General features: G+C 34.1%; 7 protein-coding genes across 10 annotated transcripts; 2 read left to right on the top strand and 5 right to left on the bottom strand.

Moving 5' to 3' along the window:
* The first annotated feature begins 7,789 nt into the window (after nt 1-7,789).
* On the top strand, nt 7,790-8,253 carry LOC111910762 (uncharacterized). Its single transcript, XM_023906588.2, has 2 exons — nt 7,790-7,942; nt 8,011-8,253. Exons 1-2 carry the CDS (start codon nt 7,790-7,792, stop codon nt 8,251-8,253), a joined length of 396 nt encoding a protein of 131 aa, XP_023762356.1.
* A 1,849-nt stretch (nt 8,254-10,102) lies between these two features.
* LOC128127093 (uncharacterized) lies at nt 10,103-11,635 on the bottom strand. The gene has a single exon (XM_052765440.1). It carries the CDS (start codon nt 11,633-11,635, stop codon nt 10,103-10,105), a length of 1,533 nt encoding a protein of 510 aa, XP_052621400.1.
* A 960-nt stretch (nt 11,636-12,595) lies between these two features.
* Nucleotides 12,596-19,923, bottom strand: LOC111910436 (uncharacterized). Of its 3 annotated transcripts, XM_023906273.3 has the most exons (21): nt 19,529-19,923; nt 19,160-19,438; nt 17,985-18,239; nt 17,770-17,894; nt 17,607-17,651; nt 17,397-17,478; nt 16,974-17,042; nt 16,719-16,889; nt 16,555-16,620; nt 15,839-15,907; nt 15,586-15,720; nt 15,460-15,503; nt 15,062-15,229; nt 14,863-14,969; nt 14,660-14,754; nt 14,542-14,583; nt 14,375-14,440; nt 14,215-14,286; nt 13,243-13,304; nt 13,068-13,119; nt 12,596-12,952 (listed from the first exon to the last, which is right to left on the bottom strand). In XM_023906273.3, exons 2-21 carry the CDS (start codon nt 19,316-19,318, stop codon nt 12,947-12,949), a joined length of 1,890 nt encoding a protein of 629 aa, XP_023762041.1. In that variant the 5' UTR covers nt 19,319-19,438; nt 19,529-19,923; the 3' UTR covers nt 12,596-12,946. The 3 variants fall into 3 exon arrangements, with proteins under 3 accessions (XP_023762041.1, XP_023762036.1, XP_023762049.1); XM_023906268.3 differs by having other exon boundaries at nt 19,160-19,923; XM_023906281.3 differs by having other exon boundaries at nt 14,381-14,440; nt 19,160-19,921.
* A 13,534-nt stretch (nt 19,924-33,457) lies between these two features.
* Nucleotides 33,458-36,541, bottom strand: LOC111910421 (uncharacterized). Its single transcript, XM_023906265.3, has 7 exons — nt 36,384-36,541; nt 35,126-35,350; nt 34,785-35,024; nt 34,601-34,712; nt 34,324-34,498; nt 34,018-34,258; nt 33,458-33,931 (listed from the first exon to the last, which is right to left on the bottom strand). Exons 2-7 carry the CDS (start codon nt 35,307-35,309, stop codon nt 33,639-33,641), a joined length of 1,245 nt encoding a protein of 414 aa, XP_023762033.1. The 5' UTR covers nt 35,310-35,350; nt 36,384-36,541; the 3' UTR covers nt 33,458-33,638.
* Nucleotides 36,542-48,110: 11,569 nt separating this feature from the next.
* LOC111910409 (putative leucine-rich repeat receptor-like serine/threonine-protein kinase At2g24130) lies at nt 48,111-53,450 on the top strand. Its single transcript, XM_023906262.3, has 2 exons — nt 48,111-51,032; nt 52,879-53,450. The coding sequence occupies exons 1-2, from the start codon at nt 48,506-48,508 to the stop codon at nt 53,289-53,291; spliced, it is 2,940 nt and encodes a 979-aa protein (XP_023762030.1). The 5' UTR covers nt 48,111-48,505; the 3' UTR covers nt 53,292-53,450.
* Nucleotides 53,451-54,573: 1,123 nt separating this feature from the next.
* LOC111910395 (protein HEADING DATE REPRESSOR 1) lies at nt 54,574-56,919 on the bottom strand. Of its 2 annotated transcripts, none has more exons than XM_023906244.3 (3): nt 56,627-56,919; nt 55,932-56,282; nt 54,574-55,004 (listed from the first exon to the last, which is right to left on the bottom strand). In XM_023906244.3, the coding sequence occupies exons 1-3, from the start codon at nt 56,714-56,716 to the stop codon at nt 54,798-54,800; spliced, it is 648 nt and encodes a 215-aa protein (XP_023762012.1). In that variant the 5' UTR covers nt 56,717-56,919; the 3' UTR covers nt 54,574-54,797. The 2 variants fall into 2 exon arrangements, with proteins under 2 accessions (XP_023762012.1, XP_023762020.1); XM_023906252.3 differs by having other exon boundaries at nt 55,932-56,269; nt 56,627-56,914.
* An 8,798-nt stretch (nt 56,920-65,717) lies between these two features.
* Nucleotides 65,718-69,900, bottom strand: LOC111910386 (uncharacterized). Its single transcript, XM_042900113.2, has 7 exons — nt 69,395-69,900; nt 67,382-68,717; nt 67,095-67,313; nt 66,954-67,004; nt 66,837-66,884; nt 66,356-66,754; nt 65,718-66,187 (listed from the first exon to the last, which is right to left on the bottom strand). The coding sequence occupies exons 2-7, from the start codon at nt 68,706-68,708 to the stop codon at nt 65,964-65,966; spliced, it is 2,268 nt and encodes a 755-aa protein (XP_042756047.2). The 5' UTR covers nt 68,709-68,717; nt 69,395-69,900; the 3' UTR covers nt 65,718-65,963.
* Nucleotides 69,901-72,089: the final 2,189 nt, after the last annotated feature.

The following is a 72,089-nucleotide window of genomic DNA, read 5'->3' on the forward strand; positions in this document are numbered from 1 at the left end:
ACAAAGCTTAGTGAGTTCCCCAAAGTACCACATACCATACATAAGGAAATGAATGTTATTGGCCAAATCATAGTCTTACGATCATTTCTTGCCATGGGCCAAATCATGGTCTTTCCTTACTATGTCGAGGGCCAAATCCTGGTCTTATATATAAGTGTCAAGGGCCAAATCTTGGTCTTTCATAGAGTTTCCAGGGGGCAGATCCTAGTCTTTCATGCAAGTATCACAGAGACAACTAGCATTCTACACAAAAAAGTAATCGGCTTACATTGGTGCCTTCGACCCATGGATCTAGTGAGTAGACTTACTTCACAGATAGGTGAGAAAACTAAATAGCACGCTGCTCCGAGATCACTCTACCAGTCACCTTAATGAATTCAATGAAAACAAACTCGGAATAAAAGATCAAAATACCTAAAATACCCCTAGTTCAAACCTAGTAAAAATCTAGGTTAAAGCCAAATGAGTCAACTGAGTTGACTAAGTGAGTACGTTGGGCGTACTCAACACGTACACAGGGCGTACCAAGTTTTTGACCAACCACGAGGGGCTGACCAAGTACATGTAGTGTACCCTTTGGTACGCCCAACATACGCGGATGCCAACCAACTCAATCCATTAAGTGCTTAATCCTTAAGCACCTTCACCCAAAATCTAGATCCAGACCCTAAAAGGTGATCTTAACCATAAAGTTTCCAACTTTATGGTTTTGCACGACTATAAAGACCTTAATAACAAAAACCCTAGCTTCTTGACCCATTAAGACAACCTAGACCATGCATGGGAAGAAACCAATATCTAAGATCCCGTTTTTATGACTTAACACACCCCTAAACATCTGAAAGGACAAATCAAACGTCTTAGAGCATTCCAAGCTCACAAAGGTAAAGATTTGGGACAAAAAGGGACCAAATTTAAGCTAAAACTAGATCTAAATGAAATACTCATCAAGGTTGGAGCTTTATACCTCTAGAAGATGCACAAAGGACTGTAGATGTTAGATCCAAGGCGTTGAGTGAAACACCACAACCAAATTTCTTATTTCTTCTCCAAAAGCTCCAAAATGGCACCAAAAGGCTCTTCAAGCTTCAGAATGCACTTACACACTTTAGGGTATCGAAATGAAGAATGAGGTTGGAGTTAAGAGGATGCATGAGGCCATAAAGATGTTTAAATAGGGTTTACACCCTAGCTACGTATGCCTAACATACACATGCATGGCCAATAATTATGAAAATGCCATTTGGGACCAATTTTGTAAACAAATAACAATCCAAGGGTCAAAATAGAATAAAATTAAGATGTTACATGCGGCATTTGGGGATGGACCATCCACTTTTTCCTCAAGCGGGTCCTACTGTTCCACCACCTGCTCATCCAGATCATGATGGTGCTGGTCCTTCAGGCACACATCATAGGGATACTAATGATGATGATAGCGACGATGGCACAGAGTACGAGGAGGGTGAGTATGAGAGCAGCGATGAGTAGGTTGATGTTTTTGGGTCGATACTTTGTATTTTGATACTTATTTTTACTTATTTTGTGGGATGCATTTGATACACTTTATGTATGCTTTTGGTTTGTGTATATATGGTTTTTGTTTTATCGTATATCTATCCCTAATCCAGTTGATGTATTGTTTCAGTCAAGGCTAAACATAGTTGATTAGGCTACGTTTAACAGTGAGTCAACCTTTACATACTGAATTCGCTTAGATAAATGTCTTATATATTGTGATTTTGATTTGTATACTTTATTTATGATTGGCGGTTATTATTGTTTTGTACTTTCTAGACTACCAAATTAGGGATTGGCCAGATGAGAAGTGCCAGATGGCAGGTGCATTTTAGCATATAGTCATTCTGAAATCCAGCAACCCAAGTGACAGTTCAAACTAGTTACCTCTCCTTTAAGTAGTCTATCAGTAGGGTAATTAATAGTAATTCTTTTATTTATAGGTTTGAGGGAAAAGCTAATCGAATTATATGTCCTAATATATAGTCATAATTCCTAAAGAAATATTAATTCGCTATAGCAACTAGCTTTGATACCATTATGTCACACCTTCTCGGGCAGCTAGCGGAAATGCTAAGTGGTGATGATACATAGATTACCCAAATCACATAGTGCAAACCATAACTATCTATTAAACGAAACCTAGATATATTCGAGCTGATAATCCCTTCTTTGACTTGATCTTTACTCCTGATAGGTTATGAGCACTACATCAATCCTATGGTGTACATGCAAAACCCTAAAACTTTGGATCTAGGTTTATCTAATTGTACATGCAAGTTATCCAAAGCTCATAAACCCTAGATCTAATATACTATAATCGAAATTAGGGTTTAGATATTACCTTTGATTGTTATGTAGCAATAACAATCTATTCCTTCTTGTAATTGGCTTCAGAAAGCTTAGTGCCTCAAGAGTTGCACCTCTAATGGAGTCACAAACACCATAAGCAATAAGGATAAAGAAGGAGGAGAAAGAGAGGCACAAAAACGTCCAGAAAACGTAAGGGATTCATTCACCACGTTTTTGGGGCCTTAGGGGGGTCCTTATATAGTTAGGTCATTAGGGTTTTCAACTAGGAAATCCTAATCTGACTGCTTAAGCCCTAAGCTGCCACACCCCCAAACCAGAACGGCGGAAACGTTTGGGGGCGGAGGACGTCATATTCAGTATCATAGCAGTTCATAGTAAGGAAAGTACACACCACCATACATATAAAGGTTTCAAATTTTTTACATAATTGTATTTGTTACATGTTCAAAAGATAAATACATAACATCTTTCAAAAGAAGTAATTAACGTCAGAACGTTAATCCCCAAAAGTTGGTTTCCAAACCTGTTTAGCGGTTCCCTGAGAATACAAGTTATTTCAAAGAAAAAGTGTCAACAATTAAGTTGGTGAATTCATAAGCGGTTTTGAGAAAATGTATACCATTCCAAAGTTCGTGCGTTTTCCAAGAAAATCCCTTATTTTCTTATAAAAGTATGAAATGCATATGAATGTTCGTGTTGTGAATTGTAAATAGTTGTACCAGGAAAATCCCTTATTTTCCTATTAGTTGATTGTTTTGGATATAGGAAAATCCCTTATTTCCCTAAAGTAACAGGCAGTCTCTAATGTCCAAGACCGAAAATCGCAAGCAACTAACATGCTTAAAGGTTGAGGCATAGTTTTATATAATAAAGCTATAAGAAGATCGCACTCGTTAGATGAAGATTAGTTTTAATAGCTACCCATTCATAAAAGAAGAATACCATAATAACTGTCTATCCGGTGAGTTTTATAACCATACTAAACATAATATGCCTGTGGCGACGGTCTTCAGGCGTCGAAACGTTATGACAAACTGTCACCCAAAGGACTGTAGCTAACAGTCAGCGCACGGGATCATGAATTCCCGTATAGATCTATACACATTTGACACGCTCTCCAAACGGGAGACTCTGGTTATAATAGACAGGACTTTAGGTAGTACCTCTTAACAAAAAGGTAGCATTGAAGATGTAATCATCTCACGGATTCTCAACTAAGTCTATACTAAAATAATAGTTTTGTATGAAATATTTATCCCCTTTCACAATGTTTGACAAAGCATAAATCATAAGTTCTTTGAATGCATAAAATGGTTTAACAAGGATGGCTACCCTGGATACTATGCATTTTGTATAAATCTAATGCATGCAAAGTATAACAAGAGTTTTCACGTTTTCACTCGGGATTAACCGGGTGTTTACTTGTATTCTCCCCTGAAATGTATTAAAAGTACATTATAAAGTATTTGAAGGTGTATAAAAGGGGGTATGAACTCACTTGATAGAGTGAAGATGGTGATATGAAAACCGAGCAGAACTTCGACAGGAGAAAACGGGTTTCTCGGGAATCTCGGGAGCGTAAAACTTCCTTCGGGACTTGGGTATGAAAATCGGGGCTTCGGGATATTGCTTGCACGCAAAACAGAGTAAAAACACAGGAGAAAGAGAGGAAATGAGCAATTTTGCCCGGAACCCTCGCATCCCTTTTATAAGGAGGCTGAACCGCCTTGGTACGTTGGGCGTACGGGGTTACGCGGGGCATAATGGGACGTCATTGCTTACGCACTTCGGATGGGAGGGCTTTTGTCCGATGGGAGAGCCTGTGGCCGATGGGACAAGGCTCCTATCCTCTGGTACGCTGGGCGTAATCCTTTACGCGGGGTGTAAATGGATTTTCCAACTTCTAACTTGCATAACTTTTGTGTACGAGCTCCGTTTTTCGCGTTCTTTATATCCACGTGTAGGTGAGACTGTACTCTACAACTCTCATTTAGACTCCGTCGGCTAGTTTTGAATTTATATTTATTATATTATTTTTAGTAGGCCGGGTCAGGAAAAGTCCGTTTAAATTCCACAACTTCTTCATCTGATGTCCATTTTTGTCAGTCTTTTTACCGTTGTATTCCTAGTGTCGAGGTCTTCAACTTTCGTTTAGGTTGTGTTAGCTGAAAATCGCTCGATCTCTAATTCGAGTTTTTAGTTGTCTACTGCTAGGTCCGAAACTTCGAAAAATCATAACTTCCTCATACGATGTCAGATTTGGGCGTTCTTTTTATGCATGTTCGCGGTTTAATGATATCTATGACTTTCATTTAGATACCTAATGCTAAAAAGTATTTTATTGAAATTTCTCGTTTTATGTTTAACAACGCGTTGCTGGTAGTGTTACGAATCTTTGAATGGTCATAACTCCTTCGTTACAACTCGGATTTTAGTGTTCTTTATATTTTTGGAAACCTTATCATGATATCTACCACATAGTGTACTCAAACGGAGCTTTTTGAACATTTCATTTTCGATGATATTCTTATTACTTCACAAAGAGATTACAAGACTCGACCTTTAGACATTACATTGACCTGAAATAACGGGTCGTTACATAAGCAGCCCATGGTCTCCTTTTAGAACATCCCTTGGACGAATTCCTTATGGGCTTCCTATAGAATTCGTCCAACCTATATTCCATGGTGATCCATAACCCGAATACAATTATCTTATAATTACAATTCCAATTCCCTAGATTTAATTAATCTCTTTTGACCACAAAATTAATTCTCAATTAAATTTTGACCAATATTAATTAAACAATATGATTTCTCCTTTAATATATTATTCTCATAACATATTAATAAATCATAATTAATGTTATCTCTCTATAATTCATCCTACAAGTTGCTATGGTGAAGGCAACCCAAAAGGACCATGCTCATAATCAGGCCAAGTACATACCAAAATAGTTATGGACTTAAACACTAATACAACAATCTCCCACTTAGATAAGTCTAATAACTATTTTGCATGACTTCAGAACCTGATCAGCAATCGTAGCTTTCAAAAGCCGATGTTAACTTTGATCTTATCAGAAGCGTGTCCTTTAGATAAAGGATCATATATTCCTCCATTCTAGATATCGTATAGACTGAGACATGGATTTTAATCATTCTCTCTATCTATATGTTGTTTCCTGATTTCAGATTTATGACGACTGACAACAGACTACAATTGCCCACATCAACTCAGTCTCGGCTTGGCCAAGCGCTTAGGGTGTCATCACTAAATCATCGAGGGGCCCACATATATCGCTTTTATCCCACTACAATTATTATCTTTTTAGGACATTCTGCTAATCTTATCTTACTATCTCTACAGGATGTTTTACAATTCCTAATTTACTATCTTTGTAGGATATTTACCAATCTTATCTTATTATCTTTAGGATATTTTACTAATCCTAATTTACTATCTTTTAGGATGTTTAACTAGTCCTAACATATTTTATCTACCACTTTAAGGCACCCCTATTGGTAGTCGGATCTCTAAGGCGGTTGTAATGTATCACCATGAACCCCCATAATCAACGTTATTTGACTAGTGATTACCCCGTCACGACGCTTCATCGGGCGTCAAAAAGTGATTAATAAGAAAGTTATCCTGTCAGGATTGTAGCTAGCAATCGTAGGTGGGGGTGTCAATCCCCATATAAATCTATACATATCTTCCTAGCTCTCACAAGATTAAAGATTACAGGTTTAAGATAGCTATATTTAATTAGGGAATGATGAATATTAACAGCTCACTAACACATAAACCTTAGGTATTTTATCTTTTATCTTTTATCTTTCTTAGTGATTTCCTACAACTATCATAATATAAACCCCTTTGATTTTATATTTGATAATTAGATCTATTAGATCTCATTATTGTTATATATATATATATATATATATATATATATATATATATATATATATATATATATATATATATATACCCTAATAATGGTTAATTTGATAACTGGATATTTGGACAGAGTAATTATTAGGTAGAGTGCATATCCCCATATTTGATCTGCATTACTTCTAGGTACTATGTTATCCTAGGGATTTGGTCATCATAACATCTAGGTAGTATCTCTTTCTAGACTATCGGGCATCATAACTCTTAGGCATAACAACATAGCTTACAACTAGGTATAGTATCTATAGTTATATTAACCTAAGGTGTCAAGCTTTATAAAACGATTAATATTTATGGATATAAATATATTTTGATAAAGCAATTTGATAAGCACTTAAGAGTGCATCCATTCCTAGTGGTGCTTCAATATTAGATTATCTTAAGCATGTAAAATCATGGATCTGATGTATTGTTTTGTTGTCGTGAAACACACCAGAAAACTTCGTCAGGAATACATGAAATACTCTCCATAGCTGGAATATCCCATTGGAGAACTCATACCTTGCTGGAGTATACATTCAATAGATAGGAAAACATTACCAAGTTTTACTTTGGATGGCGGTGAACAATAGCGATAATGAGAGATGGATAGTGGTGGTTTGGAAGACGATAGGTCAATGGTGGTAAGAGGGGGACGCTTGTGGTGGTGGAAGATGGAGGTCAATGGTTTGTAAGATATAGAAGCAGGCTGGTGGGGTTACGGTGGGTGACACATCATCAAATACAATGCCACATCAGCATCTAAAGCGTCTAAGTGTAGCCTATGTGGTCATGAAATAAGCCATGTCATCTTCAATAGCATGACCTTCATTAACATGTCATTTCGTACATCTATGACTTAAAAGACACACAAACTAGTTCATGAACCTTTTAAAATAGAATGAAAAACTATGTTGAGTAATGCCAATAACCCTTTTTATACTAAATATGCCAACTTGCAATATTTTGGTGTTAAACACACTCGGTAACAAATTGATATATATATGATATTTGTGTCCAATTAAAGGGTGTTTGGAATTTTTTTTTTTTTGAATGGCAAGTTAATATATGTATGGAAATGAACCTAAGACCTCCTTGTTAGATATCTTGTTGGCCAAATGTGTTAGTAAAAAGTGTTGGGTGATTACTTTTTGATAAATTATTTCCTTTTTAGTTTTGGTATCAAACACACTCAATGGGTTTTTGACAACATACTTTCTGTTTACTTACTGATTTAAATAAGGGATATATACAGTAAAGTCCTGATATTTTCATCCAATTGACACGAAAGTCCCAAACTAATTTTTTTTTGACACAAAAGCCCGAATTACCGGCATTTATTGACCCAATTGACCTTTTCTGCCGGTGCATCCGGTTTACTTGGTGAAGTGGCACCAAATGCTTACATGGACCACTGATTTATTAAATGAGAGGCTTATGTGGAGTTTTCGACCTTACTTAAGCACCATACCGTCAATTCCCATGAACCCTAGCTTCGTATTTGTCAAAGGAAAAGACGAGAATGTCGTCTTCTTCATCTGTTGGAAGCAAGGTTATGCGAAGGTTCAATCCCCCTCAAAGGACACATTGCGACTGCGGTGACTTAGTTGGAAGGTGGACTTCATGGAAGACAAGAAATCCTGGAAGAAGATTCATTGGGTGCCCAAATTATAGGGTTAGTTGTTAATGTTGAAATTCTTCATCTTTTAGTTTTTTTTCTTTCTTTAATCTTGGATTATCCAGGATTCGAGTAAAGATTGCAAATTCTTTTATTGGGTGGATCCTCCACTCCCTAATCAGTGGTACAAGGACTTGCTCTTACAATTGCACAATGGTTGGAATGGAGATGTTGTAGAACAAATGGAAGAAGCAGTAGTAGAAGTTGTTCCAGCTCAAGTTCAAGGTGCGGGTGGTGTTGTTCCAAGGTGGTCAATGTTCTGGTTTATTTTGGGTTTATGTTTTGGTTTGTATTTTAAGATAATGTAGTGGGATATGTAGTCACTATGTACGATGTTGTTTCTTTTGCAATGTAATGAACATTTTACTTATGTTGTATTGAATTATGGTGAAATCAAAGTACGACAACTATGAACCACATATGAATAATAAAACTGTCAATAACCAAGGCTAACCTGCACAACCAAACTTGAAATAAAATATGACATTGATCAATTGTGACCATTGATTAATGCCCTTGCTTAATTACCAGTAATTGTTTACAAAATATGAACCAATATAAGTGGATATGTACCACCATTTACAAAATATGAACCACAAGGTGGTATGCAAAATATGAACCAAAAGATGGTATGCAACAGTTTACATAGTAGCACCTTTTACAAAATATGAACCAAAAGATGATAACCCCTATCACTAATCTATAACTAATGCCTTATCTTCACACATTCCTATACCAAGAGGGTCAACCACCTTCTTTTTCAGCTTCTGAAGAATGATCCTCTCTGAGGGTCTCCTTGTTCTTTGTTTCATATTATTCCCAAAATGCCCTTGTTGTACTAGATCATTCACTGGAACACCTTCTTCATCTTCTTCTTGTCCATCTCCTTCTCCTTCTTGTCCATCTCCTTCTTGTGCATCTCCACCTCCTTCCACTCCATCTCCTTGTCCATGTCCTCCTTCTTCTTCATTACCCTGTCCATCTCCTTCTCCTTCTTGTCCATCTCCTTCTTGTCCATCTCCACCTCCTTCCACTCCATCTCCTTGTCCATGTCCTCCTTCTTCTTCATTACCCTGTCCATCTCCTTCTAGTCCACCTTCAACATTGGCAGCCTAAAACAGAAAAAAAAAATAGTAAAAACACTTAATCATATACATAAACACTAAATGAAACCTTACCACATATCCAAACTCTTCTAAATGAGCTTTTGTAATTCCAAGGCATCTCATAATGTCTACATCAGTGTAACCTGATTTCCTCAACTCTGTAATTTGTTGTGTAATGTAGTCCATATCTGCCATATCCAGCCCATCTGCATCACTCATCACATCTACATCCACCATCTCTTCAGAATTATATTCTTCATTGACCCTTTTTTGGGGTGGTACTATATTTGATGTTTCACCTCTTTCAAACCAGCTATGAAAGCCACCCCCACCTCTAGGTACCCTACCACCTCCTCTATTTCCCCTTCTCCCCCCTCTACCACGTCTTGTCCATTGGGTTAGACTAGGGTCCAATCTTGGCCTGCCTATTTTCTTATTGGGTTTAGGATCTGGTTCAACATGTGGAGTTTTAAAGTTTTTCTTGTTGTGCCCCTTTTGTTGACAGTTTTGACATTGGACAGTTCTGCCCTTTGAGGACACTTGAGAGAACTTTTCATCCCTCTCTGATACATGCCTTTTCCTTTTCACAGTAGGCCTGCCTGGCATCCTCCTCTCTAAGGGGGGTAAGGGCTTAATATAAGGAGCTTCTTTCCATAAATTGTTGCCATTAACAGGTAGAATGTTAGAACTATAACTTGAAATGTACATTGCCTTACCAAACCACTTGCTGATAAATGTCTTTGGATCCTGATGAGTTAACATGATAGATGCTTGGGCATGGACACATGGTATCCCTGATACATCCCAAAGTCTACATGCACAACTCCTTTTCTCTATGTTGACTCCATATGATTCAAGACCATTTCTAACTTCAAATTCATTTTGTCCACTAGGGTGTACCCTCCAAAACCTGCAAATAAAAGTTGTTACTAAATTAGCATAAAAGTTATTAATAACTTAGCATAAGTGTATACAAAACAAGGAGAACTTACTTCAAGTCCTCACCAAATTCTTCCATTTTCTTAATTGCAGATGGACACACATCTCCTTCCTATTTTTCAGCTAACTCCCTGAGGTTGTAAAACCTGTCCATCATATACAGCCTTATCTCTTCAAGCATGGTCAGTAGTGGCTTCTTCCTAGCATCAAGTATAACTGCATTGAAGCATTCTGCCATACCATTTTCTACAGCCTCACAGGCCAATCCAGTGGAAAAGAAAGCCCTGCACCATGTATTTGGCTCCCTTGCCATTAGATGTTCATAAGCACCTGGGCTAATCTGTTTAATCTCATCCATGTGATTCCTGAATTCACCCTCTACAGTTGATTTGGCAGCCTTCCAGAATAGGTTCCTTAACTGAATTCCACTATATACTTTTCTGAAGTTGGCATAGATATGTCGTGCACACTGTCTATGCTCAACATATGGTAACACCTCCTTTGTTGCCTCAAGAAGACCCTTATGTTGGTCTGAAATTACACACATGCCCCTTCCTGCATCCATTCCAAGGTCAACCTCTAACAACTGAAGGAACCACTTCCAGTTAAACTTATTCTCAATATCAACTATAGCCCAAGCTATGGGAAAAACGTGATTGTTTGGGTCCCTACCTATGGTTGTTAATAATTGTCCCTTACACTGCCCTTTCAGAAAAGATCCATCGATCCCTATTACCCTTCTACAACCCATCTTCCACCCTTCTTTGATTGATTTGAAACATATGTACATCCTTTTGAAAATAGTTGTACCATCATTGTTGTCTTCAACACAAATTTTAATGGTGCTGTCTGGATTGGATCTTAGCAATTCACCACCATAATCCCACACCCTTGCATAGTGATCACCTAATTTTCCCTCAATCATGGACATTGCCCTACATCTAGCCCTATAACTCCTTACCCATGAAATCTTAGTGTGAAATTTGTGTTGAACTTTTTCTTGGATTTCCTTAGCTTTCAAATTAGGTGTCCTAATAAGTTCTTTAAGGAATTGTCTAGCTAACCATGTTGGTCCCATAAGTTTTCCATTGTTAAAATTCTTGACACATGTATGATGTGGATACATTTTCTTTATTTGGAATGACTTTTCAGTGCTCATCCAAGAGGCTTTAACATAATAAGGGCAACCGAATTTCTCATGATCACTAGCACACACACAGTGTAGTCTAACACTATCACATTTATTAAACCTAATCTGATAACCTTTAGATATGGCATGATTTGTTAAACAGAGTTTAAGTTGCTGTGGAGATTCATACCTTTCTCCCTCTTGAGGTTTCATTCTATTCCATTTCACATTTGGATCATGTGTGGAATATTTAAACTGAGCTTCACTATCATTTTCCTCTTCATCCACAACTTCATCTACATTTTCTTCCTCCTCCTGTTCGTCATCCAAAGGTTCTTCTTCCACGGGTGCTTCATCATCTTCAACATTCTCGAATAATGGGATAATGAAGTCTTCATCTTCATCGTCAAGAGACAGTGATTTCAAGAACTCATCGGTACATCTCCTACTCTGTTTCTTTAGAAGGTCTTCATCTAGTTCCACGTCGATCGTGTCAAAGTCCAACACACCTTCCATCTTCAAGGCTCCAACTCGTATCTCCCTTTGACTCGAATTCGTATCTCCTTCACAGTAAAAACCCTAGAATTGTCGCAGTAGAAAGAGAGGTTTTTCCAGCTCGATTAACCCTTCTTCATTTAATGATGTCCTCGTCATCTTCCAAGTAAGCGTTAGTAGCCACATCATCTCGATTACCGGCTATTAAATGAGTTACCGGCAGAAAAGGTCAACCGGGTCAATAAATGCCGGTAATTCGGGCTTTTGTGTCAAAAAAAATTAGTTTGGGACTTTCGTGTCAATTGGATGAAAATATCGGGGCTTTACTGTATATATCCCTTTAAATAATGAGTTATCTACCCTAATAAATAAAAATGATTTTGCCACTTGTCATTCTCCCATTCAATTGGCCATATGTCATTTTGTCATAATTTTGAGATATATTTATTTTCCACTTGTCATTTACTTAATTTTTCATTTCAATATATCATTAATTTAGTTTCCATAAATTCAACCTACCATAATGACTATTCATTTCAAATTTCAAATTCTAAATTTTAATTTCAATTTCAAATAAATTTACAGTTTAAACCTTTATGTTTAACATTTTGTTATAATTTAGCCATTTAGTACACAAATTTGATAACTAAACACATAATTTTAATTAATTTATTTTTTGCATGTTTTTTCTCATAATTTTCAGTTATTTTGAATTTCAAATTCAAATAAAATTTTCATTTAATTGTTTATATTAACATTTTGTTTTAATTAACCCGTATAATATACAGGTCTCACAACTAGTTTTATATTTACAAGTATAAATAGACTTCACCAAACACAAAAATAACTTATCGTTATCATGTTATTACGTTTTGGTACCAAACAAGAAATAATTTTTTTAATTCCATTTGACACCGGATAATCTAATAGGCACTTTAAGCATAAGTTGTTTCAAATAAGCAATCACAATCACCCTCTTAATATACAATATACACATAAACTGATAATTCTATGCCAATTAGGTCATTAACTACATCAATATACTTTAAACTTTTATGTTAATAAATCCAAATAACCGAGCTCCCATGTTTAACAGCCTAACTAACTAGAAAACAGTGTGTTACCAAATCAATAAAAAAATGAAAGAGTTGGCTCTTAAAAGAAGTTAAACTTCAAATCGGAAAGGGGAAAAACATAAAGTATTCCACAACGAATAATAACTAAAATTACGTATATGTGCATGTTGACCAATATGAACCTTTTTATTTGGTACGCAATCTCGGATGAAAAAAGCTCCGTGTGATTAGGTGGCGATTGAAGATTTGAAAAAACTCATGCCTGTGAACAACTTGCTAAAAGTTAGCATGCGGAATGATATAACTAGCTATCATATTTATTTTAATTTAATATTTAGGGAATAAAAATTAGATGAGGGAAGGATAAACTTTCTAACATGGGAATTTCCAGCTTTGTATTTCTGGAGCTCCTCCTGTGCACATAAGAGCCTACATGCAGAAAAAATATATATATTTGGGATGTTATAATTAGATCCATGTTAATTATTATCTACCAACCAACCAAAAGCAGGTGTATTGTATGTGTATGTGTATGTGTGATGTGTCTACTACCTCCGTTGTAATTCACTTATTTCGTTAAGTAATTCCTTTTCCCTGTCATCCACTGCATCTAGCTGCAAATTAATCAACAATGCGTTAACAATCTAATAAAAGAAAATATAAAAATTCATATTCAAGATACTTTTACTAATCTATTTACAATTTTAATTTTAATTTAATTTATCAATGTAATGAACTAATTTAAAATAACGCAAATGTTTTTATTTTAAAAAATGAGAGCTGCATTTGATGACATAGCATTGGAAAAAGACTTGAAAAAGTTGAAAGAGATTTGGATTAATATTAAGATGTATAAAAATTAAAAGTGTTGGTGCTTGGTGGAGTGTCATTGATATCGTTGGGCCAAGTAATAGACCCGGAATTAGGCCTTATTATGGATGAGCTGGAACAAGAGTACATGATGGGACTGATTTTGGACCTACCAACTCAAGGCTCGAGGCCTCGAGTAATGTTAGAGTTTAGTTATTTAGGTTAATTAATAAAATAGACAACAGTACTATTTTCCATAATCAAATAAGCTAATTATTGTATTTCTATTATAATTATAATAGGTCACAATCATACTTTAATAATAAAGCAACTGTATAAGTAGGGATCAAGTATTATGACTGATTAAACGTCATTAGGTGGTATATATTTTTTGAATTTCCTTTATTTTCAATAAAGATAATACCAGCCAAAATCTTGTTGGCTTTCACCGGATCTCAAGATAATGCATCTACCTTTTCTTATTATATGTATTATCTATGACGTTATACATTATACAGTTTAGGATTAATAGCCATGCCTATTGCCTACCAAAGATCAAAGTATTTATTTTCAAATTTTTAATGGCATCTGAGCAATTCCCTATGATATGACGCTTGCATATAACAAACACTATGCTAGAAACTAAATGTAAAAAATGAAATGCATCAAAGCAACAAGTAGGGGAAAAAAAAGTTGATTGGGAGGGAAACATACTTTGGATTTCTCTAGTCTAGTGATGTCATCAGCAGAGACTGAGAGTGGCTTCGTGGAACTCAAAATGCCATTCTGAAAGGAGTGAGTGATATGACGTGTAAACATTTGTTTTCTCCTTTAAAACAAATAAAAAACTTGATAAAACTACATGGTTACTGACAGATACCCTTTGATCTGTAGCATCACCCTGCATCGATGTAGGACCATTCGGATGTTCGATTATTATCTACACAAATGAGATAAACAATTGATGTTATAAACATCTATTTCCATGTAAAAAGGTTTTACATGATCATGCTAAAATAATAGAAAAAAGAGTATTAATACCCTCATGCTCGGACTCTTTAGCATTCCAGGAGAAGAAACCACCTAAACAATGACATAGTGGTCGTTAGTTACAATCTGAATACACATGCCAATTTTTTTTTTTTTTTTTTAAATTTACCTTATCATTGTCAGCATTCTCAGAGGTAACTTTAAAACGCCCTTTCTGTTGAACAACTGGGCACTTTGCTTTCTCATCTTGTTCATCATTAGTTACTGTTCCACCAATATTGTTAATAAAGAAATTATGCTTACCTTAATGAATGAAATAAGCTTAATAACCAAGCTGTTGAGTGTGATTAAATTAACAAATTGAAAACTCACATGTTGTTTTTGAAGAAACTTTGGAGATTGACTCAGATGTCAACCCATCTGTTATCTGGAGTGAATGGGATCCATTGCAGTTAGCAGTCTGACCTTGTAACTTGCCCCTGAAATTTTCATATAATTTTATTATCAGGGGTGAAATAGGTCATGATATATATAACTTGCTGATGTCATCTAAATGAAACATGATATATACCCATCCATTGCAGCAATGCATCCAGATGAAGCTACCCGCTTTTGAGAAAGAGATGCAACGCCATTTAAGGCTTTTCCACTAAAATCTGAGTTGATATTAAGAGAGCAAGTCCTCAATGTCACATGTCCATTGGAAGAACTACCAATATCCCCAGACTCGCATTTGCCCCTGAACAGTTAGGTAGGTGTAAGGCCATTGAAATTATAGCAATATTTAAAATGAAATAATAGCAATATTTAAAATGAAACTGGTAAGTATTTTACAAGCTATTATGGGTAAAAGATGTTAAGTATGTTGCTATTATGGATAAAAACTGAAGTACATTGCACATTTTTGTAGGGAGAGGTATATTGATATTGAAATTTGAAAATGGTATGATTAAACTGAAGTCGACTTACATAGAAGATGATGCAATAGAGTTGACAAATGGAACAGATCCTGCCTGCAATATGTTGAATCTTAATTATAAAAAGTAGACTAAAGCATAGAAATTATCCATCAGAGTCAAAAGGAAAATGACATACTACATCAGTAGATGTGAAAGCCCTGCTCATGTATGACAATTGATGCTGAAGTTCCCTTTCACCTGCACCAGTCCCATTGAAAGAAATCGATTTCTCTAATTGGTCTTTGTCAGGTATAGGATCCTCATCCTGGATCTAATTACATAAAGAAAATTGTGTCATTGGTTAACTCAATTGTTTGGAGGAATTACTTGAGTTACATGAAGAGTAGTGCTTAGAATGTTCATCAGAAAATAGATATTGAGTACCATACCAAGGAAGCTTGAGCTTTCATATCTTCAAGATCGAAGTTCCAGCCACTAATCCCTCTTTTATATTCGTTCTAGAAACAAGGTACAAAGAACATTCAGAAACCAAAAGTAACAAACACTAATAAAAATAACTAGGTGGCGGTTAGTATGATAGAATTGGAGAAGGAATGGAATGGTTCATTCCATTGAAATAATAAAATCTGTGTGTTTTGGAATAGAATGGACCATTCCTGAAAGAATACAATTCCTTTTATTCTGTTACTTTCCTTCCTTGGGCATGATGGAATGGAATGAAAAATTTTTAATGACAAATCTTTTCATGATTTTAACTAAAATATAATTCTATTTTTATAAAGATAACTAGAAAATACTTTGAATTATTAGTTTTATTAATAACAGATTACATAATCACAGTCAAATTATATATAGAATAGCTTTATAACTATGCCTTCTATTTACATATAATATTAAAAAAAAAAAAAAAAAAAAAGTCATAAGTATTCATTCCATTCCTACAGGTGAACCAAACATGATCATTGAACATAATGAAACATTCCATTATCTTGTTTATTCCATTCCTTCATCACTCTATTCCATCCAACCAAATAAGTTATAAGACATCATGTAGCAACTATCATCCCATAGTACAAAACAAAAAAAAAAACCACATCAACCACAAAGCAAAAATATGATTGAACATAAATCCTGTATAACATACCTGTGACATTTCCTCCTTTTGTCCATCGGGTATTTTCTTTTGAACAAGCATATCTTCTTCTTTTCTCTATTATTCCAAAAAATCAATTATATTGAGATGGTAAATAGAGTTGAAATAAGATATATATGACTTTGATAAACTCAAAAAAATAATAATGGAGGAACCTTCAATGCTTGAAGGCGATCACCAAGTGTTGGAAGCCCTTCCAGCAGCTTACGTGCTATAAAATCATTAGTTCTAGCTTGTCTGAAAAAAGAATGCTTAAGAAGCTTCTTTGCAGAAGGACGTTTTGAAGGATCTTTAACAAGACAACTCGCAATCATCTGCTTAAAAGACTTTGGACAGAGAAAAGACAACACAAGTATGAGATGAATCATGAGGTGATGATATAGTGGTAAGGAAAAAACAAATTAAATTACCTTAGAAAACTTCTTGTCCCTCTCATAATCAAGACCAGGAGGTGCATTTTGCAAGGTCATGAGCAAAACCTATCATGTTACAGGTATTTAAAGTTATGTTTATGTAGGCCCCAATTGTTACACGAGACAAAACATAACAGGTTGTACTGTGTTTTGGACTGGGACTGGTGTCAATGGGACAAAAATTGCAATTTTTTATCCAACCTAAAGTGGAACATGGTGGGTTAGAGACCAGCTATCAATCTCTCATTTCTGAAAAAGACATGAATACCCTCTTCATCCTCATCATCCGAAAATAGCCCTCGAAAGTTTGTCCAGTTCAGTTCAGTAAAACACAGCCTAATTTTAGAATAACCTGACTTGGAAAGTCCCAATCGATGGCATAAAAAGGTAAAAAGATATAAAAATGCAAGATGGATGCACCTTCATTGGGGGATATTTTGAGAAAGGAGCATGCCCATGAGCAAGCTCAAGAGCCGTTATACCAAAAGACCAGATATCAGCCCTGCAGTCGTCATATATAAAAATCAACTTTTCCACTACTTTGGCCTTGATAACAGAAGGGAAACCTTCAATGTACTTTTGTATCTCATCTTACTAGATAATATATGAAAATAGATGAAATCAACTTACTTGAAGTCATAACCATGCAATTGTTCCATAACCTCAGGTGCCATCCTAAAAACATATAAAACCATAGTAAGTATAATAAGCCACCATTGTTCCTAATGATGTAGGGTCAAATATGAACAACGCAACTTATTATATAAAATTTATGCAAGTTTAAAAAAAATACCAGCAAGGTGTCCCAACAAATGTGTTCCTTAAGCGTTGTCTATCACCAGAATCAAATAAGCAAGCAGAAACACCAAGATCTCCCAGCTTGATTGCACCAGTATCACAAATCAGAATGTTTCCAGCCTGTTAATACAACAAAAGAATCACACCCACGAAAGAAAATTAATTACAAAACCAGCTTATAGCTATGATTAAGATGAACAAAAAACTCACTTTGACATCTCGATGAATGTGGCCATGATGGTGAAGATATTCCAATGCCTTTAATGTCTCACGCAGTATAGTTGCAATAACAACTTCCTCAAAACCCTCAGGATGGCAAGACTTCAGTATATGGAGGCAAGATCCACCAGGCATGAAAGGCATGACTACCCATAGGTTATGGTCATTTACAAAGGAACAATGTGATTTAAGAACATTTGGATGATCAACCAGGATCATTGTCTGAGCTTCACGCGATATATTGTTCTGACAAGATATTAAAAAATGAGCAATGAAACCAATATAGTTTATCAGTTAAACATAAATTAGGTGCCTCAAAAGTCATAGGCCAATTTGCTACAAATTTAAGGTGCAATCAAGAGTTCATCAAATATCAGTTAAAGCAAATTTAGAGGTCCATGACACTTGAGCAATGTAGGTATGCCCTTACCAACAGGGCTTCTTCTTGGTTGTTTATGTTGGAATTTCTCCTTTTTCTGTTATTTTATAAAATCATGAGCCAACCGAAGTATGTTTTAAAATTATTTATAGGATTATGTTTTCAGTTAGTGGGATTGTAGAATGTATCTCTAAACTAGTATAATCCAACCATGTTACAATTTTGACAAATTAGAATAAAATAACAGAACCACCAGGGGGAAAACACTGTAGGCTATGAGTTTCAATCTCTCTCCCCCTCAATAAACGAAATTCATAGCCTATCAATTCTCCATAAAGTATTCCCATTGATCATAAAATGAAGATAAATAACTTCCTTGAACATGTATTTTGATTGCCATGGTAAAAGATAATTCAACTAAAGTTCAAAACGAAAATCAAAATTTTAGTATATCTTTTAAATAACTATCAAAAGTAATTTCTCAATAACTTAGTGATATAAGCCAGAGATGGATACACGAAATTCATATGCCTAATCTATAAACCCTCAAACTCATCAAGGTGGTCTTGCAGATAATACTGCAGAGTCCAATTCAGCTAATCACGACCATCTGTATGCCAAAGAAAACTAGGTAACGACTAGCAACTCCGTTAAATGGAATTTGATTCCACTGTCAGATCGCCTAAATCAGATTTTAGGCTCATTGGACTAAATATAAGAAGAAATCATCAGAAGAACAATATGTATCGTGCAAAACAGAATATAAAAACGAAGGAACTGAATTTACCAAATCGCTGTTGCTACGTTCAAAATCAAGCACCTTAACTGCAACAATCTCCTTGTTCGGGATACACATGGCTCGAAAAACCGAGGCACTGACACCTTGCCCTATTTCCTCATACAGCTCATAGTGCTCTGCTCCGACTGGATACTTCTTCTTCTCCATTTGAACCAACCAACCGCTAATCAAATAATTATTATATATAAAAAAGTCCTATTGAACGTCAAACACCACGGTGATACAGCTCTCAGGAGATCGTCGAATCGAAATTCTACAATACTTTTTCTTAAAAAAACAAAAACGGAAAAAAAATTATCCAGACGCGTAAACGTCGAGAAGACTAAAGAAGAATAAGGAGTGAGAGATGAATTTTACGTAGAAGAACGGAAAGGCTCACAGGATTTGACTTTGGGGGCATTATTGATCGTATATCAATAACTGCAAAATCAAGCGATGAGAAATCGTGACGTATATATGAGTGAATAAAAAGGAAAGTTTTGAAATGGTGATGACGGTGATGAAGACGGCGGCGGCGGCGAGTTCAAGGTGTTGTACGTTTCACCGTGACGGAGGAACGGAGGAGAGATTTAGAGAGAGAAAACGGGCCTATCGGATCGCCGCACGTACAGGAAAGTAACGATTTACAAATGAAATTAGAATTGCAATTGCATGCTGGTATCCCGCCGCTTGTTATGTATTCTTAATTGTTATGTGATGACTACGACTCTGTGTGTGTGTGTGTTGGACTTGGATTCTAATTCTAATTGTGCTTCCCACAATAACAACAACGCGAGCCCATCACGATAAATTCTATTTTATCTTTTTTTATATTTTATTCATGGACAAATAGAAACCTCTCTTTTGGAGAATGATTTTATTAAAATAACGTATTTTTAAGAATGACAGATTATAATTTTATAGTCGATTAAAAATTCGGTTATCAGAGTAATATTCCTGTTGTTTTTTTAGGGAAACGAAAAAAATATTGTTAATTATATTCGTGTTTTCAAGTGAAAATAAGTTGAAGAAAAATCGATTATTTTTATGTTAATCGGTTCACGCAAAATAAATGGAATTTGATAACTTATAATTATGTCCATCTTATTTTTATAGAGTTGTCATTATCTTTCCAAAAGTGAAAGAAAATTGATGAATAGAAGATGATGAATATCTTCCTCACATTCTGTCCTTTTAAAGAGCAAAGAAAAGATGATGTATATCACAGCGTAAGATAAACTTTAGAACATGATTTTTCTCTATTTGCTCCATTGACCTTCCTTTTTTCTCCTAAACAAAAACTAGAAAACACAATCATATCCTCATTTATATTTTATGTTTTCAACTTTCTTGTAAAATTATAAACTTATAACATGGTTTGAATCCATGATTTAAAAAATATGTTTTTTAAAATATAAATTGATTAAAGTTACATTCTTTTTGTTACTACAGTATTTTTCTTTATTGTGTATAGACATGGAACAAATGGTCTAATACAAAAACTAGCACCGGACAAACCCAAGATTGTTCGTTAAATATATTGAACTAATCAAGAGTTGGTGAAATTATATATCGGCCCGCAAATCCTTAAAAATCCTACTTTCGGTTTAAAATTATGAATTTATAAAAGAAAAATAAAGTGTATCTTTATAAAAGTATTATGTGAAAAGGTAAAGTGTATGATGATGGTTATTTGATGAATATGAAGCAAATGTTGATAGTATATAGAGGGTGAGATATGAGATTTCCTCAATAATGTTATAAAATTTTGAATTCTAATTTTTTTTTTATTATTATTTTCAATACTGATTTTCAAAGGTATAATTTGGAGTTTCTAACATTCTTCCAGTAAAAGCATAAATTTTATAAGCATTTCTATCAAAATTTCAATAAGATCAACTTAATGTAAATTTAGCATTAGTCCAAATAAAAATGTGAATACAACATCAATAATCATCCAACATAATTCTAAAATATAAATGTAACTAATGCACAAACTTCCAGCAAATATTACATCTAAACCTCAACATGTATTATTAACATCATCATCAAATATTAAAATTTCCAAATAGTATAAATACTCTTGAATTATAAATCTAAGACTTCAACAAACCGCATAACCATTATAAGACCAAATTAAGAGTTTCGATCATTTATTCAATTATTTATTAGAAATGCACCCGTATAAATCGGTAAGCAAATAATAGTTTTCTTTCAACGAATTGTTTCCTTTCTGCAACGCATAATTTTTTTATACGATTAACTTCTATCGAAAACATATGATATATGGGGTAAGTGGGAGTAGGTGACTTGAGATAGTGTTTTCATTCTCCACTTTACATTGTCTTTAATTATGAAACATTTTAGGGAAATTATCAGGAAAGTCTCAATATTTTCGAAAAAGTTACACTTTAGTCCCAAGTTTTTTGTAATGGCATGTGGGTGCTCGGACAAGCACCATGTTCGTGCTAACGGGTATCTTTAATTTTGTTTCAGCTGAATTTTTCGTCTTTTAGCCTAAACTTATACCACCTCTTGTATACATCTTCTATCTGACATTCAATAACTTTTAAAGCTTAAACTCTTTCATATATGTAAGAAAATATCACTTTCTCCAACCAAACTATGTACTAAAATACTTGTTCATTTTCCAAAAATGATTAATTGTATTGAAGTGCAAGTCTCATCTTTCAAGTTTCATATCATTAACTTTAAACTACAAGTTTCATATGTTAAGATTTTACTTTATAAGCCTTAAACACTTAATAACCATACAAAGCAATTTTAATCCACCTTCTATCCATATATAAATCTATTTGTGTATGAATGTCCAATTATAACAACATACCTTATATTTCTTTATCATCTAGCTTCTTTGACCTCATGGTGAGCCCAAACGGCACAATTTCTAAAATAAAAGCTAAAACTGGAAGCATGTCGTTCATGGGAACACGTGCTTGGAATACAACGAGGCCTCATTCCTAGTCCTTTGTCTAAAAATAATGTTTTGATTAGTTTATGGCATATTTGAATCAAGTTCGTTTTCAGTGTTTAAAATTTTTTGATAACACATGTAAACAATGCATGAAAAAATATAAATTTGTATGCAGATCGTTGGGCATGTATAAACAAGAAACAATACCATGATCGATATGTTTTTCTTGTTAAAACATTGGTAAAAAGGTAAACCAGTTTGCATGTGTAATAAACGCCTTCAAATAAGTTATACCATGAGCTAAATATTTACAAGAGTGAAAATCGGACTTGAGAAACCTTTAAAACCTTGTATAACTAACAAACTGAAGAAATAATAGATGAAAACAATATTTTTTACAATATGAAATTTGATTTTTTTTATAGGTTTAAAAACTAATTTATTTGAAAATCCTCAAACCGATATAGACCGTCAGATCTGTTTCAAACAAATCGGCTCCTAAATCGGATTCGGATCAGTTCATAAATTATTATTTTTTTTGCACCTCTAATTACTATTACGAAACTGTAACAAGCTAATAAGCACATTCATTTAAATGAGCAAAATCCCAAACACCCCTGCAAATCGACACGTAGATAGTCACTTTGAAATCAAGATTCAAATCGGTTGGCATTGTAAGTAGGGATGAGCATCGGAACTGGGTACCCGTTTTTGGAACCGGAACCGCCTCGGAACTACCGATTCTAGAACTGGAACTGCCTTAAGCGGTTCCGGTTCCAATTCTCATTTCTCGGAACCGCTACCCGCTGGGTACCCGCCGAAACCGGTTTATATATATATATATATATATATATATATATATATATATATATATATATATATATATATATATATATATATATATTAGTATTTCATATAAATATGTGTGTGTTACTTAGACCGGTTTAGAATATATTGGTTCGATTTTGTCCCTCTGTTAGGTGGTCAAACCAACAAATGATGGGATAAAATAATATTAATAAAACTCAAATCACTGCTATTTCTAACACTAAAAATAGTATAGAGTAAGCAGGGTCGGTCCACAGGAATACATGACTTCTTATCTTGCCATATTTTCACACATAATACAGATAATATTAAAATGGGGGATCGTGTTTGAGCTTGAACTAAACTTCATAAATAAGAAGGATTGATAAAAAAACACAATAAAAGAAGTACATTTCCGACTCTGATTCTTATATTTAATATGATTATAACTCATGTTCAATCTAGGTTGGTATGTTGGATATTAATAAACTCTAATATCCAAATTGGCAAAAATATTTTATTCAAAACAAGCTCTTCAAATAAAACTTCATTTAATTGATTTAACTCAAATAAGCTCTTGCATCAAATCATTAAATGACATTAAGTTCTTGCACTAATTACCAACAATGTTTAACATTCCTCTTAAGCTTGGGAATATAAACATTTAATCTTTGATTACACTAATTTTGATCTAATTACAACCAAGTAAGTGTGTGTTACTAACATCAAATCGTAAAGCATATACGAATTTCATAATTTGATTAACTAGATTAACTAGAACCCTAATTCATTGATCAAATGAAAAAGAGAACCAACCAAACACATGATTAAGATCAAATCAAAGATTACTAGATGTTAAACATAAGTCAAATTCAAGTTACAACCTAACAACACATACTTAAGAGTTCAGATTCGGAAATGATAATGAAATCAACTACACATGTCTAGGTTGAACTACAAATCAAACAAGTTTAAACTTCAAATTGACTTACAAAAAGGAAATTAAAGTGTTTCCAAGTGTTAATCTACTTGCCAAAGTTCTGAAAATCGCCTTCCTTTCTCCCAAAATCCGACCTAACCTCCCACAAAACTAATTGTCTCTATTATAAGAAAACAAAACCACTTTAAAACTGTCGAGACGTTTACACGGCCCGTGTAAATTATAGGGTGCATTTACACGGCCGTGTAAACAATAGAAGTAGAATGCTTAATCTTTTAAGATCATCGAAGTAGACTGCCCTTGCATGTACATTTACACGGCCCGTGTAAATGGAAAGCATAAGTTTACACGGCCGTGTAAACCTCTGAAAAGCTGAATTCTACATTCTCCTTCTTCTGAGCTCCAAAACTTTTGTAACTCTGTCTCCAGTTCTTTTAATCTTCCTCCAGCGATTTCCAACCTTCAAAAAGTCCCTGAAACATCATAAAAGTGTATAAATGGAATTACATCATGAAAAATCCCGAAAAATATGCAAAATGCATGAGTTTAAACCTAAATGCAATGCACTTTTATGAATTAAAACTACAAAATGAATGCATGAAATGCACCTAACAAATCTCCCCAAGCTTGAACCTTTCTTGTCCTCAAGAAAGAACAAGGAATTTAAACCGGAGAAAATAAAATAAAATAGAAGAAAAGAAATTAAAGTTAAACTATTTGAAACTTAATGAATGAAATTAAAAACAAACATGAAAAGATCCAATCCAATTACCTTGTTTTGTACCATAGTTGAGAATGTATTTGTCATGCCTTGAGTTAACTTGGCTTTAATCTCAAAATATTATATGATAATAGAGATAAGACTATAGCCACTCCCTAGTACAACTCAACAGAATCAAAGATCACAACACTTATTCCTTTTCAATATCATCAAATCAATTTTTGGAACAAATTATGGTCTTACTCTCGTGAAATTATATGTGACAAAACATGCTCAACCATCTTTGTTTCATAAAATATAACAATGTCCGATTCCAGCTATTTGTTGGTTAACAACAATCTTTTTCTGAAAAATACTTTCTAAAAATTCCCTAATATTTATCCAGATTGGTTACAAACTTCAAACCACTTACACCAGTCGAAGTAATTAATATTCAGTCCAATGTCATAAATTCAAATCTTAGTCCAAGGGAACCTTTTGACAGCCAAGTATTTTGCCTAAACACAATATCTAATTAAACTATAAACACAACTATGTACAAACTTTCTAATTACATTTTTTTTACAAATAAAGCTCATGGCTTTCTTTGAAATCCGTGTAACAGGCTTTCAACCAACACATCCAAATCAAATGACCTTAGTGTGCTAGATTTAAAGAGATCCCTCGGGTTTACTTGCCCGAACCTCAAAGGCCACATATTAGCTTTATTTGCTATTATTAAGTTCATGACTTTCTATGGAACCCGTGTAACGAATTTTCAACTCAATCAGTCCCAAACAATTTAGCTTTAGGCGATTAGGTGTAAACCACCCCTCAGAGTTTACTTGTTCGAATCCCAAAGGTCACAGATTAACTTACTAATAGTTTTTTTTTATTTTTTTATTTTTTTAATTTTTTAATTTTTAATTTTTTTATTTTTTAATTTTTTTTTTTATTTTTATGTAACACAAATACAAATAACTAAGTTAACACATAACACTCTTATTAATTTATTTATTTGGCCAATTTCCTTATATTTCCGTCCTTGACTTTTCTATTGTGGGACATCTCACGGTCTATTACCGTGAGGACTTCTAAGATATTTTTCGGGGGACTAAATGTTAACATGCAAAAACCCGTAAGTATAGTTGAAAGCTATGTCCTCAAGCAGGGTATATAAAAGGGAATAAGTAGAAAGAACTTTTAAGAGCGCTGGAAGGCGGGACATTGAGATTTTGCATTCTTTTTATGAACTTTTGAATTTGGCATTTTAAGTTCAATTGAGCATTACTACTCATAAGACCGGTCATATGTCCCAAAGAATCGACTCATACCTGCTGTTATGCTCCAGTGTTGACAATCTTCTCATTTTCTACTTTGCACAAGTAGCTTCGGGAGATGTGCTCGTGTGATTAACTTGCTTTTAGATTTTTTTTTTATAAAAATAGCAAGTAAAATCTCAAGGCACACAACTCACTTACCATCTCAACTGTTTTGAGAAGATTTGGCTGCTTGGAATTGGATCAAAAAATTTTACTTTTACTTTTTTTTTTTTCAAGTTAAATGAAAATGCAAAAAATTAGATGCAAAATGCAAAAAGTATAATAAAAATAGAGTAGAAAGAAAATCTTTTTGGTTTTTTTTTTTGAAATTAAAATTTTTTTTTTCTAAAAGAAAAAAAAACAAAGAAAAATAATGCAATGCAATGCAATATGTACAAAATTTACATGCAACCTACATGCAACGGGATAATGCATGGATGGATGCCCCTCCCCAAGCTTAAAATAAGCATCGCCCTCGATGCTTGGAGAGAGGTATAGTCGGCCTATTGAGAGTCAGATGGTGGAGGATGGTAGCTGATTTGGGAATGGGTCCAAAACAGTCACAAATGCACACCAATTGAATTTTAAGTAAAATATGAACGATTAAAGATATGGAAAGAATTTACCAAATCGTTCTTGGTGCCTCACAATTGTGGTGTGAACCTCCTCTTCATCCTCCCCAAGCTATCCGTGAAGTATTTTTGGAGCCGGAGATTCATTTTCTAGGCATAAAAAATAAGTTTAAAACCATTTGGGACATTAACAAAAACTTGAAATTTACCAAAGACTAAAAAGTTTTAAAATAAAGGAATCAAAAAAAAACCCCCGGGTTGCCTCCCGGTTAGCTGCCCTTGTTTTAAGTCGTTGGCTCGACTTGGCCCCTGAATGTGCTTTGTTCTAAGTAGGTGAGCCTTTACAACACATTAACCTTCTCGTCACTTCCTTCAATTGAAAACTTATCTTCTACCTGACTTTTTTTTTTGTTTAAAGCACCTGCTCACAAAATGTTTGGCATAAACAATTAGTAACACCGTGTCCCCGGCAACGGCGCCAATTTGTTAGGTGGTCAAACCAACAAATGATGGGATAAAATAATATTAATAAAACTCAAATCACTGCTATTTCTAACACTAAAAATAGTATGGAGTAAGCAGGGTCGGTCCACAGGAATACAGGACTTCTTATCTTGCCATATTTTCACACATAATACAGATAATATTAAAATGGGGGATTGTGTTTGAGCTTGAACTAAACTTCATAAATAAGAAGGATTGATAAAAAAAAACGCAATAAAAGAAGTACATTTCCTATTCTGACTCTTATACATGTATTATGTTGAAAGATTTAATATGATTATAACTCATGTTCAATCTAGGTTGGTATGTTGGATATTAATAAACTCTAATATCCAAATTGGCAAAAATATTTTATTCAAAACAAGCTCTTCAAATAAAACTTCATTTAATTGATTTAACTCAAATAAGCTCTTGCATCAAATCATTAAATGACATTAAGTTCTTGCACTAATTACCAACAATGTTTAACATTCCTCTTAAGCTTGAGAATATAAACATTTAATCTTTGATTACACTAATTTTGATCTAATTACAACCAAGTAAGTGTGTGTTACTAACATCAAATCATAAAACATATACGAATTTCATAATTTGATTAACTAGATTAACTAGAACCCTAATTCATTGATCAAATGAAAAAGAGAACCAACCAAACACATGATTAAGATCAAATCAAAGATTACTAGATGTTAAACATAAGTCAAATTCAAGTTACAACCTAACAACACATACTTAAGAGTTCAGATTCGGAAATGATAATGAAATCAACTACACATGTCTAGGTTGAACTACAAATCAAACAAGTTTAAACTTCAAATTGACTTACAAAAAGGAAATTAAAGTGTTTCCAAGTGTTAATCTACTTGCCAAAGTTCTGAAAATCGCCTTCCTTTCTCCCAAAATCCGACCTAACCTCCCACAAAACTAATTGTCTCTATTATAAGAAAACAAAACCACTTTAAAACTGCTGAGACGTTTACACGGCCTGTGTAAATTATAGGGTGCCATTTACACGGTCGTGTAAACAATAGAAGTAGAATGCTTAATCTTTCAAGATCATCGAAGTAGACTGCCCTTGCATGTACATTTACACGGCCCGTGTAAATGGAAAGCATAAGTTTACACGGCCGTGTAAACCTCTGAAAAGCTGAATTCTACATTCTCCTTCTTCTGAGCTCCAAAACTTATGTAACTCTGTCTCCAGTTCTTTTAATCTTCCTCCAGCGATTTCCAACCTTCAAAAAGTCCCTGAAACATCATAAAAGTGTGTAAATGGAATTGCATCATGAAAAATCCCGAAAAATATGCAAAATGCATGAGTTTAAACCTAAATGCAATGCACTTTTATGAATTAAAACTACAAAATGAATGCATGAAATGCACCTAACACCCTCTTTGGTCCGAATTGATTCGATTTGGATCGAACTAAGTTGTGGTTTTATCAATGAAAGTTAACAAAGTGAATGAAACCAGTTTACCCGCTCCCGGAACCGGAATCGGAATCGCCGGTTCTGAAACTAGTTCCAAAAATGTAAGAACTGCCTAGAGCGGTTCCGGTTCGGGTTCTAACTTTCTAGGAACCGCCGCTTCCGGTTTCGGTTCTCGCCAAATGAGGCGGGTACCCACCTATGCTCATCCCTAATTGTAAGATCTCTATTTTTAAATATGTTTATGTTCATCACTCATTTTTTCATTTGTAAATATCCATACATTTGGTATCTATTTCATGTCTCTTTTTCTAATGCATGTTGAAGTGGTTAAGACTCTAGAAACTTTACAAACTCAACTTTTTAGGAGGGGACGTAAATTGCCATGGGTTTAATGAGACATGGTTTTTGCTGATAAAAAAGATGGTGGTCTTATAGTGGAAGTGCTTTTAACTTAGCTCTTTTTAAGAAATGGCAACAAAGATTATTGAATAATTGTAATTTGGTATAAAGAAAGGCTTGCCAAGGTATAGACTTTATACCTGAAAATGATGCACAAAGAGGGAAGATTTTTGGATCTACAAGCTTGCTAACACCTACTCCTTCTTCTCAAGTCTCATTCTTCCACTACAAGCACCAAGAACACTCAAAATCATGCAAAAGCTCACACAATTAACACAACTCAAGATTAGGGTTTTAGAGAGGGTTTGGAGGCTGATAAGGATGCTCAAAAGAAGACATAATGTTATATAAATAGGGGCAACCCTTCAAATTATTGTTTGAAACATGGGCTAGTACGCCCGACGTACCACACGTACGCCCAACATTCGCTGGCCATCCGCAGTCATGCATGTTGCATGAGTACACTGTGCGTACTCTTATGTACGCCCTACATACGAGCAAATCCGCGAACATTTTGCTTCAAGGGACCAAATGTGCCACTTTTGAGAAAGGTTCAAGAGATAATAAAATATACCTGATCCCGGGATGTTACAGTACTTCTTTTCGAATCTAAAGGTTTAGATTGTATAGTTTAATAGAACTCAGTCATAGACGTACTTGAATATCGTGTTGAAATGGTTCAACATAGGATATTCCATATATGGAAATGTTATAACAAGATATTTAACAAATATTAAATCCTTATATAAGATATAATGAGGTGAGTCATATATGCTTCAGATATAGGAGCGATTACATATGTTATAATATTCACTTGTTCTAATTTTTAAAATGATCAGAGCATTGTGAGAGAAAAGAGCTAAAATTTTGTGTGATTAAATTTGTTAAACAAATTTCAAGAACATTCTAAGGTTATACCAAAGACTGGTTGCTTCTGGACAGTTAGAAGTATGATATTAATTTGGACGGACCATAGTGACATGATTCTGGAGTGAGATTGTTCTTGATCAGAGTTGATGGTCATATGGAAATATGGAAATGTTTCCATAATTGGAGATGCTTGAAAAGTATACATGTCAGTTGGAAACTTTACTGCAATAAAAGTGTTCAAGGAGTGTACCGTTAATTTGAATCTTCATTACCATGGAATTGTTTATAGTGTCAAAGTTCTAATGGGATATTCTGTAATATCGAAGACTCTGCCTTTAAGACTTTGGAATCTTGATATCACATGAGATTAATGCATGTTAAGTTTGAATCCTATCACATCTTGGATAGGGTAAGATTTTGGAATTATGAAATGAGCATCATTGGAATAATGTCCAGTTGATCTGTTTACAAAGAAATGATCATAGAGAGACATAGTATGCATGTTTATAACATGTCATGAATGATGTTTAATTCAAGTGGTTTGTTGATTACTCGAAACATTATACAATGAATAAATTCTTAATTTGTTATGGTGATTAAATCATAGTGATTATTTATATTTAATAGTTTTGAGACCATAGTTAATTAGTTTATTATTCTATTTCACTTTGTATGTTTTACTTCCTAAATAATTTGATTATTTGAAGTTTGACAGTCGCTCATAATTTAAGAAATAAGTAGTGAATGAATACTGACATGAATTGGATTGTAGATTGTCTGAGGAGATTAGACATAACAATTGGGTTGCTATAACATTCATGAGTACTTAGAAAATGGAGATTTGAGTATTGGATCAACTCACACTCTGAGAATTGCTTCATGGATTATATCACGAGTAATTATGAGACATAATATCTTATATTCTTAATATGGAGGTATATGAGTTGTAATTTACATGTCGCTTGTGTATTGGTATTGCAAAAACACATCAGTAACTTGATGTTATAAAACGTAGTCTCATGTACGATTTGCTGAGTAGAAGATACAAGCATATGAGTCAAAGTTTATTTGTTCCTTTTGCCCTTATGGGAAAAGCATATCTTTGGGTCCCTCGGTGATTTGGTGTTGACTTATCGTGTGCTAGCCAAGACTAAATTGATGCTTTCAATTAGAAGTCTTAGGACATCATCACAAATTAGGAAATCGGGAAACATAATTTTGGACAATAAGATTTATTCTAATCTATATCTCGTGTCCATACGATATCTTGTAGAATGAAGGGATATCTGATCACTTATCTAAAGGACAAACTTCTGATCAAATCAGAGTTCGACAGTTGCTTTGGAAAGCACCCTTTGTTATATAATTTAGAAGTTATACCTCTAATTTAGTTTTAGACTTATCCAAGTAGGAGACTGTTGGATTAGGTGTCTAAGCCAATAACTAAATTAGTATAATCTTGAATTATTAGCAAAGTCCTTTTGGGTTGCCTCAAACCTAGTAATTGACTGGAATGCTTTTTGGAGAGAGAGAGAGACTGATTTATTAATTTATTATATCATTAATAAATTAATTAGAAATCAAAATAAATAATTTAGTAATACATTATGAGAATAATATATTAGTTAGAAATAATACTGTTTAATTAAAAATTAATCAAAAACTAATTGGAATTAATTTTGGGATTAATTGGATTAATTAAAAGTGGAAGGACTAAAGGTGACAATGTTGAAAAGTTGAGCATTGACAAATTCTAGAACCTCCTATAGGAGGACGGTTCTAGAGGAGTTCTAGAGGAGTTCTAGAGGGTTTCTAGAGCTTTTCTTAGGCTCTAAGGGAAAGTGGATGCCTTAAGAGGAAAGCAAAAGGATTAGGGTTATCTAAAAGGAAACTATCTTATCGTTAACCTCCTTATCACTTATATAAAACCCCTTTGGGTTATGATTCAAAATTCACCTCATTCCAAAGAGAATTTAAAATTTTCCCTTCCTCCTCCTCTTTCCTCTTTAGCCTCCAATTTGTTAGGGTTTGGGTGCGAGTCATTAGAGGCACGAGACTTTTGGTGCTTGCTTTCTGAAGACCAACAAGGAAGGATTATAAGTTTATTTTTCTTTAATAAACTAAGGTATTATTTTCTAATAACCCTTTAGTGATTTCGAAAATAGCAACACACTTTCAAGGTTCTTGATATTCAATAGTTGTTTGCAAATCATAGTGAGAACACAGATCATTTAGGGTGCATGTGAACTTAGGGTTAATGTTTTTCCGCCAAAATAAGATTCTCTTTAACATATAAAACCCTTCAACCACGTTGTGGCGTTCAAAAAGATGTGTGTTCTCATTGGGTGAGTCCACATCATGACCACGCCATGGACACCTAAAATCTCACAATTGAAGTCTTGATTGTTAAGATTACAAAAGAATTATATATATACCTAGAGCTAGTGTTATAGTCTCGTACTTTGATGTCGATTTGGCCGGTTGTCATCATACTCATCAATCTACTTCCCTTTTTGTGTGTACCTTGGAAATAATCTTGTCTCTTGGTCCTCCAAACTTCAACATGTTGTATCTTGGTCCTTTACCGAGGCTGAGTACCGTGGGGTGGCCAATAGAGTTGTTGAAGTTGCATGGCTTCATAATCTCCTTCTCATATTGTCTTGTCTATTATTTAAAGCTACGATTGTGTTTTGCGATAATTTGAGTGCCATGTATTTATCAATAACCCTGTTCAACATCAATGTACCAAGCATGTGGAAATAGATTTATATTTTGTTAGGGAGCGTGTTGTTAATGGACATGTGCATGTGTTGCACGTGTTATCGGCTAATCAGTTTGCAAAATATTTTTACAAAAGGTCTTCATACTCGGTTATTTTTAGACTTTCGGGATAGCTTAAACATTTGTAAACCTCATGCTCATACTAAGGGGTATGTTAACTTATTATTCATTATTGTATTTATACTCTTTGTATAGTATAGGGACTCTATTGTAATATATATATATATATATATATATATATATATATATATATATATATATATATATATATATATATATATATATATATATGCTTAAAACAGCCGCTCAATTTTGGTTATTTCATGAATTTTCTCGTTGTTCTATTGCGGATAGAATGGCTAATGGTGTTTGGGCTTAGTTTTGACAACATCATATACATAGGGGTGAAGAATTGGCCCAATTTTCAGCTATGATGGAAATTATTTAAGATGTTATTTTGACTAATCAAGCAGATAGATGGTTATAGGATATTGGTTTTTTTAGTTGTGAAGTAGCAGCTAGTACTTGGAACGTAATTTTTTCTTGGATAGGGATTGTTCGTTCAGATTTTGATATGGTTCATGAGTTATTTAGCTTCATTGATAATGGCTCGTCAAATTCGAAGAAGAGAAGGGTAGCTGATGTGATTGCTTGATAATATATATAACTCTTTCGGTTTATGTAACTTTTGTAACAAAAAATTCAGAAAGAGATGTTAAAAACAGCATGCATATGTATATAGTAAATTTGAATCTAGGTAGCCACAGCCCTATAGTTTCTGTTGAAGTTACTTTTGTTGTATTTAACATGTTTTAATGGAGAATCAATATCATGAATATATGTTTCTGAATGACAATGAGTAGATATTCGTTTATCATGTGTTGTTGCACATGCAGTTTTAAAGTAATCAGTAGTGCTGTCCAGTATCTTATTAGCACATGTAATAATCATGCATGCACTTTTTAGACCATGTACCATGTACGTGTCAATTCTGTGATATTTTTGGAGAGATTAAGAGCATATAAAAAAGTAGTGTCATGCACCCGATTCAAACTTATCTATTAGTATTATCATACATATAAAAGAAAGCACACATTAAGACTTAATAAAAGATTTATTCACATGATTAAACAAACCCAACAGCAACTCAGTCAAACATCCAAAAGCAAATACAAATACGTAGGTAGGTAAAGATAATGTATTTGTGTGAAATATTACGATATTGGCCTCAGAAGTCCCTATCAGGGAAGAGGTGAGGGGCAACCATAGACCAGATGAACAAACCGGCAGTTGCCCATGAGGTTATGATCCGGACCCACACAGATGGCCAGCCGACATCCACCAAGCGCCCGCTCTCCCCAACCGAGGTTGACCAGCCAGTGAGCAGCATTGCTGAGTACATGCTGGCAAGAGAGAAGATGATGTGGAAGAAGGAATAGGAATACGTAACAGGCTTAGCAACATTCTCTTTCTCTTCATGCTCGTCTCTTTTGTCTAATGGCAACAAAGGTTTCTCCCCACCTGAACATGAAATATTATATGGTTAGAAAATATTAAAAAAAAAATAATAATTTAAACCAAGAAAGTTTAGTTTTAGTTTAAATTACCAGCACGAGGGGAGGAAGGAGGGGAAAGAAGAGTTGTAGAGGATCCAGCACGCACAGCAGAGTAAACCACAGAGAGCACAGTTGTGAGCAACCCAACAGTAAGTGTCCCAGTGCTCACTGCTTTTGAATGCTTATGAAGACCATTACACGCATAATCCCTTGGTTCACTTGCAAGTCCACTGTAGCAAAGATACGTGCAATACAAAGATATAACCGATGCTGGCAGAATGCTTCCACTTACCTATCATTAATAATAATTCAAATCAACACAACTTCTATCTATAATAATAAAACACGTTTGCTTACTGTTGGATGCAGAGTGATAATGGCAAACACAAAGACAAGAATGAGGGTCATGACAATAAAGAATGTATTGAGCCCACATTCCTGTCCAGATGGGGTAAACAAATAGAAGAGAAGTCCAGAGAAGGAGAATGTTGCTACGTAACACACGAGTGAAACCACAAGCAAGGCTGTATACCTGCATCCATCACATGGTTTATAATTAAAAAAAAATTGTATAAATATTAAAGAAGAATTGAATTTTAGTTGTTTGTGAAAGGTGAAAACGAATAGAACTAACCAGAACTGTTCATCGTATCCAACCCATGTGTCATTCCAGCTATGAACAAAGTCCAACAAGAGGACAACTTGCACAAGAAGAAATAACCCGGACCCAAATTTTGATGTTGACTCTGCAGCAAACATAAATGATGTAAGTTTGACTTGTTGAAATGAATATATTGAGAAAGTAAAATTTGGCTTACCATAAAAGCTAACAATCTCATTTGGGAGGAAAAACATAAAGATTACCAAAAGACACCAGCAAATGACTTTCATCATCCATCCACCATGGTGTAAACTGTCTCGTGGGTCTTTCTGATTTTTCACCCCAACCATTAAAAGAGAAAGAATTGAGAAAAACAAAAAGTTCCCCAAACTAACTCTCAAAACAGCATCAGTCTCAAACCATTCCCGATCTGGTGTTTGGTGAAAATGATTAATCCCTGCATCAAATATATTATAACACAAACAGCATTACATCGAGAAATTATATACATGTTTTTACTTTTTAGGAAAGATTGGAAGGAAAGGATCTTAGTCTTACATGGAATCTTCTCCATGAGTGGTGCAGCAACTTCTCTAAGAATCCAAGCAACAATGAGAGAAAGAGCAAAGAGACCACAGTAAGCAATACGAGCAGACCTACGGCTAATCCCTGACACAACAGTCTGGCATGCATTGCATGCGCATGCTGCACAGCAGGAGGCAAGGCATGAAGCTGCCCACATCTTTCTTTTACTCTTCTATCACTAACTAATATTCACTGAACCTGATAATTTGACACTTGTTAGAAACCATAGCAACAATCAACAAACAAGAGAGAGTAGCCCTTAGGAAAGTGGAACTCAATGACAAATATGACAAGCTTACTTGCAAAGAAAATACCTTTGTAAATTGTAAATTTAAGACTGGAGCAGCTTAATGATGCACATATATGTATAATTATGTGTGTATGTGTGTGTAATGCAACAATATGAACACAGATGCACGATGTTGACGTAAATCATCATGATGATAAAAAAAAAGGGTGATATCAAGTCATCAAGTTAAAGAAGGGAAAAATGAAGCTCTCTCTTATTCTTGGGACATGGCCATAGATAGGAGGTAGTGGAGTAGTATAGACACGAGTTGCTTATATCTTCTTGTGTGTATGTAGCTACTTATGTATTTCATTTTATTTATAACTATTAGTACTATATCTAGTTTTAGTATTTTCAATCTTATAATCTTTTTGACTCACCTGTGTATGGAATACACTTACACATGCCGGAGGTCTCGTATGGAAGCAGCTTATCTACAGAGGAAGAATGTCTACATCCAACCTCCCCTTTACCCTACAACCTAATGGGAACTAGATATTGTTGTTGTTCAAGTGAAATAACAGTATACGGAAATCCAGACATTAGGAATTTGATGACAGTTATTATGCCCTAACTAGCAAACAAGCAAAAACCCAAAAAATAAGAAGCAAACACGACCATAATTGTAATTCACCAAACCCTAACCTAAAACATAAGCAGTTCACTGATGCAAAAATTTACATATAGAACAAATTTCGCTCTCTTCTGATCAACGATCGATATTCACCGAACCCCATAATTCAGCATCAAATCATCGAACACCGTATCAAAAAACACAAAACAGTATCAAACAACTCATGGACTTTGAAAATTGGTGAACACTTTGATACCTTTTGTTTGAAATAGAACGAGTATGATACGATAAATTGCAAAAGCCAAAACCCTAAGATATCAACAAATTTCAACAGAACGAACAATTTTTATTAGATGATTCGGTGTTACCTATTGCGATTGAACGAAGAACAACGATGATTGTGAAAGACGATCCGATGAGAATAACGCGCAGAGAGGATAACTTTGACAAGGGCTTTGAGTCTTGGTGGAATGTTTTTAACGAACGCACTCAGCTGTTACGTTAGCAACAAAATATAAGAAAGTGGGGGAGGATTAGTCATTAGAGGGGGTGAAACGGTAGGTACTTGAAACTCAGTGCGTCGATTTGTAAAACATTTTATTTATAGTAAACTATAGACAAAACTTTATAAATGGTCCCTGTAGTTTCCTAAAATCTGGGTTTTAGTCCCTAACTTCAAAAAACATCATGAAAAAGTCCTATTGGTTTTCAATTTTTATCGGGATTGATCCCTCACCCACATAAAAATACTTTTTACCTTTTTCATTTCTTTTTATAATCAATTTTCACTAAACCTATTTTAAAAAAAAAAACACAATAAACCGTAGGGACCATCTCTCTCTCTCTCTCTCTCTATCTCTCTCTCTCTCTCTCTCTCTCTCTCTCTCTCTCTCTCTCTCACACACACACACATACAGAAAAAAGAAACCCACACATACTTCCACTACTCAGTTACAATCCAACTCCATTCATAATCATTGATGTAATAAGTTCTGACAGGTTCCGAAGATCGGAATCGATCGTAATAGTTTCGACGGGCTCTGAAGATTGGAACCGATCATAATGAAAATTTCTCCAATGGCTTTCACTCCAACTGTAACAATTGATGCTAATCTATAACAACATATATTACATCAACAATCGATCCAGGCTGTAACAATTGGAAATTTCCCGTCATCAATTGTCACTAAAGATTAGCATCAACCGATGATAATGATAGAATTGTTCATATTGAAGGAAAATAGGATCAGTTAAATGATAATAATATGGTCAAAAATAAGTGACCAAAAAGTTATATCAATTTTTACGATGGTTAGTATATTTGGAAAGTACACAACAAAGTGATCTTAAAGATATAAGCGTTGCAAAAATCTGACTCCGATTGGAGGAGTTATGATTTAAAAACCAACCACGTTAAGAATGCTATATAGAGATCGGTTGAGTTTCAACTAATGTTATAAAAGGAAAATCGTAGTAACTCGTAAGATAAGTACTTTGAAAGGAAAAATGTCAAAAACGGAGTTCGTATGAAGGAGATACAATTTTTAGAAATATACAAAATACGAGTTAAAAACGAAAGTCAGAATTTGATAATGTGACCTTAAGGAATTTGGTAGTTAGGGATGAATTATAAAACCGGAAAATGCTTTACAATTAGCTTTAAATGCTTTACAAAATACCAGAACCGGAACTGGTATAATCGAAAAATGCTTAAATGGTATGGGTATTGTGTTTAAAAATTAGCCTTGTCCGGGTTCGAGGTAATCCGGGTCCAGGTATTCCGGGTTTTAGAACCGGAATTGTAAAAAAACGGAACTGGTTTAGTGGGCCTTGAACCGGAATTTGAAGGGTTGCACAATAAGATACGCCTACTGAGAGGAATCAAGTGCTTATCTTAATTGTTGGTTTAGTTTATGCATGGCGAAAGGGGGCATTGGAATGGTCTTAGCTCTTGAATATTCAGACAATAAAAAGAAAAAAGGAAAAAATTGAGATAGTTATGAATTCCATTGAGTTTCCCTTATTTGATCGAACAACCCAAAATTCAGTTATTTCAACTACATTAAATGATCTTTCAAATTGGTCAAGACTCTCTAGTTTATGGCCGCTTCTCTATGGTACCAGTTGTTGCTTCATTGAATTTGCTTCACTAATAGGCTCACGATTCGACTTTGATCGTTATGGACTAGTACCAAGGTCGAGTCCTAGACAAGCGGACCTTATTTTAACAGCCGGAAAACTGTGAGTTCACGACCCTATTTTAATATTTTAAATGTTTTACAGGGGGGGGGGGAGAATACATGCTTATGAAATGGTTTTATCAAAATATATTTATCTATAAATATCAAATCATTTTATAAAGCTTAAAGCCTTAGCATAATGTAGTTGTAGATACTATGCGTAGTTGTAAGCTATGGTATTATGCCTAAAAGATATGATGTCCAATAGTCTAGGAAGAGATAATACATATATGTTATAATGGCCAAATCCCTAGGATAACGTAGTACCTATAAGTTATGTTGGTCAAATACAGGGATATACATCATACCTATTTGTTATTCTGCCCAAATATTTTGTTTTCAAATAACCATAATTAGGGTATACATATGAATACTTATATATACAAAATAATTATGAGATCAAAAGTTATAATTATCACATATAAGATAATAGATTTATATTGTGATAGTTATAGAAAATCCCTAGGAAGGATTGAAAGATAAAAGATAAAAAGATAAAAGATAAATATCTAAGGTCAATGTGTTAGTGAATTGTTATATTCATCTAAAGACCTTGATTAAATTCGGCATTCACCGATACCTATAATCATTAATCTTGCAAGAGCTAGAAAGATATGTATTTATCTATACGGGGTCTGACAACCCCACCTGCGATTGCTAGCTACAATCCCGGCAGGATAACTTTCTTATTATTTACTATTGGACGTTCGTTGAAGCGTCGTGTCAGGGGAAATTATTAGTCAAACAGAGTTGATTATGGGGGCTTATGGTAATATATTAGATCACCTTAGAGTTTAGACTACCTAGTAGGCTGGTTATCATCTAGTGGAGTGCCCTAGGGACTGTATGTAGTCACGTAGGATAGCTTTTATATTCATAATTATAGACCTACTCGACGAGTTGTCTGCCCAAACTCATCGTGTAGAAACTGATAAAGCCGCGTGGATTCTAGAACCTACTCGACGATTTGGAGGACCCAACTCCACGAGTTGAAGTCGGACATGAAAACCCTAATTTGGGTTTGCACCCTATTCAAAGGACCTTAAGTCCTCCCTCCAGCCTCCTTACCACCTTTCACGTATAGAAACAAACCCTAATCGAGCTAACCTCCAGCCTCCTAGGAGTCTAGATCTACAGTTTGGAGCCTTGGTTTCGCTTAAAAGCGCTTGAATGAGAAAAGGGCTGAAGGAACTCGACGAGTTGCATAGACAACTCGACGAGTTGGATGAGGGTTTCCCATTTTCTGGTTTCTGAGTGAACTCGGCAAGTTAGTAAGATAACTCTACGAGTTAGTTAGGGTTTTTCCCGATCTTCTGGACACTGCATGGACTCGACGAGTTGTTTGATAACTCGCTGAGTTGAATAGGGTTTTCGCGATTTTCTAAGTCCTGGAGGAACTCGACGAGTCTGTAAGTTGCACTCGACGAGTTGGGTCAACATGGACTGTTGACCTTGACCGTTGAGTTTGACTTTGACCATGGGTTGACCCAGTTTGAATTTTGAGGGTATTTTGGTAATTTGGGAAGTTATGGAATTGGATCAGTTCAGTTCGACATTGTGAGATGAGTTCTTCTCACTAGATCAATAGGGTCGAAGGCACCAATGCCGACCCTTCTTTTGGATTGTTATCCTGGTTATCGCATGATGATATGCTTAGTGACCTGTTAGGTCGGTATCCTGGTATATAGGATGATGCTATGTATAGTGACATGTTAGGTCGGTACCCTAGTATATAGGATGATGCTATGATTAGTGATATGTTTGACTTTTTATACATGCTAGTAATTGTTATCTATGTGTTGATTATATGTCTGGGGGTGGGTTGAGGCAGACATGCTTTATGTTGTAGGCCAACATACCCAGGGAGCCCAGATAGACTGCAGGCCCAATGGGGCATACTAGTTAGGCTGAAGGCCCGGAGAACGGTCCAAACAGGCTGAAGGCCTGGTAGGGCGGACCAGACATGCTGAAGGTTCTAAGAGTGGGCAAGACAGACTGAAGGTCTGGTGAGGGTGGTCTAGTCATACTGTAGACTCTATATGCATGCTTTCTGTTATGATATGGTTATGATTTGTATGGCGTTGGTATTTTGGGGGAACTCACTAAGCTTCGGACTTACAGTTTTGGGTTTTGTGTCAGGTACTTCGGATGATCGCGGGAAGGCAAAGGCGTGATCATGCACCTCCTCGCATTTTATGATTTTGATTTCTAGGATACTTTGATATGAAACTATTTTGAAAATATTTTGTAATAAATAATGGTTTTTGGATGGTTGATAAAGTGTTAAATTTTCGTGAATTTTATGGACGTTACAAAATTTCATATACGCATAACTTCTTTGTTTTAACTTTTAAGTTCAATGATGAAGACTAGGGCTGTCAAATCGGGCAGTCGTGTCGTGTTTTTGTCTGACACGACACGACACGACAAGGTTTTGTATAACACGATCACGACACGACAAGATGTCATGTTTTTTTCATTAACACGAAAATGAACCAATTAAAACACGACAACACGACACAACACGACAAATATAATATTACATAACTATTAGTGTATTTCGTTCATACTTAAAGATATATAACACGACAAAAACGACAAACACGAAAAACACGACAACTACATGCTTAATCGTGTCAATTTCGTGTCGATTTATGAACACGAACATGACACGACACGACATCGTGTTTTTTAATCTTAACACGAAAACGACACGAACACAAATTTGAATTTTGATTCCGTCCCGATTTCGTTTCGTTTCGTGTATTTTTGTCGTGTCATGTCATAAATTGACACCCCTAATGAAGACCTTTGTCCAGTTGCATTCTTGGCGTCCTTTACTAAATTGTAAATTGTTAACTATCTTTTCTAGTGATTTCTAACCATCAATCACCCTCTATTAAAAAGGGACGAAATACATAAAAATACAACCTACATTATTGATTTTGACAAGTGACACTAAAAAATTACATTTTATGATTATTATAACATATAGTTTGACTAAATCGATTAAAAAACAATACTCAAGTGGCTAAATCAATAAATGTAATTATGTTTTTTTTTCGTTTCTTGATTAAAGTAGGGGTAATAAGGCAATGGTTCTAGATGGTGTAATAAATTCACCCCACATGAGGCCACATACGACATTTTCTTCACCTTCATTTAGAAGACAACACTCGAAAGGAGCAGATGAACTTGTCAGTTTTACCACAGTAATTAGGCGTCACCGTTTCCTGTTAACAGCCCTTGCGCTTTTTTACTTTCCTATGCACTATTTATCTTTACTTTGAGGTAACTTTAGGGGAAGATAACAAGTATAACACTACGTGTTCAAGCTTGACTGGGGCCAAAAGGCTTTATGTCAGGCCCAACATGTAAAACAAATTGATAAAGGGAAAATGAAAATACTCTAATATGTAATGAATGTTTATGTGTTTATTTATTTAGGATTCTTTGTAGGATCTCTCGAGTAAACAATAGGGAATTTGTATGCCAAAATTAGTGATTTGTAGTAGAAAAATGTGTATTAAACATTAAAAATGCGTAGAAAGTAGAAACAAACATTGTTATGCTTAGTGTAGACCTAGTTTTGGATTAGATTTGTTTTTTTAATGGTTGTATGAACTATGAAGATGGTGATATTGTTGATAGAGTTTTGGTTAATTGCCGAAAACCAATACAAGTTACATTTTTATCATCTTATCAACTCACATTTTCTTTCTTGTTATGACCAAACATCCCTTTTGTGGAAATATGGAAAAGAGAAAGTCATAGCTTATATTTGGCAATGAGAGACCATAATGGTGATTCTTTTTCTGTGACCTGGAACTTGAAATGATCAAACTACCCCTCTCCACCATCGTCTCATGGTGAAAGGCGAAGGACAACGGTGGATAAGGATGGAAATTCATCATGCTTTTGCCTTATGTTTTATTCAATACTACAGTTTGGTTAATAAATTTTAAAACCGATACCCTTTTATTCAAAACTCAAATAACAATTTACAAATTTTACGTTTGCACTAATTACATACACAAAACCTTATTGTTCAAATATTGTCATGGCTTGGATATAAACTATGTACATCCACTTCCATTGTCCTACACATGACTTGGATGATTTGTTACAGTCGAGAAGACACCAAGCCCGTCCCAGATGGTAGGTAATAGGGCGACCGTCCATGGTCCATCTTTTAAAGGGCCTAAAAATTTTACAAACTTTATTAATATAATGTTAGACATGATCGATTTTGAAGATATTATTAGTGATTTTGCATCTCAAAAAGCTAAAAGAAGTATTTTTCTTTAAATATATGGGTTTTTATAATCGAAAATGTTATATATAGAAGCTAGTATAAGTAATTTTTTTCAATTATTAAGTTAATATAAAAATAATTGATGAAATTTGTGTACTTTAAGAGCTTTTTTATGTTTGGAACGGCTCTGGAAGACACTATGAAGTCGCCTTGCACTTATTTTAACAAAACAATGTAAGAAGATGAGATGAGAAGCTAGTCATGCTGATTTAAATTCACATTGTAAAACAATATCCATAAATCTCCATTGTTCAACAATTACACAATACATGGAAGTTGAAAGAAGCAAAACCTAATCGTTGATATGACCACATGATGGTTTAGCTGATCATGATGATGATGATCTCAAAGAACTCAAAGAACATGTAAAATAGTGTTTTGGATCTTTGGTGAATGTTTTGGTCTGTTTAGGAAAGTGTTTAGATGTGAATGGAGGGTGGAAGGGTATATCACCCTATTCATCTGTAAAGATCTCTCCTTAATTTTATATTGTGACTAAGGTTATATATGTATGTTTAGGGAAGTGTTTGGAAGTGAAAGGAGTCCTTCAATTAGGAAACAAAAAATCTTGTAAAATTCAAAACCCTAGCCCTTTAGATAAGTAAATTAAACATACAGTGTGCAACGAGCCTTCATTAATTTTGGAATTTCAACCATAAATGTATTAACTCCAATTTCAAGGTTGATTATAACATAGATAAGGTCGAATTCGTGAAAAATCAAAATATGAAAGTTGTAGATAATTGTGTCTTTTTTCAACTTATACTGAACCAACTTAATCACAATCATGAGGAGTCAAAATGCAATCAAAGACATGATAAATCCAGCAACATTCATTTTTCTTTATTTAGGTCGTTTTCGTCATGGAACTTTGCGTGCCTTTGCATTGCCTATCAGGGGTAAGGAATGGTCATAGTCTGTTGTTTATGATAGAAAATATGTGCAATGATCTATGAATTAAGCAATAAAACACAATTAGCACTGATCACACATCCATAGGTATTTATACTTGATAAAAGTGTGAAAATAGAGGATACAAGGTACAAAAATACTTAATAAGATAATCATCATTCCCCATCGCCATGTACTTGTATTGATTAATAGATTTCATATGTATTATTAAGATAATCATCAGTCAATCTCACCTATTAATACCGAAATAACAATAAATAAACTATATTACGACAAAAAAACAACATAAAATTAAATAATTTTAAATACATTTTAAATTCAAGCTATATTGTATAGTAAAGATGCTAAAAGTCATATTTATAAATAAATACTACTTGTAATTGGAGGGAGCGAGGTTTGCTCGCACGTGAGTCGAGGAGCCGAAGCTCGTGATATGTGACACCAAAATGGGAAAGGTCGAAGTCGAAAAGGATGGAGATGAGTGAGAACGGTTTGAAGCATATTATATCAAGGACAGAAGAGCCAACAAGCGAGAGCGTTTGGGCGAAACGTGAGCAGGGTGAGGGGTTGGTGAATGACAAAGGGGATGGGGTGAGGAAATGTTGTGAGATAGGTGTTGGGTCACACAGGATGTCTAGGAACTCGTAAGAGGGAGATTAAAAATACAACATTGATTTGTAAGGAAACATAGTCTCATCAAAGACAAGATGTTCAGAGTGATGATTCGTTTGGAGTTGAGGTCAATTTAATGAAATCCTTCGCGTTGAGAAGGGTATTCGAGGAAAACACAATGAGTAGATCGAGGGTCATACTTACTAGAGGTGGTGAAATATGGGTAATATAACATCAACATACGTAAAGGTCTATTGTGATTGGTGGGGGCGAGAGATTGGGATATAACACTTTGAATAGAAGATGAGTGTGTGATATGGGCATGAAATAAAAGAGCTTCCACCAAGTATCTGGGTGGCATATGGGCATGAAATAAAAGGGTGGGAACAATGTTATTTATGAACCAAATCATACATTTAGATTTCCCAATTTGTTGGGATGTGTTAGGAGATAAGAAACGAAATTGAATTCCATTGGAGACATAAAATAGTATGAAAAGCATGTTCATGTATTCACCCTTGCTGTCACATTGGGAAGTAATTCTCATGGTGAATCAAATAAGCTGAGTTTTGGGGCATGTTTTGGAGCTTTGGGATCGTTTTTGTGTGACATATAGACCATGCACGATCATGTTTACCCTGATGTCCCATAAACTCTATGTTTTAGCCTTTGATGCGATGGATGTTTGGTTGCATCCAATGCTTCCCCTTGGACTTTATAAGAGTATTTATGAGATATTTAAGTTTAAATAAGGTACAAGTATCCCTAATTAGCTTAATTGATTAGTGATTGTACTTTGCTTAATTATACATGTTTAGGTGTCCTATGACTAAGATGACTTAGAGGAGCTTCAGGAGATTACGTATGCAATTGAAGTGATTACATTAGTATCGTGGCATATATATACCCTTATGACATTGTACTTTCATTATGTGTTTTGTATTACTAATTACTATGTAATATGTTGTACTATATGTCTATGCACTTCTTTGTGTTGTATACAAGTAAATGAGTTTTGATTTTTTTGGAAACGATAAACGAATTAAGTGGAAGCCTACTTGTAATATTTCAACGAACACCCTGAGTTAGAGCTCACGAGTAAATGAGTTTTGATGATACAAGTTTTAAAAGATATGTCTTTTAAAAATATGTTTTGTTTTCAAAAGGCATATACAAGTTTCTATAAATCATGATCATCTATATCCATTTATATAGGTTTGGGATATGAGACGTGTCCGATCCAGACACATTATACATGAGACTAGTATATCCTATACGAGCTTACGAGATTATGAAGACACTAGGAGAATGTCCGCGCGTTGCGCAGAAACGTCTATATAACAATAACATTGTTGTTAAACTTGATATAATAATTCGTATCTAAATTGATATAATATATTGATTATTTTAAATTATATGATAGTATATACATCTATTATAACTGCATAATCTCAACCATTTGAATGATTTTTACTCGCGAGTGACTCATGAATAAACATATCAAAACTAAGTAGAAGTAAAATATGTTAATTTAATATTCAAGTTTAGTTAACTTCAGGATTACAATTTAGGTTTTGCACATATTTAACATCATTAACCAATTTATAATCGTTATTAGAAAGAAATTGAAAAATAATAGGAGTTTCAAATACGTACATGCGGTAAAAAGAAAAATATATCTTACATATTTACATGGAAAATTTAAAATATTCATGACATTTAATTAACTACATTTTCGAAGCAGAACAAAAAAAGAACAATCATATTTAACATATCTAATTAAATATTATCCACATCACGATATATAACATATGATCGGTAACATGTATATGATCTAATATATATTAATGATTAAAGTACAACATACACCAATTGTATTAAAAGAATCCAAAACCAAGCAAAATATAAAAGTAATTAGCATATAACAAACTTACAAATTAAAAGCTATAACATAATAACATATCTCGAAAAGTGGTAACAAGATCTCAAACTAACACAAAAACCTATTAGACTTGTTTTCTTTGTGAAGTTTATATGCGATTTGTATGCATGTCTACCAAAAAGATTGATCTTTTTATAGTAAACATTTCATTAAGTGCTCATTAAATATAATATAAGTTATAAAACTTTTGAGTGTTAAATCATTATTAAGAAGACTTTTAAATTGTACTATTAGTTAAAAGATAGAGTTTTAAATGAATGTGGTTTGAGCTATAAGAAATTGTAAAGTCATGAAGGTTTCAAATGCATGTGGTGCAAGTAAAAATGTTTCCTTTATAAGTATAGTAGACGAATTCTCACGCGTTGCGCGACGGAGGTTAAAAATATATCGTCAGAATATAATTTTCAGACACCTTTTAGTTAATTCGATTCATCAATTTAGGTTCTTTTATTATTATTATATTTAATGTTTTCCTTTTAACTATGTTAAAAAATATATATTGATTTTTTTAAACATTATTTTATATTTTACTTTAGGTTTTAAATTTTACACTAAATTTTTAAGCTTATTAGATATATTAATATAGGTTATTTATTTAACTATATATTGAAGTTAGCAAATTAAGTATATTATATTGATAAGTCACAAATTCTTCCATTTATGATAATGTTTACAACTAAAAACATATCTAAGTTAATAAATTAAGTATATTGTATGGAAATATGAAAAGTTGGGAGTTTCAAATAAATGTGGTGAAGGAAAAAATATTTCTTTTATAATATGATATGATATGATATGATATAGATATAGATATATAGATATAGATATAGATTTTAGAACACCTCACGAAACATTGGGTCTTTCAAACCCATCAGCCGGTTTCCACTAGCATACAAGCAAACAAGTTTTACAAGGCCTGTGTTATAAGTATGTTTCACTCGACCACTACGATTAAGAAATATTAAAGGGACTTATACATGAAAACTACCTGGAGATAAATTAGGAATTGAGCATAGTTTTCTATCATGCATTGTATATTCTATAACACTGTTTATATGAGTTTGATTTGATTTTTATTTACTGTCCAACTTTAAAACGCAATGATATCCCTATACTAGTTATTGAGATGGGAAGGGGTTTATTCTCAATATACAAATACATGTTCATTTATATATTTTGTTATTTGATGTCTAAAGTAAACCCTGTGTGATTCAATATATAATATTTAGGTTTTTTCTATTGAATGCGAGGACCCAAAAATACAAGGGTTATACAATCTGATTTTCTAATATCAAATCTAGGTTGTTCAAAATATTTTGAAGTTGTATGATTGTGGTTTGCTAATTTTGAAAATTTTGTTAAAAAGACAGATTAATATCTCAACCAAAAGTAAGATATAATAATAAAAATAAAACATACAATTGATAATTCTATCAACATAACCTGAATTGAAATTATTGACATATACCTATGAGGTGATGATAAAGTGTTCTATTAATTATAACGAACTTAACCTTAAAACATGTAAAGCTTAGTAAAAGAAACTATGATGATGCCGTTACACTTTTTTAATCGTTATTGGTTTGGTGTTCTATCATATGTTTAGACTTTAGCCCACGCAAAGCACGCGGTTACAAGATGGAAAAGAAAGGAATGAATCCACCACAACTTTACGCACATAAACTATCTAAAACCTTATGATTCCTTAAAAAAAGAGAGAAAAAAAAGACCAATCACAATTCACATATTTCTTCTTTATAAATTAAAAATAAAAAAAAGAGAGAGGGAGCACAACTTGATATAAAAAAAATAGTAAAAATATACCACCAAATAAAGTAAACATACTTTTTAAATAATTAAAGAACATACAAAATTAATAGAAAAATAAACACTCACTTGTACAACTTGACATGCCATCATATTGTGAACTAAATGTATCATTTTAACCCCTATGATTCCTCATCACTCACCAATTGCTTTTCGTTTTTCTATATATACATCAATACCCTCATTATGTTAAAACTAAAAACCTTAAAAAGTTAACTTCCTTTCATACTACTTTTCCCATAAACAATTAAACACACATTTCACAACATCCTCTGACAATCCCTATTGTCGAATGGCCACAAAAGCTTTTAGGATATCCCCTAAATCCTAAAATCAATGGTTTCTACCTCAGAAAAGCTCTAAAAGTGGCTACAATTTAAACATCAAAATATTATGTCAACTCAGTTCTGTTGCTATCAACTTCCACCAAAAATTAGTGAACATCTACTCATCATTTGTGCACCCATCATAGACAAAACTAATACTATAGTCCCTCCAAGAATCATACCAAAATCCACTATTCACACTAAAAAGGGACTTTAACAGAAACACCCATTCAGCATTTAAACACTATTTCACTATCTCAAATGTAGGCAAAAGCACAAAAGAGATATTACCTTTAGACAGTGTGGAGCTTCCAAAATGTTAAAAATCTTCTCCTTTTTCTTCTTCTTTGTGTTCTTCTTGTTCTTTGTCCATGTGTGTCCTCAACATTCCCTTAAAACAGATAAAGATGCGCTTCTGGAATTCAAGAAGAGTATAAAGATAGACCCACATTTGGTGCTTTCAAACTGGAATGAGACTACTGAAGTTTGCAGTTTTAAAGGAATCCATTGCAATAATGGTCATCGTGTGAGGATAATCGAGCTTGTTGGATTTGGACTTGTGGGCCCGTTTTCACCTGTTATCTCAAACCTCACAGCCCTTCGAACAATAAATCTTTCTGGAAACAATTTCTATGGAAAAATCCCAGATGAAATCTCGTCCTTACGCCATTTTAGAAACCTTCTTCTGGGATTCAATAGTATAGAAGGTCGGATTCCAGAATCTTTATCTTCCTTATCAAACCTCACTATTCTTAGTCTCAAAGACAACAGATTACAAGGAGAAATCCCACCTTCTTTGTTCTCAAACTGCACTGTCTTGTCGAATCTTGACCTCTCACATAATTTCCTAGTTGGGAAAATCCCCGAAAATATCGGGGATTGCTTGAATCTTTGGAATCTCAATTTGTATAACAATCAGTTCATTGGTGAAATCCCTTTTTCTTTGTCAAATGCTTCAGATATGTTCAATCTTGATGTGGAGTACAATTATCTTTCTGGTGAACTTCCATCAAAGCTAGCCTCGAAGCTTACAAAACTTCTGTATCTTCATTTATCATATAACCATATGGTCAGCCATGATCAAAACAGCAATCTTGATGTCTTTTTTACTGCACTTTCTAACTGTAGTATGCTACAGGAGCTTGAGTTAGCAGGTATGGGGTTAGGAGGAACCCTACCTGATTCCATTGGAAGACTCGGTGTTAATTTCAGTCAAATGTTGCTACAAGAAAACAGAATCTATGGTTCAGTTCCACCGGTTTTTGCTAATCTTTCAAAGCTAATGTGGTTGAATTTGACAATGAATCATCTCAATGGAACAATAGCACCAGAGCTTAATCGGTTACCAGCACTTGAACAGCTTCTGTTATCTCACAATGCTTTCACAGGTGAAATCCCAGAAGCAATTGGAGAGTGTCTTCATTTAGGTAAACTTGAATTGTCATATAACAAATTCACAGGTGAAATCCCTGAAAGCTTTGGGAAGTTAACTGGTTTGGGGTCACTTTCCCTTAATAATAACCAGCTTTCAGGGAACATACCTTCAAGTTTAGGAAACTGTGTTGTTCTAGCCAATCTAGATCTGTCCCATAACAGATTAACTGGACACATACCTCCTGGATTAATATCAGCCATGACACGAAACGGAATATTCTTGAATCTTTCTCATAATCACCTTGAAGGACCACTACCGAGTCAACTCAGCATGCTAGAAACCATCAAAGAGATCAATCTTTCTTTCAATAACCTCACTGGAACCATCTTCCCTAAAATTTCGAGTTACATGGACTTAGAGGTTCTAGATTTGTCAAGCAATTCATTTCAAGGCCAGCTTCCAGAGTCTTTAAGCATGCTTACACGTCTTGTAGCGTTTGATGTATCTAATAATATGCTATCAGGAAAGATTCCAATAGGTTTAAGCAACATACATACCCTTAAGCTCTTGAATCTTTCCTTCAATGACTTCCAGGGTAGAGTTCCTACTGGTGGTGTTTTCAATTCGGTCACTAGTCTTTCCTTTCTTGGAAATCCACATCTTTGTGGCCACATTTCCGACCTTCGGTATTGTTCTCACAAGAAAAAATACTTCCGTTCGCCGGGGTTTTTGGCAGTATTCTATGTCGGAATAATACTATCAGTCCTGCTAACAGTAATCTGCTGTGTGATTGGATGGCGTTACCTGAAACAAATCGTGAGTTCTAACGCGACTCGGCCGGAGACGAATTCTCAGCCGGAATTAACACGTAATTTTCCACGAATTACGTATAAGGAGCTCGCGGAAGCTACAAACGGATTCGATGAACAGAGACTGCTCGGATCTGGAGGTTACGGTCGAGTATACAGAGGATGGCTACCAGATGGAACACAAATAGCAGTCAAAGTGCTTCAATTACAAACAGGTAATTCCACCAAGACTTTCAACAGAGAATGTCAAGTTCTGAAAAGAATTCGTCACAGAAACTTGATAAGAATCATAACCGCGTGTAGTTTACCTGATTTCAAAGCTCTTGTTCTTCCATTTATGGCGAATGGAAGCTTGGACAGTCGTCTATATCCAGATTCAGGAGGATTAGGTTCAGGTTCGTCAGATCTAAACCTGATTCAAAGAGTGAACATCTGCAGTGATATTGCTGAAGGAATGGCTTATCTCCACCATCATTCTCCGGTTAAGGTCATACATTGTGATCTGAAACCTAGCAATGTTCTTCTTAACGATGATATGACAGCTTTGGTCTCTGACTTTGGGATAGCAAAATTGGTTATGACGATTGGAGGTGGCACTGAGAATCTGGGGAATTCCACAGCAAATATGCTTTGTGGATCGTTCGGCTACATTGCACCAGGTTTGAATTGATCATCCATATTACCATTAGTTAACGGGTAGATAGCAATGACACATGTTTATATTTTTTTCAATATCACCTGAGAAAATTAGAAAATGACCAAAAACAACAGTGGTTTGAGGAAAATAATAAGGAAAAACTTGTTTCAGAAAATGACCAAAGGATCCGCAGCTGCAGATCTATTAAGTCCTCTGCAGATTTGCTACACCAGCGGAATTTAGTTTTTTTTTTTTTTTTTTTAATTTTTGACCAAAGGATCCGCAGAGCACCCTCTGCGGATCTATTAAGTCTTCTGCGGATTTGCTACATCTCTGCGGAATGTAGTTTTTTTTTCATTTTTTTTATTATTATTCTTTTTAAATACACTAATACATTATGCTATTATTATGTAAAAAATTTGACAAAAATAGGTTTTTTTTTCCGTATTTTTGCGTTAATTTTAGTTTATTTATATTAATTTTTCTTTTAAATACACTAATTATTGTATTACGTTATTTATATGTATTTCGTTTGTATTAGGTTATTTAAAAAAATATTAAAAAAAATTAAAAAACCAACATTCTGCAGAGCTGTAGCTAGATTCGCACAGACTTTAATGGATCCGCTGAGGGTGGATTCCCAAAGAGTTCTGTAGACTGATATCAAACATAAGTTTATTATTTTTAACCTTTTTTTGTCAAATTATTTACATAATCACATAAGGTATTAGTGTATTAAAAAATTAATATTAATAAACGAAAATGAACGCAAAAAAAAAAAACGAAAAAACGAAAAGAAAAATCAAAAAACAACAATTCTGCAGAGCTGTAGAGGATCCGCAGAGCATTTAATGGTTCTGCAGAGGGTGTACACTGATCTGTAGAGGTGTACACTGATCCGCAGAGGTGTACATTGATCCTTTGGTCATTTATATGTATTTCGTTTGTATTAGGTTATTTATATTAATTTTTTCTTTTAAATACATTAATTATTGTATTACGTTATTTATATGTATTTCGTTTGTATTAGGTTATTTAAAAAAATATTAAAAAAATTAAAAAAACCAACATTCCACGAGCTGTAGCTAGATTCACACAGGCTTTAATGGATCCGCTGATGGTGAATTCCCAAACAGTTATGTGGACTGATATCGAACATAAGTTCATTATTTTTAACATTTTTTTTGTCAAATTATTTATATAATCACACAAGGTATTAGTGTATTTAAAAAAAATATATTAATAAACGAAAATGAACGAAAAAAAACAAAAAAAAACGAAAAAAAAATAAAAAATAAAATAAAATAACAGCAATTCCGCAGAAGTGTAGCGGATCCGCAGAGCAGCTAATAGATCCGCAGAGGGTGCTCTGCGGATCCTTTGGTCATTTTCCAAAATCCATTTTTCCTTGGTCATTTTCTTCAAACATCCTTTTCTTTTTGGTTATATTACAAATTTTCTCTTTTATTTTTTGTTCAATAACACACGATACATTATGTTTTTATTTAACTGTTTTTGATTTTGACATTATATTTTTAAAATATTATGTTTTTATTTTTATTTTCGATTTTTACATTGTATTTTCTAACTTAAAATAGCAAATCGGATTGCTATTCTAATGCTACCAATTCTTATTTTGTATTGAAAGTGTAATTGTTGGATCTCATTTCATAGTTTTTAAATTTTTTTAATATAACAAACTTATCACAATCTATCATATTATGTAAAACATTTTGCTAAGAAATGATAAATTTGTTACAAAGTTATTAAAAATATATGTTCAATCGATTAGTAATGAGAAATGGTAACATTTTGTTCACTAAACATGAATTGTGAAACATTACATTTGTATACTTTCTTGTATATAGAGTATGGGTATGGATCAAACACATCAACCAAAGGAGATGTTTACAGTTTTGGAATCCTGGTTCTCGAGATGGTGACACGAAAGAGACCAACAGATGATATGTTCTCCGAAGGGCTTAGCCTTCACAAATGGGTTAAAAGCCACTATCATCAACACATGGAACATGTAGTCGACTCGTCTTTGGTACAAACCACAAAAGACCAATTAGCCGATGTGAAGAAAATGTGGGATGTTGCCATTGGAGAGTTGTTGGAGATGGGTATTTTGTGCACACAAGATTCACCATCGAATAGACCGACAATGCTTGATGCTGCAGACGATTTAGATAGACTCAAAAGGTATTTAAACGGTGATACCACTGCAACTTTCGCTTCGTCTCTTGGTGTATCATCTTCAACTATAAGTGAAGATTAATAACACCATGCTTTTTAATGTACGGACCAAACATCATTTTAATGAAATGGTGTATGAGCTTGTTATGTAGAAAAATATGTTACATCGTTTTCTTTTTTGCTTTATTTTAAACTTTTAAACCAAACAGAAAACGAAATTGATTTGCATCGGATTTCACAATTGAGTTTAGTTTTTTTTACCAACAAGACTAGATATGAAAATTAGGACAACTTGTGTAGCAATATCTTACATCACATTCAGTAACCTCTTTGTATATTGCTTTGGAGAGAACGGTCTCATATCACTGACCTGTTATGTTTAAACAAGTTAAGGTGGATTCTTTTAAGATGTTCAATTCTTGGATCGAATGAGATGATTTTGAAGTTATTGTCACTAAGGGCGTGTTTGGCTTAACTTTTAAAAGCTCAAAAGTTCTTTTCCAAAAAGTTACAAAAAGTCAAGATTTCTTGACTTTTCCAAAAAGTTCTTTTTCCTTAAAACTCCAAAAGTTACTAGTTTGTCAAACATCTTTTTGTTTTTTTTCTTTTACAAAAATGACTTTTGGCTGTGAAAAGCTAAGCCAAACACCCCCTAATGCTCCAAAACTCTTTACTTTCCGTGTAATTTCTTTTCATGTCTAGCTCCTTGCCAAAGGTTTTTTTTTAAATAATATTCAGCTGTAAGCAAAAAAGTAATTGATTTGTACTGGAATTTATAAAGCTAAAACTCAATTTGTACGTTTAATTTCAGTTTGAGTTTAATTTCGTACCAACAAGACTAAATATAGAAATTATGATTATTTTTTTTTAAGAAAACTTAGGATAATATAAACGGATTGTTTGATAAAAAGTGAATGATTTAAAGCTGAATGAATTTGATTATGGATGAGAAGATAAATAAGATAATACAACATCACTCTAGATAAATTTGGTTATGAACATAAAACATGTTGTTTGATTAGGTTAACGATTGAATGTGTTAGAATGATAAAAAAATTATCATTTTAACCTTCTTAACGACTTTATGCTGAATAAAATATTCTTGTTTCGATATAATCTATTTTGTTTGGTAAGTAGGAAAGAAGGAATGAATATAACGATATTAACTAACAACGAGAAAAACACCCTTGCAACAAAAATGTATATAGTTTTATAATTTTACAACATTAACATGAAAACGTTATTTTTTATTGTAATAAATATATTAAATAAATAAAAATACAACTCGCTAAGGCCACATTTGTGATTTGTTGCGTGGGACAAAACAAATTGAACACAATAGTTGTCTCAATTCGGGAAACAAATAAATAAAATATAATTATATTTCATGTTATATGATATGATACATTTGGTGCAGTAGTTCATTTTCTTCTCCAAGATACTTATACTAACAAGTAACTATATAAACAATATTTGACGAAAACAACACAAAATAAAACAAAAGAGGATGCATGATGGATCCGTATAATGCTAGCTTTACAAAATGACGCAGGAATTAAAAAAAAAAAAAAAAAAGGAACAGACTTACTTATGGTTCTTGTGAGCCATCTTCATCATCGATATTTTCAGGCTCCTGAAGCATATTCATGAGCATATCCACCTGGTTCTGCAGCATTGTATTCTGTCGCTCAACATCTGCGCGTTTGCTTCGTTCATCAAGCAGTTGGAGTTGAAGGTGCTCAAGGACACGTGCATCTTCTTCTAACTGCTCGTTAAGTCCGTTAATCTCTCTGTCCTGTATTCACAGTTAGATTCCATAGCATATATCTATATATAAACGATACATTGTTCATAGTAAATGTTGTAATAGGATTAGAATGTTACCTGGTTATAGCATTCTACCTTCAAATTATATTTATTCAGACATCCTATTTTTTTAAATCTACCAAATTATTGCAAAGCAAATTGCATTGTATTTTGATGAAATTGCTATAATTGATAAATTTATCAAAGTACAATGTTGTAATAGGATGAAACGAAAGCAGAATGTTACCTCATAGCAGTCTACTTTCATATCATTTTTTATTCGGACATTATATTTTGAAAAGTCCACCCAATTATAGCAGTGCAAATTATATTGTATTTTGATGATGTTGCTACAATTGGATATTTTTTTTCCGAAGTACTATGTTGTATTAGGAGGAAATGAAAGTAGAATGTTATGATAGCTAGTTAATAAGGCTGTGTTGGCGTTTTATAAGCAAGCTTATTTTTTATGATTATTGCAAAAGTAGCTTATCGTATCTTAGTACAAGGTTAATATAGTTATTGTTTCTTGCATAGTTATTGTTATTGAAATAACATAGTTTTTGAGCTAGCTTGTATGTGTATATGTGATTGTTTCTTGCATTTAACCATTTTTATAAAAATATACACAAGGTACAAGGTTTTATATCTCATAATAGCAAAAATGGACCACATTTAAAGTCCGACATGTGGCCTGCTCTTCTTTCCCACACATACACACATATAAACGGGATATCAATAGAAAAAATGGTGAGTTGCTATCTGTTTATCTTCAGTAGGATTGTTATGATTTTTATTATATTCAAGTACAGTTTTAGACTAAAAAGGCAAAGGGGGTAAAGTCGAGTAGGATTAGTGTCTTTTAATGATATATTAAAATCCAATTATAAAAAGAAAGCGTGCAAAGGTACAATACCTTTCTGTTCATTTCCTGTACTGCAATCCTACGCATGCTTTCAACAACATCCACATTTACAAGCTTCCGTTTCTTCCCAATTAGCCATCCACGTGGGTAACTGGCAGTGTCAAAGTCCGGCGGAGGGAGTAAGGATTCAGCTGAAGGTCTTCTACCACTCAAATCCATTATTGGCTCCAAAGGTTCAAAAAGAGCCTTACGTTTCTCGGACAGAACTGTGGGTGGAGTTGATAATGAGTCTTCCATTTTTTCATCTGTTGTTGTCACCTGCTCTTCCTTCTTCTCTGAAGTCTTATCACCTTCATCTACAATGTCCTTGTACAAATTCTTCGCACTCGCTGCAACCAGAAACTGCTAAATCAATTTAATTCATAACCCTGAATTATCAGCAGTAACCAGATGATATCTGTCAAAACTAGAACTATGAATCTATTTCTAATTAAATTTTCCAAAACTATTTACCCATTTTACAATAACATTTTGCAAAATCGGCCACCTACTCCCTATCTAAATTTGCTCCGAACATCATGATCATCAAATATTCAAACTGCCACAACATGTGGATATACAGATCTACTACCGTACGTAATTGAATCAACAACAATAAGAAGAAGAAGAGAAATCAATCACAAAATTACTCAATTATGCTTAAAATGATTCACGAAAACGCATACTCGTATTCAAACTCGAATTACCTGATCTCTTCCGAGATTTCCAGAAAACTGGAGTAGAAGACACCGGAGAGAAGCCATTAACGACGCTATTCTCCATCTTCTTTCCGTCATCCATTACTCCGTCAAAATTCGCAACTACGAATCAACAAAAATCGATCACAATTCAACTAATTCCACCAAATCTCTTCTCAAAAACCTCACGTACACACAGTTGGCGGTTGAAAAGACATGGAAACAGCAATAGATGAGAGAGAATTTATTCTGGTTATTCTGTCTGAGCTGAGGCTGAGTTGTTGAATTGTATAACGTACATATGTTGTTCACCGATGAGAAAATATTAAACGGTGAGATCGAGGAAATTGGACGAACGCGATTTGGCGGTGGGGTCTTTTAAGTATCCACGGCGGATCGTTTGTAGTCTCGTTTTATCTGTCTTGTAACCGAAATGACGAAAATGCACCTGGATTTCCATGACCCGACGGAGCAAGACGGGTATATAAAACAATCACACACAATTGTATTATTGCAACAAAGACCCTCCGACTAATAAGGGGTTGGCAAAAATCAGTAAGTACTGACATAATTGAAAAATGGAACCGGATAATGATAAGCTATCTTTAATAATACATTAGTCTGTATATAATTAGCTGAATTTTGTAAGAAAACAATCCCTACTTCATGTCATAATAATAATAATCATAATGAGAAAGGTTGAAATAAAGAGACTAATAAAACAGAATCATATAGGGTCAATTTGGCTAGTCTTGTCGAGTTTTATAAATTTTAGTATTTGAAGACTTGTAGTGTAGTAATGTTATCATTTTTATTTGAAGGGTATGAGTGTAAAACTTTAAGAACTTAATTAATGAGTTAAAAATACTCAATGGGTCTTGTTGAAATAAAGCAAAGTATAGGGGGTACTATGTTGATTTACTCGAACAAAAGAATATTCTCCTGGTGTCAACGGCCGTTATATTTTAAGTCACGCTCTTTTCTCGTGTTCTTGTTTTTCTTGTTTTTTGTATTTTTATTTCCCCACATTTAAAACTCCACACGTGTAGAGATAATGAGTGGAAGATATAAAACATTAAATATTTTAAGATAACATAAATAAATAAATAAACCACGCAAGTCCGTAAAAGGCTTAAAAGTTTAAAGCTTGTATCTTTTTTTTTAACCGGCAAATCTAATCTACTCCTAAGCTAACAACACTTATTCCACTTATGTCCACGGCGAGACTTGAACCCTCGACCTCAAAAAGAGAAGACACCACCTGATACCGCTGGGCTACAAGCCCTTTGGTTAAAGCTTGACATCTATGTTTGGTATCTCGAACAGGAGGACACATAACAATATCCTTTTTTTACCGAGTGTTTGGCACGGACAAGATAATGAATCACACAATGCAGTATCATAAGATGAACAATTATCTAAATAAACGAGAAGCTCTTTGCTTAATCACTCGTAAAGGTTACAAATTATATGCTTAAATATTAAAGTAGATATAAACAAGATCTGGAAAAACTTAAACCTATTACAATGACTAAGACAACTATATATACACAATTAAGATAGGGTTGCAAATCATCAATCAAAAACAAGTCATAAACAGACACGTAGGCATACACACGTGATTAACAACTAATATCTTACACCAACCTACGCTAGCCTAGGTAATAACCACATACCAAATGAGCACGATATGCTCTAAAAATTACATCGCTATCAAAACTCTCCCCTTCGTAACAAGTCTATAATTTAAAGTCTACTACAAAAATGAGCAATACTCAACGAGGCTTTAAGCACAACCATCCACCAAGTCAAATGATCAATGATCTCTATTATGTCCTTCTCAGAATTAATGTCGAATGTAGTAACATGAACAATGAGATTCGAAATTGTAGTAGTTGTAAATCTCTCTTTATCATAGACTTTGAAGAAAGCTTTATGTTGGAGATTTTAGTGTTATCATACGTTTTGTGTAATTGGAAGTAATATGTAAGCTAAAGGGCTCATATTATATGTTTGATGTGTGTGAAGTGCACACATATATAAGATCGAATTATAAACCGATACGACAAAATGGTGGGGTCAAGGGAGTTGCATCCCCTTATAGGGTTTTAGGGGCAGAGCCCCTAATAGGGTCCAAAGGGCAAAGCCCCTGACGGTTGTCAGTTTTGGAAACCATTGATTATGCCATTAATTTAGGGATATCCTTAACTAATTTAGAAGACATATACCCTAATTGTCATGTATAAATATGACTCTTCTCTTTGAGTTGTGATATATATACCCTTCTCGTCTCTCTTTCTTCTCAAATGAACTCAAAATTTCTTTAGAAATTTGGCTTACGTTTCTTTGCCTAGATTGGTAAGTGTCTCTTCGGATTCTCCTAGATTGGATTTCTTGTAACCGGAGGATATAATAGAAATATTGGTTTGGAAAGCGAACCTACTCGATCCATTGGAAATTTGGATCTCCACCACAACCCTTTTAAACCCTAACACTTTAGAAATTGAACCATCTTTCCTCTTGATCAAGTAAACTCTTCTTAATGGTTTAACCCTTTTAAATCCTAACACTAGGGCAACTACTACTCTTTTGAATTTATAATGCCATTTGAACATAGTAAAACGCCATGAAATATCGCACATACTTGTAGGAAATAGAATATATGTTTCGATTTATGACAAAAAAATGGCTTTTTGATCCATTGAGTTAAACAACTTGATTAAATCTACAATGTCACTCGGATTTATAACAGGAAAATCAGTAATGGTGAATTCTGATTCTTTATTCTTCCCTATTATGACCTTGTATTTGTAATTCTAAAAAGTATCTTAAAAAATATGTCTTTCAAAATGTTCAAAATTTTAACTATCTTCTTTCAGAATCCAAACCTCCTTCTCACGTTTACACAGTACACCATGAAATTTGATTTTGAGCTCATTAAAATCTTTTGTATTCGTCTTATCTTCCCTCACTAAAAACTATTTATGAGTGAATGCCTTCAGGGTTACTGGAAGGTTAAGTTGATTCTTTACAAAGTCTTCAACTGAATAGCTTATCAAAGGAACCTTGTTGAAAAACTCAATATCCTAACTGCAATTTCTCTAATTGTTTCAGCACACCAAATCTTTTCTAGAGATCTTATCTCTATATTCTTATCCAACATGCTTATTACCAATAAATGTTGTTGTTTCACCCTTTCAAATTGTTCATACTCTAACATTTTCCTCTCCTCCTTACTTAACTCTACAAACATTTCCATATTATTAAATTTTCAAAAGTGTAAAGTTCAACCAAAATACAATAAAATCCTTTGTTGGATATGTTGGATTAGGTGTCTAAGCCCATAACTATAATTGGTATGTACTTGATTTGATAGTAGCATGGTCCTTTTGGGTAGTCTTCACACTACAACTAGACAAGATTACTATTGGAGAGAGAGGTTGGATTTATTATTTGGAATAATAAATTTGTAGATAAAATGATTTATTAATATGTTATGAGAATAATATATTAACTATAAATCATATTATTAATTAGTATTAAATCAGATATTAATTTGGAATTAATTTTAGGATTAAAGGAACTAATTAAAAGTACATGGGTTGTTTTGCAATTATCTGATAGTTGTGGTTTTGGGCTCTTGGATCACCCTTATTGGGGAGGGGCGAAAATCCTTAGAATATTCTAGAGGATTTCGTCCAAGCCTTAAGGAAGGGAGTCCATAGGCTGCTTAGGCCCTAAGCTAATGGATTAGGGGTTTCCATCTCAAAACCCTAGCTGCCTCAACTATAAATAGACCACCCAACCCTCATGATTTCGTGCACCTCCAAGAAACCCTAGAAGATCCGAAATTATGAGCAAGTATCCCCTCTCTCCTCCCTCTCATAATCATCCTCTTGCCCTAGTGTGTTTGTGAGCCATTAGAGGTACTACATTTGTGGTACTTATTCTCAAAGCTCAAGATCTTCAAGGAATCATTGTTATTACTATATAGCAATAAAGGTATGTGATCTAATCTGTAGCACCTGGTTCCTGGTATGTAAGATTTATCTGAGTATTTTGTATTATTGGCCTTGGACTCGGCGAGTTGGAGGCCCGACTCGCCGAGTAGAGACGAGACTTGGGACGCGGTTAAGTTGGCGACTCGGCGAGTCCATACTATGGACTCGGCGAGTCCGCGCTGTCTGATGAAACCCTAATTTCCAAGGGTTTGCACCCTATTTAAACGACCATTTGCGCCCCAACTCCGCCCCCTTCACCCTCAGAAGCTCCCCATACATTCTAGCCCTGTTTTTGTGAGTTTGAGGCTTTTTAGTGTGTTCCTTGAAGATTTTGGGAAGGAAGAGGAGTAGATCAAGAGGAAGGGAAGGAAGCCAAGCATCTTCGTGTTCTCTTAGTAATTTCTTGGAGCCGGAGGATTTCCGGAGCAGCAGCAGCAGCAGACAGTCAATTCCCACACAGACCAGCAGCTATTTCGAGGTGAGTTTCCTTCCAGTAGGAACGGGTCTAAGGCACCAAGGCCGACCCGTGTAGACGAGATGTTAGCACTAGAGTGTGGGCCGAGCCCGTATCTCTTGGTTTAGTTAAGTATGATATATGTGTCGGTATGATAGAGTTGTCTATACTTGTTGTCTGTGTGATACTTGTATATTATGAGTTAGCGGTTGAGTGTGGGCAAGGCCCGTATCTCTCCGAGAGTGGAGTGTGGGCTAGGCCCGTATCTCCCAGATAGTAGAGTGTGGGCGAGGCCCGTATCTCCCGGTTAGCGAAGTGTGGGCAGGGCCCGTATCTTCACGAGTGTGGGCGAGGCCCGTATCTCCCGGCTAGCGAAGTGTGGGCAGGGCCCGTATCTTCACGAGTGTGGGCGAGGCCCGTAACTCCTAGCTGAATGTTGTATGTTATATGCTTGCATGGTATGAGGTATTATGGGGGAACTCACTAAGCTTTGTGCTTACAGTTTACGGTTTTGGTTTCAGGTACCTCTTCATCGAAGGGGAAGGAGCTGGCACGGTAGCGGCACATCATGCACACACACTGGTTCCGCATTTACGAGATTTCTCTGGGATTTATACTCTGATATTTCGATTGGTTTTATGATTTGGCTTTTAGACATGGTTTACGTTGTGATGTGGTTTGATCAAACAATGTTTTTAATTTTTAATGTTTTCTAAAGTAATGTTTAAAAATGAAATTTTTGGATGTGAAAATTGGGTCGTTACATAATCTTTCTTATGTTGATTTTGAAATTATTAGATTCATGATAGGGTTTCTAGTTTTTTGTGTTCAATGCTTGTATGTCTAATAGTGAAAACATAGATCCTCAAATTAGGTTTGCATGCACACATATAATTGTCTGCTATGTAGAAAACCCATCAGGATATGCAATTAGATGATAGATGGATTATAACTTAATAACGGTTGCATAATAGTTGGATGATAATTAGATATGTATTAATAATTGGATATATTCAATTGGATGATATATATATATATATATATATATATATATCCAATTAAATGATAATTGGATATCCAATTGGATTAGATCAGTCGGTTTGAGATTGGATTTGGATGGTCATACAAGAACCAAAAGATCCAATTTGGATATTGAAATTTTCAAACCGATCCAATCCAATTACAATTAGATATCCAATGTATGTCGGTAGGTATGAAATGGATTGGTCATTTTGAATTGGATCAATTTTTTAAGCACACCCTATGTTTTGTGAGAGTTCTTAGTGTTGTGCCTTTTCCATAGTTTTTTTGGTGTGTGTTTTAAGTTTATAAGGGTAGTTAAGTAATAGTTACTTAGGTATAACATTGTGAAATCTTGACACTTTTTTAAAATGCGTGGTTTTTAGGTGACATGCAAATGGGGTGGGTTTAAACTTCCATGTGTGTATTCACTTATTTCTTGTGTGTATTTATTTTGTCACTTGAATGAATACTATGATTTTTATGGGGTTATGGTAGGTGGATTTTTTTTTCTTTGGGGGGGGGGGGGGGGGGGTGGTGTTCGAAACAATCTTGGGGTTCTTGGTATTATGCCTCTTCCAACTCACTAGAGTGTGTTTAGTGTGAGCATTTTTTCTCTTTTAAGGGTAGTAATTTTTACGATCTTGTTGTGAAGTTTGAAACTTCTTCAAATGTGTGTGCTTGCATGTCATAAAGATGGGACATTTATAATCGTTTCACATTTGGATTTCTCTCACTTGGTTAAGTTATTCGTCAGGTTTGGTTTATCAATTTGATATAGTTTGGATATGATGTTGTCCTTTCAAGTGCTCAGGCTGGAAGGTTTTGATTTTTATTTGAAAAGGTCTACAACTCTAGTGGGTATTGTCTAGGATGGGTGGAATATTTTCCATTTTGATTTTTTATGAACCAAGTGTTCAATTGTGTCAACATCATCTTCTGGAGCCCGATGGGATGTCATATTCTTGTGTAGAGGTATATGAATCATGGATAATATGTTGTTATTGGGATTTGCTCACACTTTGGGTTGAAGTGTTATGTTCCTTGATGTTGTTGTCTAAAGGCCAAAAACTCATTGTCTTTTATGCGATGATGATGCTTGGTATCCTTGTGCGGTTATACATTAGTCTATATAGATATAAGAGTGTTATTTATGCATATGGTTCAAAACTATAATGCCTTGATTAGGTGATGTATGAAATTAATATATACAACATAGTTTGTCGTTATTTTTACTTTTGATCCAAAGTATAGTGTCATTCTTAGGTGTTGTTGGTATGTTACTTTTCTTAGTCCAAGTCTAGGCTCCTTGGCTTGGACCGGGGATTCTTTGTTCATTTTTATTGCATTTTTGTTCTTGTTTTAGGTTTTTTTATTGTATTCAAATTCCATTATGGTCCAGCTTCCCGCAGGCTTTTTTCTTAATTTGATTTCTCTACCTAAAAAAGGAGTAAATTACACGAATGGTTCCTATGGTTTGGGGTAATTTGCGCACTTGATCCCTAACTTATTTTTTTAACTCGGAAGGTCCCTACTATTTGTTTTTGTTATGCGCTTGGTCCCTACTGTTTGTTTTTGTTACGCTTTTGGTCCCTGTCTTACTTAAAAAAACTATTATTTAAATAAGGAAAAATGGTGGGGAAGATAAGGTAAGGTGAGAGGGGTGAGATTGGAGGTGTGTTTATTTAAATAAATTAAAAAATCAAGTGCAAAATAGTCTTTTAGGTAAGACAGGGACCAAAAGCGTAACAAACACAAACAGTAAGGACCTTCAAATGTATGCAATAATTAGTCTCATATCTTGTTGAATAAGTCGATCAAATGATCGAATACGACATCCACCCCCAAAGACTATTTTAAAGAATAACCTTGCAATGCCAACACTTTATTACTAAACAACCTAAAGGTCACAATTTAGATCCATTTAGATTATATTAAGTTGGTTGGTGTAGTTGGCATGTCACCCCACATCCACCATTCACCACCTAGGCACCATCTCCACACAACCTTAAGGGAGTGCTCATCACGGGAAAAAAAAGATTAAAAGAGAAGAAAAATGAAAGATTGTATAGTCGGTCGTGAGGAGGTTTACAGGGCACCATGCCACCTCAGCTTCACGGCTAACAACTAAGGGGCAGGAAATGAAAATTGTCAACCTCGTTATGTTGAGGCGTGATGACCTTCTGTCTTTAACAAATATGATATTTTGAAAACATTTGTCAAAAAAAAAAAAACTTTTAACCATACTATCTCCCAAATCAATATATTCATAAATATATATCGTTATCACAAGAAAGTTTATATAGTCATTAGTGACCAAATGCTTATTTAAAAATTGTAGATCTTTTTAAAAAATGAACATAGGACTGTTTGCATATGGCAAATTTTGATGGTAACAATATACAACATTTTCTACTAGCACCTTGCTAGTTTTTTTAATGGTATTTTTCTTTCTAAAAAAACAATATACAACAAACTTACAAAAGAAAAATCAAAACGAACAGTTTGGACGAATTAGGTAACCGGTCAAAATAGGTTTTGATGAAAACGGGTACCGTTTAAGTGTGGATTCATCACCTCTTTTTGTATATTTTTAATAAATGATTAACATGTCGATTATAATTACAAAGATAATATTGTTAAAACTAATCTAACTCGTTACATAAAAAAAAAATTAAGACTTATAAAGACCTAAATACATTTTAGAAAACATTCAGCTCCTTTGACTCATTTTATTTACTACTATTTTTGGTTAATTATTGTACATCTTATCAATAAACTACATGCCAATTGTAATATTTTTTGGAAAAGGTTTTGAGGACCCAGTCCCCAGATAATCAAATCATAATGAAACATAAATGGGTTTACTGTTTAAATCCAAATATATATTTTTAAACACCAAAGGAAACAAAGTCCTTCCTTCACATGGATTTGTTTCTATAAATATCAAATAAGTTGTCACTAGTGAGTTGTGAATGATTGTAGTAGGTTTACATGGGCCCCCAATGATTTGTGTATTATTTGCACAATCTGTATACAAATATTTAAAGGCACTATAAAAACCCTAAAAACCCTTAAGTTTACCAGTTTTATCGGTTTTACCCAAAATGGTATTTTAGGTCCATGCCTCAAATTTGCAAACTTTTTTTTGCTATTTTTTTTTTCTATTTTACCCTTCTTACAAACTTATATGGTAAAACTAAATATTTTTTTTGTCAAACTTAAGGACTTTAATGAACTAGAAAACCAAACTTAAGGGCTTTTATGAACCAAAAAAAAAGAGTAAAATCGAACATTTCTATCAAACTTAAAGGCTTTAATAAACCAGAGGGTAAAATTAAAATTTAAAAAAAAAAAAAGTTGCAAATATCCGAATTTAATGAACCTAAAATCTACAAGAGGGTAAAACCGACAAAAACTTACAAACTTAAGGGTTTTTATGTCATTATCCCTATAATTAAATGGTTTCCTTTAAATCTTCCATAAAATAACTTGTAGTAGTCGCATAAGAAAAAACTCTTGTTTTCTTGTATACGATATGCAAAATTCAAAAGCGGACTACCAAAAATTGCCAAGTTAGATTCATAACTTTATGTACATTTTGTTAAATAAATCATCCAATATATTTCAAACAAGACCAAAGAACTCAAAATATGTACTCAATTGAAATGAGAATCACGTCCCAAACCCAAAATACCCGGTCTAAATCAAATCTTTTCAGTTCTCTACCAGTTTAGCAGAGTTTTGAGTTATGTGATTAGAACAAAAATCATCCAATTGATCTCAAATATCATCATCTATCTATACGTTTAATATGTATATATTTATATAAGGACCCATAAAAAGTAGGGTTAGAGAATAGAGATGGGACCTAATTTTCACCAATGGCGCAAGGAATGCAAGGCGGATCTTTTGCTTGGTCTTGAGGAGTGATTTTTTGCAAACATTGATCATGAAAAGTATGGCCACAAGGAAGAACAGCAACTGCTGGTGGTGCTGTAGGCTGGTATACTGCACCTTCTGATGTTAATGAAAGATCCCTCTTGCATAGCAAGCATTTATATTTTGTCAATTCAGGAGGACTTGTCTCAGGATCTGGCATATAATCAAACACATTACATTAGTTAGTAGTTACCATGTCATATATATATATATATATATATATATATATATATATATATATATATATATATATATATATATATATATATATATATATATATATATATGAAGAAATAGTAAGAGTAAGAAACGATAGTGTACCTTTCCATGTAATATGAGAGACTGTAGGACTAGGAGCAGCTGTCACAGGAACACGAGGTCTAAAATTTGATGTGTAAGGTATAGATGGATTCATAAGAGCACGAACACGTTGTTGAGTCTGTGATTGTGATTGGTAGATTGGTATGGAAGGATGAGCAAGATTGGCTGTTACAGGAGCAGCTGGTTTTGTGGGGAATCGGATTGGCGTTGAATGATGAGTAGTTGTTGGATGTGACATCTTCTGGCGTTGAACCCAATGGGGGCCTGAAGGTGGGGCCACTGCACTTCTCTTGTGATATGGTCTCGCATAATACTCAGACTTATTAGAGAGACCATCAACAGAAGTTGTAGGAGCTTGTCCTCTAGGATTGTTAGGAAGCTGAACCATTTGAGATTGGCCTAGATAAGACCCAAAAAAAAAAATCAAATATGTATGCAATATATCCAACTGTATACATACACTTCTTAGGTTTTTGTTTACCATGACTGAAAAGGGGACCTTGAGGATTCATCGGATAACTGACAGGTGCTGCATCAATTCGATCTGATTGTCATAAAAACGATCTCAAGAAATTAAAAAGAGAGCAAGTAGTCATACCAATAGAAGGTCGAACAACATTATCTGGATACTGACGTGTTTGACTTTGACCTGAAAATAAAAAATTAATCTCACATGATAAGTAAGACTTAACTTGTTGTCTATAACCGTATAAAAACAGTCTTATGCCACTCAGGATACCTGCACTAGTTGTCTGCAAGCTTATTTGTCTCTCAGCAGGTTGAGGGCTATCTCTCCCATTAACCTCAACTCCCAGCCTTTTTGGGAATGGGAGATCTGTTACACCTTGACCACTGCTAACCCAAGATACTTGAGGAACTGCTGTCCTCTGGTTCTGTGAAAGCAGACCACCCCCAGGACCTTGGCTAGGCATGTGATTCTGTAAATAGGGATGTTTTCCTACAAGAAAACATATTGATTCAATAAGGATAACCTTAATGTAAACTGAAAACAATCACCTTGCTTACCTGCATAATTCTGTCTGGTAGAACTAGAACCACTTCCAAGTTTGAGAGAAGAATTCATGGAACTCTCTGATGGCGGGGTGTTTGTGGTTTTGAAACGGATATTCTGTAGCTTCCCAGAAGGTGTATGAGACATGGTATATGAAGGCTTAGCAGATTCTTGCACAACCCTATTTAAAGCATGTTGCTGGGAATTGAGAAATTGAGCTGAATTGCCACCAATTGTTCCTGAATGCACAGCTTGATTACCTGCAGAGACTCTATAATGATTCGCATCTCCATAACCTGCATTCCTGTTGCTCAGAAAAGTTGAGTTGCTATCATCATGCCTAGAAATGCCATGCTGCATATCATTTTGTTGCATTTCTAAAATATGATAAGGGCTAGAACCTGGCCCACTATTTGGAGTACAATGAACTCCAACCTCATTTCCAGTTGAGGTTATTCGATCCAATTGATTGGAGAAACCACTAGTGCTTCTCTGGAAACCTGGAAAATTAGCATTTAAAGTTTGACCCATAGCTTTCCGAGCACGAGCCATTTTTAACTCAGCTGAAGCTGATTCTTTTAGCTTGTCAGAAGTCTCTCTGCTGCCAGGTTGAGAGGTAGGTATGGCTTCTTCAGTGCCTCCAATTCCAAGACTCAGGAAACTCCTCTCAACTTTTCCTTGAACCCCACATTGACTGTTATTGAAGTTGACATTGTTTTGAGTATGAATTGGTGCAGTGTCTCTAGGGCGATAATGCAAAGGCGAGTGAGCAAAATGTCCATCTAACTGTGGTCTATTAAATGGTCCAAACTTTGATTCTCCAGCCTGTCTGTTCATCTGAAGATCTCCAGCAAAATTTCTAGCAGTAGTTGGATTCTTACTAGACCATGGGTTATCAAAGTTACTAATGACAGCTCCATTGTTCATCCCACCAGCTGAAATTGCATTGTGTCCTTGATTGATAAACTGTGGATTCCATTTCGTGTTCCATTCAGGTACTAATGGAACTTCTTGAAGGTCTGTGTTTGCAGTACTGGAATTCAGGTTAAGTTGGGGGTTCTGGAAGCTACTAGGGTTCGTGAGATAAGCCATGGGGTTTCCACTAGTTTCAGGCATCCTTTGGGTAATTGGCTGATTCATTGAATACATATTCTCCCAACCAGGGGAGATCAGGAGGGGAGAATCTGGGATGGACTCAAAATGACCTGCAGAAACATTTGCTTCTTGAAAAGCCACATTGCTGGTTGATTGTGTATTTGGAGCAATACAATTTGCTTGTATTATTGGATTAGTAAAGCTAGGGGGTTGGTCCTTCTCATTTGTTCTTCTACTTCCCATCATCAGATGATTCTGTCAATGATTCACTAAAAATGAGAACAGCATAATCGCTATACATGTCTTTTAACTTAATAATCCAGAAAACACCACTTGATAATCACATTCACAAATGTATTGACCAGTGAAGCGTACGTGTTTGTAGAATCTAATCATCTCCTAGAGCCATCAGACCCCTAAATTAGGGTAATTAACCCCAAAAACACAAACAAAAACAAAACCCCCAACTAATAGAGATGAATTAGTAAATAGTCAAAACACACACAATCATGCATTCTTGTCAAAATCATTTCGGGGAAAGAACATAAAAGAACGAGTAATAAAAGAGCAGAAACCCTTCCGATCATCAAGCTTCAAAAAAAGAACCCGAAACGCTTAAAGTATGAACTCTTAAACACCAACCAAGTCACATGATAGTGATGAATGCAAAACAAATTACAGCCACAGTTAGCTTAGGGACTACGAAACCTAACGATCGTCTGTTTATCAGAATCATCGAACAACAAAAAAACAATAGCAATAAAAATCCGCTGGATGACGATCAGTTACTATACAAACGATCAACAACATAAATAGGCGACAATCAGAGCAGCACAGAGATGAAATTCAAGGGATAATCATAAATTACAGCTATTATATACAAATTCATAGATAAACAAACGATTGTAATAGTAAGGTTTGTACGTTCATACTTCCGAGTGATGGGAGCGAGTTCTTGATCGGGGAAGAAGGAGAGAGAGAAAGAGAGAGAGAGGTGCTTTTTGGCGCTTAGGGCTGGATGGGAGTTTTAAAGGGTTCGGTGTGGGGACCAAAATAAGCTGATGTCAGAGGACATGTGGATCCATTAGGGGCCATGTGATGACGTGTCATAGTTCCCCTTTCATGACAGGCGGCAGAGGTTTAAGACATGAGATCACAAAACGACGCGCGTTTTAATAGATGGCAAAATAGTAATTTCCTAGGATGCGCAAGGGTATTCGTCGGAAGATTGAATGTGAGATTTCAGAGTGTAATTAAAGGAGCGTTTGGTTCGGGAATTATTTTGAAAATAACTTCAATTTTAACACCCAAATTGAAAGGAAATAAATTTTATCAGCAAAATTGAGTGCGAAAATTTTTGAATTTAAAGGAATTAAAACTTTGTTAATTATTTAGTGGAAAAACTATATAAATTCAATTTTAATAATTCTGTATATTGGTAGTAAATTATGGGTTTTACCGTGCACAATGTAGCGAAACCCTTGTGTTGGAATGAAACAAATGATGCAAATATAAAAATACATGAAAATGAAGTGTTAGGAAAAAAAAAAAAAACCTTGTGTTGTTCTGAAATGAAAGTTAGCCCACTGCCTATAGGAATACGAATATCAAAACCATATCTTGAAGAATCACTTCCAATTATATTTGTTTTCCACATAAACAAAACCCCACGCCATGGGATAAGATTTGATTGTTCTCATCACGTCCCTAACCTGAAAACAATTATTTAGTACACATTCCTATCAAAAAGCAACCATCTAAACTAATAACTCTCATACATGCTTCTATTCATCTATGTTTTATCCCTTTAAAATATACATAGAACTTATCAAAATAAGTAGTTCCAACTTCCAATATGAATTACGTCGACATCTATTTTAATTCTGGAACTATGGTTTGACCTCTTTATTTCTTCCCCACAGCTTCATAATATGGCATAGTGTTCATTCAAAGACCCTTCAAGTTCGTTCGGTGCATGTTTCTTTGTCATACGACACTGAGATAAACCGACATAAATGTTGAATTTCTTGGTGACAACAACTTTAAGTTTCCTTAGTGGCATGTGTTGGTTGGCTAGAGATTCCTTTTGAAAATGTTTCACAATCCATTCATATATGATGAGTAGAGATACACATGAAAATCGGATCCTTGGTATATATCCGATCTAAAAACGGGATCTAGTAAAAACCGTTTTTTGACCAAACCAGACCGGGTCAAAATTGGTTTCGTATTTTATATTAAAAAATGGATTGGACTCGTCTTATAAACCAGATTAAATTTTATATTTTTTAGATATTTCTTTTAGAGATAATGTCATAAAAAGCCTTAAGTTTGGCAGAAAATGTCGGTTTTACCCTTCAACAGATTTTCGGTTCGTTTATACCGCAAACTTGTCATTTTTTTGTCGGTTTTTGTCATTTTTACCTGTAATAGCAGGTTTTCAAGTTATTATTAATTATTTTTTGCGAAAAAACCCTTAAGTTTACAAATATTTTGCAAAAAAACCCTTAAGAATATATTTCTTAATTAATACTTAAACTTTTCAAAACAAAATTAAAAAATCATCTGTTAGTTAATAATTAACTATGTTAAAATAGTTAAACATATGAATAATATGACATTAATTACATTCAATTAATTTTTTTAAAAAGAAAATAAAAATATTTTATAAGTTTAAAAGGTTTTTATTTCAGAAATAATAAACTGTCATATTTTTTTATAAAAATAAGTATATTTATATAATAAATTAGACAAATGTATTTATATTTTATGTGTTTTAAATGTTTATGTGTATTTTTGAAGTTTAAAATGTTTATGATATTTTATAAAAAAGATGATAATATTATTATTTATTTAAACATATAAAAAATATGATACATTATTATTTCTGAAATACAAACATTTTAAACATATAAAATATTTTTATTTTCCTTTTAAAAAAATTAACTGAATGTAACTAATGTCATATTATTCATATGTTTAACTAATTTAGCATAGTTAGTTATTAACAAAGAGACGTTCTTTTAATTTTGCTTTGAAAAGTTTAAGTATTAATTAAAAAATATATTCAAATTTTGATAAAACTATGTATCTTTTTTAAAATTTAAATATAAAAAGTTTATATCGAACCAATATAAAATTTACGGTATGTAAAGCTAAAAATATGTTTTAGTTTTGGTTTCATAATATAAGTTCAATAAAACTTATATTAGTTTGATATAAACTTTTGATATTTAATTTTTAAAATATTATTTAGTTTTTTCAAATTGTGATTAGATATTTATATTTTATATGTTTATAATCTTAAGGGTTTTTTTGCAAAATATTTGTAAACTTAAGGGTTTTTTTCGCAAAAAATAATTCATGGTAACCTGAAATCCTGTTATTAAATATAAAAGGGCAAAATCGACAAAAAATTGATAAGTTTGCGGTATAAACGAACCAAAACTCTGTCGAAGGGTAAAACCGACATTTTTTTTGCCAAACTTAAGGCTTTTTATGACATTATCCCTTTCTTTTACTAATCATTTATGTTTTTTTTTTTTGCAGATATATTTTGATCTTCATTGCTATCGGGGTACAAATTTATGGGAAGATGTTCGAGCGATTGTCAAAGCCGGCTGCCAA

This window comes from Lactuca sativa, chromosome 1, assembly GCF_002870075.4.
Source record: "Lactuca sativa cultivar Salinas chromosome 1, Lsat_Salinas_v11, whole genome shotgun sequence".
NCBI lineage: Eukaryota > Viridiplantae > Streptophyta > Magnoliopsida > Asterales > Asteraceae > Lactuca > Lactuca sativa.

Coding starts and splice junctions, on each gene's coding strand:
- LOC111910409 (XM_023906262.3), top strand. CDS start 48,506: ATGTTAAAAATCTTCTCCTTTTTCTTCTTCTTTGTGTTCTTCTTGTTC. Junction 51,033..52,878: donor GTTCGGCTACATTGCACCAG/GTTTGAATTGAT, acceptor TCTTGTATATAG/AGTATGGGTATGGATCAAAC.
- LOC111910762 (XM_023906588.2), top strand. CDS start 7,790: ATGTCGTCTTCTTCATCTGTTGGAAGCAAGGTTATGCGAAGGTTCAAT. Junction 7,943..8,010: donor TTGGGTGCCCAAATTATAGG/GTTAGTTGTTAA, acceptor TGGATTATCCAG/GATTCGAGTAAAGATTGCAA.
- LOC128127093 (XM_052765440.1), bottom strand. CDS start 11,635: ATGGAAGGTGTGTTGGACTTTGACACGATCGACGTGGAACTAGATGAA.
- LOC111910436 (XM_023906273.3), bottom strand. CDS start 19,318: ATGGAGAAGAAGAAGTATCCAGTCGGAGCAGAGCACTATGAGCTGTAT. Junction 15,230..15,459: donor TCTATTGCATCATCTTCTAT/GTAAGTCGACTT, acceptor CTAACTGTTCAG/GGGCAAATGCGAGTCTGGGG. Junction 13,305..14,214: donor CTAGACTAGAGAAATCCAAA/GTATGTTTCCCT, acceptor ATTAATTTGCAG/CTAGATGCAGTGGATGACAG.
- LOC111910386 (XM_042900113.2), bottom strand. CDS start 68,708: ATGATGGGAAGTAGAAGAACAAATGAGAAGGACCAACCCCCTAGCTTT. Junction 67,005..67,094: donor CTTGCAGACAACTAGTGCAG/GTATCCTGAGTG, acceptor TTTTATTTTCAG/GTCAAAGTCAAACACGTCAG. Junction 66,188..66,355: donor CTCTCATATTACATGGAAAG/GTACACTATCGT, acceptor ATTATATGCCAG/ATCCTGAGACAAGTCCTCCT.
- LOC111910421 (XM_023906265.3), bottom strand. CDS start 35,309: ATGTGGGCAGCTTCATGCCTTGCCTCCTGCTGTGCAGCATGCGCATGC. Junction 34,713..34,784: donor TGAGATTGTTAGCTTTTATG/GTAAGCCAAATT, acceptor TGTTTGCTGCAG/AGTCAACATCAAAATTTGGG. Junction 34,499..34,600: donor GGATACGATGAACAGTTCTG/GTTAGTTCTATT, acceptor TGATGGATGCAG/GTATACAGCCTTGCTTGTGG.
- LOC111910395 (XM_023906244.3), bottom strand. CDS start 56,716: ATGACGGAAAGAAGATGGAGAATAGCGTCGTTAATGGCTTCTCTCCGG. Junction 56,283..56,626: donor GAAATCTCGGAAGAGATCAG/GTAATTCGAGTT, acceptor TTGATTTAGCAG/TTTCTGGTTGCAGCGAGTGC. Junction 55,005..55,931: donor TACAGGAAATGAACAGAAAG/GTATTGTACCTT, acceptor CTGTGAATACAG/GACAGAGAGATTAACGGACT.